General features: G+C 54.2%; 3 protein-coding genes and 2 non-coding genes across 5 annotated transcripts; all 5 read right to left on the bottom strand.

Annotated features, from left to right (window-relative positions):
• Positions 1 to 1490: 1490 nt before the first annotated feature.
• BAZ2A (bromodomain adjacent to zinc finger domain 2A) lies at positions 1491 to 28562 on the bottom strand. The gene is made up of 28 exons (XM_054294204.1): positions 28498 to 28562; positions 24503 to 24640; positions 22179 to 22775; positions 21297 to 21464; positions 20173 to 20358; positions 19370 to 19606; positions 19225 to 19285; positions 18299 to 18407; positions 17220 to 17321; positions 16937 to 17147; positions 16792 to 16853; positions 16652 to 16717; positions 16377 to 16568; positions 16036 to 16290; positions 14597 to 14811; positions 14429 to 14503; positions 13492 to 13654; positions 12502 to 12561; positions 12289 to 12424; positions 11597 to 12192; positions 10798 to 11023; positions 10571 to 10726; positions 9189 to 9352; positions 6159 to 6445; positions 4582 to 4714; positions 4366 to 4512; positions 2991 to 3238; positions 1491 to 1638 (listed from the first exon to the last, which is right to left on the bottom strand). Exons 2-28 carry the CDS (start codon positions 24636 to 24638, stop codon positions 1491 to 1493), a joined length of 5136 nt encoding a protein of 1711 aa, XP_054150179.1. The 5' UTR covers positions 24639 to 24640; positions 28498 to 28562.
• A 746-nt stretch (positions 28563 to 29308) lies between these two features.
• On the bottom strand, positions 29309 to 32721 carry ATP5F1B (ATP synthase F1 subunit beta). Its single transcript, XM_054294222.1, has 10 exons — positions 32580 to 32721; positions 31774 to 31956; positions 31311 to 31485; positions 31038 to 31159; positions 30622 to 30806; positions 30371 to 30529; positions 30163 to 30285; positions 29867 to 30079; positions 29577 to 29778; positions 29309 to 29498 (listed from the first exon to the last, which is right to left on the bottom strand). Exons 1-10 carry the CDS (start codon positions 32719 to 32721, stop codon positions 29401 to 29403), a joined length of 1602 nt encoding a protein of 533 aa, XP_054150197.1. The 3' UTR covers positions 29309 to 29400.
• Positions 30884 to 30958, bottom strand: LOC128949361 (small nucleolar RNA SNORD59). The gene has a single exon (XR_008484199.1). It is a non-coding gene; the product is annotated as a small nucleolar RNA SNORD59 (small nucleolar RNA).
• On the bottom strand, positions 31669 to 31742 carry LOC128949362 (small nucleolar RNA SNORD59). The gene has a single exon (XR_008484200.1). It is a non-coding gene; the product is annotated as a small nucleolar RNA SNORD59 (small nucleolar RNA).
• A 2033-nt stretch (positions 32722 to 34754) lies between the features above and the next one.
• PTGES3 (prostaglandin E synthase 3) lies at positions 34755 to 50000 on the bottom strand. The gene is made up of 8 exons (XM_054294228.1): positions 49738 to 50000; positions 40968 to 41081; positions 40088 to 40157; positions 39105 to 39203; positions 38130 to 38219; positions 36654 to 36716; positions 36148 to 36172; positions 34755 to 35608 (listed from the first exon to the last, which is right to left on the bottom strand). Coding segments are annotated over exons 1-8 (483 nt in total). The 5' UTR covers positions 49740 to 50000; the 3' UTR covers positions 34755 to 35588.
• Between the last annotated feature and the right edge of the window lie 2039 nt (positions 50001 to 52039).

Raw genomic sequence — 52039 nt, 5'->3', positions numbered from 1 at the left:
AAGTCCTAAGGAACCCCATTTCCATTTCCAGGAGGGGATGGGATCCCCAGGAAAGACCCCCAGAGCCAAGGAAAGACCCCCAAAATCCAGGAGAGACCCCAATAGCCCAGGAGAGACCCCCATCCTTGGGAGAGACCCCCCTGAGCAAAGGGACCCCATCCCCTTGAGGGAGGTTTGGGAGGGGAATTGATTCCCCCCCATCCCCAGGAGAGACTCAATCAATCTCATTCCCATTTCCAGGAGGGGATGGGATCCCCAGGAAAGACCCACAAAACCCAGGAGAGACCCCCAAAACCCAGGAGAGACCCTCAGCCCTGGGAGGGACCCCCATCCTTGGGAGAGACCCCCCTGAGCACCAAAAGAGCCCCGTCCTCGTAAGGGAAATTTGGGAGGGGAACTGATACCCACATCCTCAGGAGAGACCCTCATCCTTGGGAGGCTCAGATCCCATAAAATCCTAAGGAATCCCATTCCTAGGAAGGGACGGGATCCCCAGGAAAGACCCCCAGAACTCAGGAGAGACCCTCATCCTAGGGAGGGACCCCCGTGAGCACCAAAGGAACCCCATCCCCGTGAGGGGAACTGATCCCCCCATCCCCAAGAGAGACACAATCAAGTCCTAAGGGACCCCATTCCCATTCCCAGGAGGGGATGGGATTCTCAGGAGAGACACCCAAAACCCAGGAGAGACTCCCATCCTTGGGAGAGACCCCTCGGCACCAAAGGAACCCCAACCCCACGAGGGAAATTTGACAGGGGAACCGATTCCCCCCATCCCTGGGAGAGACCCCAACAGCCCTGGGAGGATCAGATCCCATCAAGTCCTAAGGAATCCCATTCCTAGGAAGGGATGGGATCCCCAGGAGAGATCCCCACAGCCCTGGAGGGACTCCCATTCTCAACAGAAACCTCCAGCCCTGGATGGACCCCCAAACCCACAAAGGTCATCCCTTTGAGGGACATCCAACCCCTGGGAGCCCTGGATGGACCCCCAACCCTGGAGGAACCCCTAAACCCACAAAGTTCATCCCTTTGAAGGACACCACTGGGCTGGGAGGGACATCCAACCCCTGCGACAGACCCTGCCAGCCCTGAATGGACCCCCCACCTCCAGGAGAACCCCCCCACCCCCAGGATGACCCCCCAGCCTCAGGAGGACCCTCCACCTTCAGAAGGAACCCCCAGCCCCCATGAGGACCCCCGTCCCAGCTCACCCTCCCCAGAGCAGCCAGGCATGCATGGTGCCAAAGTCCATGGGCTTCTTGAGGATCCACCTGGGTCCTCCAGCCCCAAAAGGACCCCCCAGCCCCCCCAGAAGCCCCCAGCCCAGCTCACCCTCCCCGCAGCAGCCGGGCGCGCATGGTGCCAAAATCCATGGGCTTCTTGATGATCCACCTGGGTCCTCCAGCCCCAGGAGAACCCCCCAGCCCCAGGAGGAGCCCCCAGCCCCATCAGAACCCCCCAGCCCCCCGAGAAGCCCCCAGCCCAGCTCACCCTCCCCGCAGCAGCCGGGCGCGCATGGTGCTGAAGTCCATGGGCCTCTTGATGATCCTGCGGTAGCCGGGCACCAGGCGGGGGTTGACGGGCTCCAGGAAGGGCCAGGCGTCCTCGTGAGACTCCATCTCCATCAGGATGATCCTGGGAAAGCGTGGGGACACGGCTCAGACTGATTTTAGCAAAAATCCTTCCCTCAGGGTGGGATTGTTCTTCGCTCGGGGTCACCAATTGGGGCGGCGGTCACAGGGGTGCCAGGGTGAGGGAAGAGATGAGTCTGACTCCACGTTTCAGAAGTCAGATTTATTATTTTATTATATTAAAATGTATTATTTTATTATATATATATATAAATTTATTGATATATATGATATTAAAAGAAAATGAGATATTAAAACGATACTAAAAGAATAGAAGAGACGAGAAAGAAGAAACGAGAATCTTGACTCCATGTTTCAGAAGGCTGATTTATTATTTTATTATAGATTTTTATTTAAATTTATTATTTTATTATATATTATATTAAAATTTGTTATTTTTATAGATATTATATTCAAATTTATTATTTTATTATATATATAATATTAAAAGAAAATGAGATATTAAAACTATACTGAAACATGGAGTCAAGATTCTCATCTCTTCTATTCTTTTAGTGTAGCTTTAACATATAATTTACTTTTAATATCATATATATAATATATAGAATAATTAATTATATCATATATATAATAAAATAATTTTTAATATCATATATATAATAAAATACAAAATTTTAACATAATATATAATAATAAATCAGCCTTCTGAAACATGGAGTCAAGATTCTTTTCTATTATTTTAGTATAATTTTAATATATAATTTTCTTTTAATATCATATATATCATATATAAATTAATAAATTTTAATATAATATATAATAAAAAATTAGTATCATATCTATTATATAAAAATAATATATTTCAATATCATATATATAATAAAATAAATCTTAATATATAATGAAATAATAAGTTTTAATATCCTATATAATAAAATATTAAATTTTAATATCATATATAATATAAAATAATAATTTTAAATAATACACATATATAATAAAATAATAAATTAGCGTTTCTGAAACATGGGAGTCAAGACCCTAATCCCTTCCCTCGCCCTGGGTGCCAGGGGGTCCCTGATCCCACCACAGCCCCCTCCCCATTTCCCCTGGCCCCACTCACTCGCAGAAGGTCCCAGGGAGAACATCGGGGGGTCCCTGACCCCACCACAGCCCCCGCCCCATTTCCTGCAGAAGGTCCCTGACCCAGGTGCAGCCCCCTCCCCACATTTCCCCGGCCCCACTCACTCGCCTAAGTCCCTGACCCCAGTGCAGCCCCCTCCCCACACTTCCCCCTCCCCACTCACTCACAGAGGGTCCCTGATCCCACCGCAGCCCCCTCCCCACTCACTGGCAGGGGGTCCCTGACCCCGGCGCAGCCCCCTCCCCACTCACTCGCAGTAGGTCAGGTCTCCGGGCTGCCCCCGCAGGGCCCCGCTCCTCCTGCGGGCTGGGCTCGGCGCCTCCCCGGGCCGGCACCGGGGGGACACCGGGGGCAGCCCCCGCCGGTGCCTCGGGGCCGGGCGGCGCCGCCGCGGGCTCGGCTCCTCCTCCTCCTCCTCGCCGGGGCTGCCCCCGAGCCCCCGGCCCCGTTTCCGTTTCTTGCCTCGCCGGGGGGAGATGGGGTCCCGGTACTGCCCGGCCTGGGGGGGGGGGGCAGAAAAGGGGTCACCCTCTGTCCCCTGTGCTCGTTTCCACTGCCTGAGCCTTGAGGGGACCCTCAGGGTGACCCAGGGTCCCTCAGAGGTCAATGGGGTCTCCTGGGGATGAGAGGGTCTCCTGGAGGTCAGGACAGCAATGGGAGGGCCACCAGGGTCTCCTCTATGGGTGGGGGTCTCCCAGACACCATCAGGGTCCCTCAGACACCAGAGGGGTCTTTCCTAGGGGTGAGGGTCCCTCCTAGGGGTGAGGGTCTCTCAGACAACACCAGGGTCTCCTCTAGGGGTGGGGGTCTCTCCTGGCGGTGGGAGTCTCTCAGACACCACCAGGATATCTCAGACACCATTAGGGTCTGCTCTAGGGGTGGGGGTCTCTCAGATACCATCAGGGTCTCTCAAATACCATCAGGGTCGACCCTAGGGGTGAGGGTCTCTCCTGGGGTGCAGGTCTCTCCTAGGTTTGAGGTTCTCTCAGATACCACCAGGGTCTCCTTTAGGGGTGGGGGTCTCTCAGATACCACCAGGGTCTCTCCTGGGGACCAAATCCTCACCCCAGAGGGGTGCGAGTCCCTTTGGGGTCACCAGTGCTGGGATGGGGACCCCTCCTGCTGATATGGGGGTCTCTCCCACAGATATGAGGGTCCCTCCTGGAGATAAGAGTCTTTTCTGGGAAAAGAGACCCCCAGGGGCATGGGGGACCCTCAGAGACCATTGGGGGTCTCTCCCAAGAATGGGGGATGGGGGTCCCATGGGGGTCCCTCTTGGGAACCAGAGGTTCTCCCATCACCAGAACCTCTCCTGGGGATGGGGGGCCCAGCAGGGCTTGGGATCCCTCCTGATGATATGGGGGTCCCTCCCAGAGATATGAGGGTCCCACTGGGGTCTTTTCTAGGAAAAGTGACCCCCAGGAGCATAGAGGACCCTCAGAGACCATTGGGGTCTCTCCCAAAAGTTGGGATCTCCCCTGAGGATGGGGGTCCCAAGGGGGATCCCTCTTGAGAACCAGACTTTCTCCCCTCACCAGAACCTCTCACGGGGACAGGGTGCCCAGCAGGGTCTGGAATCCCTCCTGGCCCACCCCGGTGGGGTTTGAGGGCTGCCCCCCGACCTACCCTGGCCACGCAGACGGAGCAGAACCAGTCTCCCTCGGGCACCTCTGTCATGCGGGGCCGGTGGCAGTAGAGGTGGCAGCCGCGGTCGCAGCCGTCGCACAGCAGCAGGTGCTCGTCGTCATCCCCTCTCCGGCAAACCAGGCAGGTCTGGGGGGACACGGGGGGCTCAGAGCTGCTTTGGACCCCCCCTTTGCCCCTCCCAGGGCGGGGTCTCACCACTCTGTTGACGGATTTCTCCCAGGCGATGGATTTCTCCAGCTGGAGGAGGCACAGGGACACCTGGGCGGCGCTGCGGCAGCGCTCCAGCGTCTGCCGCCACGTCCGCACCCGCGGCGTGATCTCGTACGAGCTGCGGGGACAGAGGGGGGCTCAGCCCGGCACGGGGGTCCTGCCCAGGCCCAGGGCATGGGGAACCCCCCACAGCCCAAAACGGATCCCAGAAAAGATCCCAGAAGGATCAGCTGCTCAGCCCCGAGCAGGACTATGATGACCCCCATGAGATCTCTGTCCCCAGGGGAGATCCCCATCCCTCAGAGAGATCCCATCCCTCTGAGAGACCCCCATCTCATAGGATCTCGTATGAGCTGTGGGGACAGAGGGGGGCTCAGCCCAGCGCGGGGGTCCTGCCCTGGCCCAGGAACCCGGCTGGGTCATGGGGAACCCCCCACAGCCCAAAAGGGATCCCAAAAAGAGGAGCTTTGGTTGCTGATCAGCCTTGAGCAGGACCTCGATGACCCCCATGAGACCCCATCCCTGACAGACCCCATCCCTAGGAAGAGACCCCATCTTTCAGAGAGAGATTCCATCTTTCAGAGAGATCCCATCCCTCAGAGAGATCCCATCCCTCAGAGAAAACCCCATCCCTCAGAGACCCCATCCCTCAAAGATCCCATCTTTCAAAGACCCCATCCCTTTGAGAGACCCCTTCCTTCAGAGAGAGACCCCATTCCTTAAAGAGACCCCATCTTTCAGACACCCCACCCCCAGAGGACATTCCCATACCTCTGAGAGACCCTCATCCTTCAGAGACCCCATCCCCAAGAAGGAATCCCATCCTTGGGAGACCCCCAGGACAAACCCTGCTGACCCTCACATTCCCAAGGGGGCTGGAAATGACCCCTCCTCAGCAACTCCCAGGGAATGACCCCTCCTCAGAAATGAGCCCTTCTCAGCAATTCCCATAAAATGACACTTTCTCAGCAATTCCCAGGGAATGACCCCTTCTCAGGACTTCCAAGGGAATGACTCCTTTGGGAATGACCCTTTCTCAGGACTTCCCAGGGAAATGACCCCATTGGGAATGACCCCTCCTCAGCAATTCCCAAGGAACTCCTATAGAATGACTCCTTCTCGGGAATGACCGCTCCTCAACAATTCCCATAAAATGACCCCTCCCTCAGGACTTCCCATAGAATGACCCCTCCTCACCAATTCCCAGGGAATGATCCCTCCTCACCAATTCCCATAAAATGACCCCTCCTCAGGACTTCCCATAGAATGACTGCTCCTCAGCAATTCCCATAAAATGACCCCTCCTCACCAATTCCCAGGGAATGACCCTTTCTCAGGAACTCCCAGAGAATGACCCCTGCTTGGGAATGACCCCTCCTGACCAATTCCCAAGGAATGACCCCTTCAGGAACGACCCCTTCTCAGCAATTCCCAGGGAGTGACCCCTTCTCAGGAACTCCCAGGACTCCCAGGGAATGCCCCCTCCTCAGGACTTCCCATAGAATGACCCCTCCTCACCAATTCCCATGCAACAACCCCTTTCCCAACCCCTTCCCACTCACATCTCGGTGGAGCCCGCCCCCAGCTCCTCGGGGTTGCTCAGCACGGCTTTCTCCAGCACCACCTCGTGCTGCGGCCACAGCGGCTCCTTGAGGTAGCGGCGCTCCAGGTTGTGCTCCAGCGCCGCCAGGCGCAGCACGGCCAGGTCCAGCGGGTTGGTGAGCTCCCGGCGCACGGGCGGCGCCTCCCGCCGGCTGCTGCGCACCGTGATGTCCTCCAGGGGCTCCACCTTGTGCTCGCAGTACCGCAGGTCGGCCCTGCTCGAGTCCGGGCTCGGACACGTCCAGCCCTGCGGAGGGGAGAGAGAGGTCAGTGGTGGGCACTTGGTGGGCAGCGAGTGTTGGGGGGTGGAGATGGATGGAGATGAGAGATTTCTGAAGCTAGGTGGTGGAATTTGGGGTTTATTGGAAAGGGAGATGCTGGGAGCTGCCAGGCACAGCTCGGAGCAGGACTGAGAGAAGAGAGGGGTAAAGAGGATGAGAGAATGAGGTTTCCATTATAAATCTTGTTCTGGCCGTGGAATTTGGGGTTTATTGCAAAGGGCCAAGTGCAGGGACCCTGATGGGAGCTGCCAGGCACAGCTCAGAGCAGGACTGAGAGGAGAGAGGGGTAAAGAGAGAGGTAAAGAGGGAGGTAAAGAGGATGAGAGAGTGAAGTTCCTGTTACAATGCAATAAATCTTCTTCTAGTTGTGGAACTTGGGGTTTATTGCAAAGGGCCAAGTGCAGGGAGCTGCTGGGAGCTGCCAGGCACAGCTCAGAGCAGGACTGAAAGAAGAGAGGGGGAGAGAGGATGAGAGAGAGGATGAGAGGGTAAGAGGGTAAGAGAGTGAGGTTCCCATTACAATACAATAAATCATCTTCTGTGTTAAATATTCTAATTCTCACTGACCAATCTAGTACAAGATACAAATCCTATAGCATTTCCATACAGCCTATAAGAATCATTGCATTACCACACTGTGTGATGAGAGGATGAGAGAGGGAGAGAGTAAAAAGGTAAGAGAGTGAAAGGGTAAGAGAGCGAGGTTCCCGTTCCAACACAATAAATCTTATTCTGGTCGTGGAATTTGGGGTTTATTGCAAAGGGACAAGTGCAGGGAGCTGCCAGGCACAGCTCAGAGCAGCCCCAAAGAGGAGAGAGGGGTAAACAGGATGAGTGAGTGAGGTTCCCGTTATAAATCTTCTGGTCGTGGAAATTGGGGATTATTGCAAAGCGCCAAGTGCAGGGAGCTGCTGGGAGCTGCCAGGCACAGCTCAGAGCAGGACTGAGAGAAGAGAGGGGTAAAGATAGAGGTAAAGAGGATGAGAGAGCGAAGTTCCCATTATAAATCTTCTTGTTGTGAAATTTGGGGTTTATTGCAAAGGGACCTGCTGGGAGCTGCCAGGCACAACTCAGAGCAGGACTGAGAGGAGAGAGGGGGAAAGAGGATGAGAGAGAGAGAGGATGAGAGGGTAAAGGAGGATAAGAGAGTGAGATCCCCGTTACAATACAATAAATCTTCTTCTGGTTGTGGAATTTGGGGTTTATTGCAAAGGGAAAAGTGCAGGGAGCTGCTGGGAGCTGCCAGGGACAGCTCAGAGCAGGACTGAGAGAAGAGAGGCGTGGAGAGGATGAGATAGAGAGAGAGGATGAGAGGGTAAGAGAGGGTAAAAGAGAGGATATGCGAACGAGGTTCCTGTTACAATATAATAATAATAATAATAATAATAATAATAATAATAATAATAATAGTACTACAATAAATAATAATATAATAAATCTTCTTCTGGTCGCAGAACTTGGGGTTTATTGCAAAGGGCCAAGTGCAGGGACCTGCCTGGAGCTGCCAGGCACAGCTCAGAGCAGGCCCAAAGAGGGAGAGAGAGATAAAGAGAGACAAGGCAAGAGTGTGGTAAAGAGATGAGAGAGTGAGGAAGAGTAAAGAGGGTAAAGAGAGAGTAAAAGAGGATGAGGTTCCTGCGATACAATAAACCTTCTTCTGTGTTGAATATTCTGATTCTCACTAACCGATCTAGTCCAAGATACAAATCCTACAGCATTTCCATACAGCCTATAAGAATCACTACATTACCACACTGGGTTACATTTTAAACCCTAAAAACTCCTCTTTGGAGTAGTTTTAAACCCTAAAATCTCCTCTTTGGACCCCTTTTGCCAAGCTGTAGGGTCTGCTCTGCCCCTTGGAGCTGTCTGCAAGCAGAGGGTGTTGTTTCATCAAAAGGGGATCACCTTCAGCTGGCCACACCATTGTTTTCCAGTTGTTCAGTAACTAAAGGATCTCAAAGCTTGCTTTCATTTCAATCTCGCTTATAATTTCCATGATCTCAAAAATCTTTTGCCAGACAATCATATTTATAAGGCTTTCCTGTTTCATCTCCCCCAACATCCTCACCCTGTCTGTCTGTGTGTCTGTCTGTGTGTCTGTCTGTCCGTGATCCCCCCCCCCGGCTCACCTAAACTTGCTTTCATTTCAATCTTACTTATAGTTTCTATATTCTCAAAATCTTTGGCCAGACAATCATATTTACAATATGAATTTTATAATAGTAGTAATAATAGTAATAATGACAGTAATAATGATAGTAATAACGATAGTAATGATGATGATGATAATAATAATAATCTATATTACAATTATATTAAATGTTATATTAAATATTATATATCATAGTATATTATTATATTTATAATATGAATTAATAATAACAACAACAATATCAATAATAAAAAATGTATAATAATATATTAATATTATTATACTAATAATATAGTATTCTAATATATTATTATATATGTGTTGTTGTTGTTATATTATTATTATATTTATAAATATATTATTAATTATTATTTATCACCACTATATTTATATTTATATTTATATTTATATTTATAGTTATAGTTATATTTATAGTTATAATTTCTATTTCTATTTCTATTTCTATTTCTATTTCTATTTCTATTTCTAATATGAAATTCCTGTTTCATCTCCCCCACCAAGCAGGAATTGGGATGGCCCTGGCTGGCACCCACCCGGATCTGCAGGTCGGCCATGAGGACGCGCTGCTCCAGCTCCTCCACCCACTGCAGCACGCCCAGGTCGGTCTCGTAGGCTCTGTCCAGCACTGACCACTGAGCCAGGGCCTCCCGGGACACCGCCGTGCTGGCCGGGTCCGGACGAGGGTGGAAGATGGGGTCTGGAGAGGAGAAAATGAAAATGGGTCATGATGGGGTCTGGAGAGGAGAAAAGGGGGTCAGGGATGGGGGAAAGGCAGGAGAGCCCTGTCCCAGAACATAGGGGAAAGATGGGGTCTGGAGAGGAGAAAATGGGGTTAGGGTCATGATGGGGTCAGGAGAAAAGGGGGTCAGGAAGGGGGGACAGGAAGGAGAGCCACATCCTGGGAGACAATGGGGTCTGGAGAGGAGAAAATGGAGTCAGGGATGGGGGACAGGCAGCAGAACCCCATCCTGGGACAGAGGGGTCTGGAGAGGAGAAAATGGGGTCAGGGATGGGGAAAAGGCAGGAGAGCCCCATTCTGGGACATGATGGGGTCTGGAGAGTAGAAAATGGGGTTAGGGTCATGATGGGGTCTGAAGAAGAGAAAATGGGGTCAGGGAGGAGAGACACAACCTGGGACAGAGGGGAAAGTGGGGGTCTGGAGAGGAGAACATGGGGTCAGGGATGGGGGAAAGGCAGCAGAGCCACATCGTGGGACAGAGGGGGAAGATGGGGTCTGGAGAGGAGAAAAGCACGGTCAGGAATGGGGGACAGGCAGCAAAGCCCCATCCCAGAACACTGGGGGAAAATGGGGTTTGGAGGGTGGAAAAGGGGGGTCAGGGCAGGGAGACAGGCAGCAGAACCCCATTCAGGGACATGATGGGGTCTGCAGAGCAGAAAAAGGGGTCAGGGATGGGGGAAAAGCAGGAGAGCCACATCTCGAGACACGATGGGGTCTGGAGAGAAGAAAATGGGGGGTCAAGGGAGGAGAGCCACAACCTGGGACATGATGGGGGTCTGGAGAGGAGAAAAGGGGGTCAGGGAGCAGAGCCACAACCTGGGACACAGGGGAAAGATGGGGTCTGGAGAGGACAAAATGGGTGAGGGTCATGATTAGGTCTGGAGAGGAGAAAAGGGGGTCAGGGATGGGGGAAAGGCAGCAGAGCCAAATCCCAGAACACAAAGGAAAGGTGGGTTCTGGAGAGGAGAAAATGGGTCAGGGAGGAGAGACACATCCCTGGACATGATGGGGTCTGGAGGGATAAAGGGTGGGCTCAGGGAGCAGCCCCCTGCCCTGCCTTAGGGATTTGGGCAGAAAATGAAATCTGGGGGCTCACAGGTGGGCTCAAATGGGACAGACAAGAGCCCCCCACCCATCTGGGGGTCTGGGGGCAGGGGTGGGCTCTGGGGCACTCACCAGTGGTGCTCCTGAGGCAAACCTCACGCAGGAACTCCTTGTGCTTGGTCAGGTGCTTGTGCAGGGCTTTCTCCCTGATGCCACGCGGGTGCAGCGCCCGTGCCACGGCCTCCAGCTCCTCGGGGTCCCTCAGCCACCACCAGCCACTCTGCATCTCTGCAAGGGCAGTGCCACACTCAGCACCGTGCCAGGGGCACCGGGGGGGTCCCGGGGGTCCCAGCTCTCACCGCTGGGCACCGGCTGCTCCGTCAGCTGCGTCAGGTATTTCTGCTCCATCTGCTTGAAGAATTTGGTGGGGGGTCTCCCTCGGCGTTTGGGCTGTCCTGGCACGTCCTGGAGCTTCTCCAGGCTGCCCTGGCTGCGGGGGCAGGCGCCGTGGGCCCTGGGGCCGGCGTGCACCGGCGTGGAGGCGAGCAGGGGGGCTGTGGGGTCGTCTGAGGGGAGGCCGTTCAGCTGGAGAGATGAGGGGATGTCAGAGAAAACAGACAGGAAATTGTAAAATACTCAGCTTTGGAGGGGGACACACAAGGATTATCACATCTGGATACTCAGCACCTGAATTCTGCACCTCCTCTAATCCTGCAGCCCCTCAATCCCACAGCCTCCTAATCGTACAAACACGAATCCCACAGCCTCTCCAGTCCTGCAGCCCCTCAATCCCACAGCCCCCTAATCCTACAAACTCCAATTCTTCAGCCCCCCAACACTGCAGCCCCTCCAATCCCACAGCCCCCTAATCCTACAAACCCCAATTTTTCAGCCCCGCAACCCCACAGCTCCCCCAAGCCCTGCACCCTCCCCACCCCAGGAGCAGTGTCCCTTCTCCCCAGCCCATCCAGAGCAGCAGGACTGACCCCACCCTGTCCCACCAGGTCACACAGAGGGTCCCATCCCTGTCCTTGCAGCCCCCCCGGGTGAATCCCCCTCCCCATCCAACCCCTGCAGCCACCCAGGGTGAATCCCCCTGCCCATCCAGCCCCTCGGGTCGGGGTGCAGGTGCTGGCTGCAGTCCCCCCAGCCCTGTACCTGCCGTGCTGAGCCCTTGGGGGGCTCCCCCCTGCTCTGGCTGCGGGGGGCTGCGGGGGCTCGTGGCGAGGGCTCGGCCGAGGAGGTAGCGAGGGGGGCACGGTCGTCGCAAGGCGTGCGGGGCAGCAGGTTAAACCAGGGCCCTCTCTTTGCCACGGCCTCCGGGGCTCTCTCCTCCTCCTCCTCCTCCTCCTCTTCCTCCTCCATGGGGTCCGAGGGGGCCTCGGGGAGCCCCGTGTCCCCTTTGCCAGGGCTGCTGGCCGGGGTGAGAACCGAGTCCTTGAGCAGGGACGACTGGGTCTGGCTCAGCCAGGACAGGAACGCCGACTGGCTCAGGTCGTGCTGGCTCTGCCCCAGCGGCTCTGGCTCCTCCAGGATGCCGTTGATGGGCACTGGGCAGGGCTGGCAGGGCTGGCAGGGCTGGCAGTGCTGGGCCAGCTCCTCTTTGCTTTTCCGGGGCCTCCCACGGGCACGGGAGGCCGAGGTGGGGCAGCTGGTGCGGCTGGCGACGGGCACGGCGGCCGGCTCCTCCTTCACCGGGGACACCAGCGGGGACATCTTCTCCTCAGGAGGCTCCTGAGGCACCACCTCAGCTGCTGTGACAGCAGGAGGACGAGCAGGTGAGCTGTGGGCTCCTCTCCCAGCTGTTACAGTTGTTTTTCATCCCCCCGAAAAGCTCCGTCCCCACTCACCCTCGGCGCCCTCCACGAAGATGCCGCCCAGGTGGGGCAGGACCCAGTAGCGCCTCCGGAACCGGTCCTGGCCAAGGGAGGCTGCACGCAGGGTCTGGGAGGAATGGAGCAGCTTCTTGCGGAAGAACATCTGCCTCTGAGGAGACAAGGGGGTGGTGAGGGGGCTGCAGCCCCCCAGCAGGGCTGAACCCCGACCCTCCAGCACCTGCTCACCTTGGCCAGCTTCTCGATCTGCCGCTCCAGCTCCGGCACGCTGGATGTAGACGTGTCAACCTGGGAAAGTGCCTCAGTTATCCCAGTGTGACAATCACCTCTCCTTTCCCGCTCCCTTGCCCCTGCTGAGTGCTGTCTGTCAATCTTGGCATTCCAGAAGAGCAAAGTTCAAAAGAGGCCTCTCAGCCCTGGTGGGGGGGCATTGGGCCATCCAGGTGTCGTTTGTCCCCTGAGATTTCCCCCCCTTACCTGGTTGGTGGCTCCCTACCCCTTCCCTGCCCCTCTCCCTGGGGTTAAAAGGCACAGCAACCACGGGGTCAGGAAGTTCTGTTGGAGCAGTTGCTGCATTCAGAGGCCTGTGGGCCAGAATAAAGCTCTGGATCCAAACCCTCCAGCAGAACTCAACTCCTTTCCTTCACCATGGCCTTAAAGCTTCTCCACCAGAGGTAAACCTGAGCTCCTGCAAGCCTGGACTTGTCCCAAGCACCCAGCTGCAATATCCAGCCAGCCAAAGGTGTCTCTGGGGTGAAACCACCACAGCTGCCACCCTTGGTCAAGCAGCAAGGGCCAGACGAACCCAGGCCCGTTCCATCTGGCTATATTGGTATTTAATTCCAATATTTTGGTGCCCAACGTGCAGCAGCTCAATCCTGAGGATGGATCAGTCAGGGAAGACACCCCTGAGGTGGCACCCTCACTTTTCCTGCAATATCCAGCCAGCCAAAAGGTGTTTCTGAGGTGAAACCACCACAGCTGTCACCTTTGGTCAAGCAGCAAGGGCCAGACAAGCCCAGGCACGTTCCATCCAGCTATATTGGTATTTAATTTCAATATACTGGTATTTAATTTCAATATATTGGTATTTAATTCCAATATACTGGTGCTCAACGTGCGGCAGCTCCATCCTGGGGATGGATCAGTCACAGGGAAGACACCCCTGAGGTGGCACCCTCACTTTTGCCCCCCACAACAGAGCCTGGAGCACCCCACCTCCTCCTCCCTGCGAGATCTCCTCCCTCGGGTCTCCTCCTCCTCCTCCATCTCCAGCCCCACGTCCTCGGTCAGGCGGGAGCTGCGCCGGCGCCGTCCGTCCTCCAGCCCCGTGATCTCCGACTCAGGACGTCCCGTCTTCTTGGCCAGGGCGACCTTCAGCCTGCCAGGACACAGGTGGAGGTGTTGGCTACCTGTCCTCCCTGATTTTTTAAGGTTTTCTAAGTCTTCTGATGTTTATGTTCTTGTTGCAAACTTTCTTACATAGAAAATTGTAAAATATTCTGCTTTGGAAGGGACTCACAAAGATTATCATACCTGGTTCTCAGCCCCCTAATCCTACAAACCCCAATTTTTCAGCCCCCCAACCCTGCAGCCCCTCAATCCCACAGCCCCCTAATCCTACAAACCCCAATTTTTCAGACCTCCAACCCAGCAGCCCCTCAATCCCACAGCCCCCCAATCCTACAAACTCCAATTTTTCAGCTCCTCAATCCCACAGCCCCCCAATCCTACAAACTCCAATTTTTCAGCCATTCAATCCCACAGCCCCCCAATCCTACAAACCCCAATTCTTCAACCCCCTCAACCCTGCAGCCCCTCAATCCCACAGCCGGATTCTCACACGCTTTCTGTAAATAACTCATTGTTTTGCATTTTTATAGAAGAGGAGAAATTTGATGGACTGTTGGTTTGTCCAGTGTCATTGGAGAGGTGGCCCTTTCACCCTCCAATCCACTGTCACTTTTGGAAATCTATAAATGTTGGGAGTCAGAAAATAAACTTCCCTTTTTCTTCACCTTGAGAGCAGCGGTGTGTGCGTTTGTGTTGTTTTGTGCCCTAGTGACACAGTGACATCCCCCTGCCCACCCTGAGGCACCTGGTCCCTCAGAGGGGATGATGATGAGGCTGAAAGCAAAGCCCCCTCCCCACCAACCTGCGCAGTCTTCCCTCAATGATCCACTTGTTCTTCCTGTAGTTGGCCATGCTCTCCAAGGTCTTGTCGATCTCACTGCACAATGAGAGACGGAGATGGCTCCAGCAAGCAGGATCCACACCAACACTTCAAATTAAAGGGTTTTCCTGCCCCCCAAACCAGCCCCACCTGATGATGAGGGCGCTGCTGTTGAGCTCGTTGATGAGGAAGACCAGGATGGAGGCCTTGAGCTCGGGGGGCAGCGCCTGGAAGGGTTTGGTGCGCAGCCCCTCGCACAGAGCCGCGCCCGCGCCGTGCGCCGTCAGGAAGCAGCGCAGCACCTCCGACACCGTGTCCCTGTTCAGGCTGATCTCCGACACCTTCTCCCCCAGGATCTTCAGGGACTGCCCAGAGCAAAGGGAGAGGTTTGGGGAGTGCCCTCATTGCCACCAAGGGGGTTTATCAGGAGGGGGTTCCTGCCCAGAGGGGGTTTTGGGTGCTCCCATCACAAGGATGGATGGGGGGACACCCCAAAAGATGCTGGGGCTGAGGAGGGGGATGGTAAGAAGAGGGAGAGCAGCAAATCCCAAATTCAGGATTCTCTGTTCTGAGTTTTTCAGGCACTGACAGCCCCAGAGAGGGGAGGGGGAAAAGGAAGAAAGAGAGAGAAAAGGAAAGGAAAGTGAAAGCAGAAGTAAAAATAAAAAGTGGTGGGGGAAAATGGAAGAAAAAGAAAGAACAAAGGGAAAATGGGGGAAAAAAGAAAAAGGGAAAAGAAAGGTTTGGGGAGTCTCCTCCTTACCCCCACAAGGGTTTATCGGGAGGGGGTTCCTGCCCAGAGGTGCTCCTGGCACAGGGATGGATGGGGGAACACCATCCCAAAAGATGCTGGGGGTGAGGAGGATGAGGGCCACAGGTAAGAAAAGGTAAGAGGTAAGGTAAAAGGTAAGAGGATGGCCACAGGTAAGAAAAGGGAGAGCCCTTTTCTTATTCAGGACAAAAAATCCTAAATTTTAATCCCAAATTTAGGATTCTTTGTCCTGAGTTTTGTAGCCCCAGTCAGGGGAAGGAGGAGAAAAGGGAGAAAGAGAGAGAAAAGGAAAGGAAAGTGAAAGCAGAAGTAAAAATAAAAAGTGGTGGGGAAAAAAGGGAAGGAAAAGAAAGGACAAAGGGGTGAAAGGAAAGGGAAAATGGGGGGGAAAAGAGAAGGGGAAAAGAAAGGTGAAGGTGGCAAAAAGATTGAAAAAAGGAAGGGGAAGGGAAAAGAAAGAAGGGGGAAGAAGAGGAAAGCGGGGGGAAGAAAGAGGAGGGAAGAAAAGGGATGGGGAAAATGAAAAGGGGAAAAAGAAAAGGGAAAAGAAGAGGGAGAAAGGAAAGGGAAAAATAAGGGAAGGGGGGAAAATAAGAAAAAGGGGAAAAAGAGGGAAGGGAAGGTTAGGGAAGGGAAGGTTAGGGAAGGGAAGGGGAAGGGGAAGGGGAAGGGGAAGGGGAAGGGGAAGGGGAAGGGGAAGGGGAAGGGAAGGGAAGGGAAGGGAAGGGAAGGGAAGGGGAAGGGAAGGGAAGGGAAGGGAAGGGAAGGGAAGGGAAGGGAAGGGAAGGGAAGGGAAGGGAAGGGAAGGGGGTCTCACCTGGCAGTAGGGTGGCAGCCCGGGGTCGCACAGCGCCGCCTGCAGCAGCCTCACCAGCAGGTCCTGCAGCTGCCCCACGCCAGGGGCCATCCCCAGCAGCCCCTCCTGCAGCGCCCCCAGCGTGGGCACGTCCCGGGCTGGCTCCAGCCCCAGCACCTTCCCGTAGCTCTGCAGGAACTCCACCACCGTCAGGCAGTCGGAGAAGGCACGGCTGGGCAGGACCAGCCCCGGGATGCGGGAGAAGGCTGGCAGGGGCTGCGGATCAGGGAGAAGAAAGGAGGGGTCAGAACCAGCTGGTGGCTCCTCGGGGTGACATTTCTGAGCCCCCTAGCACAGCCCACCTGGTGGTCCCCCAGGCACATGTCCTCTGTGGGTTTCTTCATCTCCTCCAGGATGAGCTGCTGCCGCCGCCGCTCCTCCAGGCGCCGCTGGGCCAGCAGCCCCTTGTCTGCCTTGCGAGCCCCCTTGGCCTTCTTCTCCTTGGGCCTGGCCTTGTCCTTGCCCTTCTCTGCCTTCCCCTTCTTCTCCTTGACCTGAGTCAGAGCCCGGATAGGAAAAGGTAAGGGGGAAAATCCATTTTTCATTTTTCATGTCCTCCCTCTGCCCACGGACTCACCTTGGATTTCTTCTTGGCCTCCTTGGTCCTGGGGGCTTTGGCCTCCTGCTTCTGCTTGTTCTTGGCCTGAGGGGGGGACAAGACCCGCTCAGGAACCCCCTGCACCAGGGAAAATCCCCCCCAAATCCCCATACCCGCACCTTCCGCCTCATTTTCTTCTTGATCTTGCTCATTTTCAGCTTGTCCTCCTCGCTGAGCACCTCTGGAAGGGAACACAAAATGGATGTGAACCACGATCCCACCAAGCTGCGAGGAGCTTCCCACAGGGGATGGAAAGGGGGGTACCTTGTGCTTCCAGCCTCTTCAGCAGCCGTGCATCCGTCTTGCTGAGCAAATCCACCATCCTGACCTTGGGTGGGCGGCCCCTGCCCCGTTTGGTGGCCGGGGGCTCCTTGCCTTTGACCTTCTCGGCGTTGCGGGGCCGGCCGCGCTTGCCCGTGATGGCCTGGATGCGCCCGGGGATCTCCTCGGGGCTCAGCTTCACCCACTGCACGCCCTGTGGGGCACACGCTGGGGTCACCCGTGGGCACAGAGAGGAGCTGGGGGGCACAGCAGCCCCCAGACCCACCTCTGCAGTGTCCCTCTCCTCGTAGAAGTCTCCCACGGGCATGCGGGGGCTGAAGCTGAAGTGCTCGCGCCGCACGTCCTGCACCATGTTCCTGCTCAGGTACTGGGGACAGCGAGGAGGAGGAGGAAGGTTGGGAGGAAGGTCAGTGGTTCTGAGTTCACCACAGCCTCCATCAGCTGCAGTTCTGAGCTTTGGGGGGGTTCTGGTGGGTCAGAACTGGCCCCCTCCCCATAACTCCCCCAAAATGTCCCAAATATTCAAAATACCCCAAAAGTCCCAAAATAGCCCAAATACCCCAAATATTCTGAATGTCCCAAGCACCTCAATGACCCCAAATATCCCAAATAGCCCGAAATATTCAAAATACCTCAAATATTCCCAAATGTCCCCAAATATTCTCAAATATTCTAAATTTCTCAAATACCCCAAATGCCCCAAAATATCCCAAACGCCCCAAGTACTCCAAATATCCCAGATATCCCAAAATCTCCTAAATACCTCAAATATCCCAAATATTTTAAATGTCCCAAAAGTCCCAAAATATCCCAAACACCCCAAATATTTTAAATGTCCCAAATCCTCCAAAAGTCCCTAAATAGCCCAAATCCCCAAATGCCCCAAAATAGCCCAAATACCCCAAATATTCTAAATATCCCAGATATCCCAAAATAGCCTAAATACCCCAAACATTTTAAATGTCCCAAATCCCCCAAAAGTCCCAAAATATTCAAAATACCCCAAATGTCTCCAAATACCCCAAATGTCCAAAATACCCCAAATATTCTAAATACCCCAAATCCCCCAAATGCCCCAAAATATCCCAAATACCCCAAACATTCTAAATGTCCCATATTCCCCAAAATAGTCCAAACACCCAAAATATCCCACATACCCCAAATATTTTAAATGTCCCAAATCCCCTAAAAGTCCCAAAATAGCCCAAATACCCCAAATGTCCAAAATACCCCAAATATTCTAAATATCCCAAATACCCCAAACATGCTAAATGTCCCAAATACCCCAAAATATCCCAAATACCCCAAACATTCTCAAACATTTGGTGTCCCCAGGGGCGGTACCTTGATGACCTCCGGGAATTGCTTCATCCTCTTCCCGCAGGGGCCGTAGTACCAGGTCTCACCCTGCCAGCGATGGTTCCCCTTCTTGATCCGCACCTCCCGCCTCCACCTGGGCACGGCAGCGTCACCCGGGGCCGTGGGGCACCATGGGGAGGGGACAGGGCCAGGGACAGGATGGGGAGGGGACAGGACCGAGGGGACAGCAGCAGGGACAGGATGGGGAGGGGACAGGACCGAGGGGACAGAGCAGTGGGAGGGGTCGGGGATGGGGACAGGATGGGAAAGGGATGGAGAGAGGGGGAGGATGGGAAAGGGGTGGGGACAGGATGGGGAAAATTTCAGGAGCAGGATGGTGGGAAAGGGACGGTAGTTTTAGGGACAGGATGGGGACACGATGGGGACAGGACAGGGATAGTTTCAGGAGCAGGGGACAGTAGTTTTAGGGGCAGAATGGGGACAGGATGGGGAAAATTTCAGGAGCAGGATGGTGAGAAGGGGACGGTAGTTTTGGTAGTTTTTGAGGCAGGATGGGGAGGGGACAGTGCCGGGGACAGAGCAGTGGGAGGGGTTGGGGATGGGGACAGGATGGGAAAGGGATGGAGAGAGGGGGAGGATGGGAAAGGGGTGGGGACAGGGACAGGATGGGGAGGGGATGGGGACACGAGGGGGACAGGACGGGGACAGGATGGGGACACGATGGGGATAATTTCAGGAGCAGGATGGTGGGAAGGGGACGGTAGTTTTGGTAGTTTTTTGAGGCAGGATGAGGAGAGGACAGTGTCGGGGACAGAGCTGTGGGGCAGGACGGCGGGAGGGGGACAGGAAGAAGAGGATGGAAAGGGAAAAGGGTCGGGGGCAGCACGGCCAGAGGGGGACAGGAACAGGACAGGGGGAAAGGGAACAGGCTCGGGGGCCACCCCACGTACCCGTGCTGCAGCGGGAAGCGCACCTCCTCCTGAGTGGCGATGCGCCGCCGAGGGACATCACCTGCGGGGAGGGGACAGAGGGGAGGATGGGCCGGCGGCCGGGGGGCACCGGGAGGGTCGGCCCGGGGCTGGGGGGCGCCCACACCTGCCCCCGAGGCGCTCAGCAGGGCCGGCTCCTCGCTCTCCCCCTCTCCCGGCGCGGCCGAAGTCTCCGGGCAGCTGTCGGCAGCCTCCTCCTCCTCCTCCTCCTCTTCTTCCTCCTCCTCCTCCTCCTCCTCAGCAGACGGGGCCGGCGAGTCCGGCTCCAGCGGAGGGTCGAGCTCCAGGGACCCCGAGTCCCGCAGCCCCGCGTGGTCGCCGCTCTTCAGCTCGCCGTTGTCGCCTGAGGAGCCAAGGTCAGGAACGTCACCGGACACGTCACCGGGGCCGCGCGTCCCCTCCCTCCCTGCGCTGCCCGGGGGCCTCGCCGGTGCCACCGAGACCCTCACGGGGCATCCTTGGTGGGGAACGAGACCCCCATCTCCGTGGGGCTCACGGTGGGGAACGAAACCCCATCTCCGTGGGGCTCACGGTGCATCCCTGGTGGGGAACCGGGCCGGTGGGGTGACCCCCGTGGGGAACCGGGCCGGTGGGTTGACCCCCGTGGGGCTAACGGGACATCCCTCGTGGGGGACGAGACCCCCATCCCCGTGGGGGTCACGGTGCATCCCTCGTGGGGAACCAGGGCTGATCCCCGTGGGGCTCACGGTGCATCCCTCATGGGTGTCGAGATCGGTGGGGTGACCCCCGTGGGGCTCACTGTGCATCCCTGGTAGGGAACGAGACCCCCATCCCCGTGGGGCTCACGAGGCATCCCTCGTGGGGAACCGGGCCGGTGGGGTGACCCCTGGTGATCCCTCGTGGGGAACGAGACCCCGATCCCCTCCCGGTGTGGGGGGCAGCACGTACCGGGCAGGGCTGGCGGCGAGCCGGGTGCCTGGAGCAGCGGGGCGGGCGAGGGGCTGGCGGGCAGCAGGCTGAAGGGGCCGGCGTGGAGTGGGGGGCTGACAGCCAGGTCGGGGGGCTCCTCCAAGGGGGATTTGTCGCTCACCAGCTGCGAGTCGTCCATCGCGTACAAATCGCCGGTGCCGGGGTCTGGGGAGGAGGGCGAGCACCAGGGTTGGGGGCGCACGGAGCAACATCTCCGCTCAGGGGGGAATGGGGTGTGTGTGGAGTGGATGGAAAGACTCCGGCAGCAGAGGGGTTAAAAGGGGTTTGGGTACCCCCCCCTCCTCCTCCCTCCCCCCCCAGCTCCGCCTCCTCCTCCTCCTCCTCTGGGAAGCGGAGGAGCCCAAAATGGCCGTGGCGATGCTCAGCAGCGCGGAAGTTCAGGCGCTGAGTAACCGCCTCGTCACGGAGCTGGGAAGGACGGGAAGGACGGGAAGGAAAAGCCGGCAGCGAGCCGGGGACGCGGGCCCGCCCCTGCCTCGGGAGAGCGCCGGGGCCAGCGCAGCATCCCCATGGCCACAGCATCCCCACGGCCACCAACACATCCCCACGGCCACAGCATCCCCACGGTCACCAACACATCCCCACGGCCACCAACCCATCCCCACAGCCACGGCATCGCCACATCCCCACGGCTACCAACACATCCCCATGGCCACCGCTGCATCCCCACGGCCACCACATCTCCACCACCCCATCCCCACAGCCACTGCAGCTTCCCCACGGCCACCACATCTCTACCACTGCATCCCCACAGCCACCAACACATCTCCACGGCCACCACCCCATCTTCATGGCCACCATCGCATCCCCACAGCCACCGCAGCATCCCCATGGCTACAGCATCCTCACGGCCACCACTGCATCGCCAGGGCCACCAACACATCCCCACCACCACAGCATCTCCACCACCCCATCCCCATGGCCACCACAGCATCTTCACAGTCTCCACCCCATCCCCACGGCCACCACATCCCCACGGCCACTGCAGCATCCCCACCACCGCATCCCCAAGTGGGGACCGACAAGAGCTGGCACTGCTTCCCTCCCAGGGAATTTTTGTGCCCCCCTCGACATCCCCCTACCTCTGGCCAGGGACTCGAAGGGCTCCAGAGAGTCCTCGCTGAGGATGTGGGTGTCCTCCAGCCGTGGGGCGATGGGTGATGCCTCCCCCAGGCACCCGCTGGCCCCCTCCGGCCCCAGTGACCCCGTGCCAGCGGCTGTGGCCCCATTGTAGCTGCAGATCTTCAGGTCTGAAGGGAGCAATAGACCAAAAACAGACCCTGAGATGTGATGGGGACAGAGCTGGGGGGATCCCTGTGCTGGGACAGCCAGCCCTCCACGGCGTGGGGTGGTGACACCCAGCCTGGTTTTATGAGATCCCAACACCTCCTCCAAGCTGTGACCGGCCAAACCCCATCCAGGACACTGGGCAGGGGGGTCAGAGCACCTGGGATTCCCCGAGGAACAATGCCCAACTCCACCAGGATTCACCACCCACCCAGGATTGCATCCCAGAGCTCTGCCAGCCCTTCAAGGCTCCTACCTGGCATAGGGTGCTGACACCCAGCCTGGTTTTATGAGATCCCAACACCTCCTCCAAGCTGTGACCAGCCAAACCCCATCCAGGACACTGGGCAGGGGGGTCAGAGCACCTGGGATTCCCCAAGGAATGCCATGCTCAACTCCACCAGGATCCACCACCCACCTTCCAGGGCCCCAGTGCTGCATCCCAGAGCTCTGCCAGCCCTCAGGGCTCCTACCTGGCATGGGGTGCTGACACTCAGCCTGGTTTTATGAGATCCCAACACCTCCTCCAAGCTGTGACCGGCCAAACCCCATCCAGGACACTGGGCAGGGGGGTCAGAGCAGCCGGGATTCCCCGAGGAACAATGCCCAACTCCACCAGGATTCACCACCCACCCAGCACTGCATCCCAGAGCTCTGCCAGCCCTCAGGGCTCCTACCTGGCTGCGCCTCCTCCAGCTCCTGGCTGCCCACCAGCCCACCCCCGTTCTCCGTGATGGTGCTGGTGCTGTTTGTGGCGCTGGGCATCTCTTTGGCTGCACCCTCAGCGTCTCCCTGGCTGGGCTCTGGCTCGTTTGGGAAGGGCTGCGTGTCCGAGTTCAGCACGGACGAGGACTGACCGGTGGCGTAGAACCCCTCAGGCCCATTCTGCATCAACTCAAAGCTCTGCTCGTGGAAGGACTCGTAGAGCTCGTGCGAGTCAAAGCTCAGCCCCATGGGCCCCGTTGCGGTGCCGTTGCCCCACAGCTCCTGCCCGCTTGCCCGCAGGTTGGTGCCGTGCCCCGGGGGCGAGGCCGGCCGGGACCCCCCGGCCACGCCGTTGAGGGGGAACTGTCCGAGGTTGGGAGGGCCTGCCCCGTCCTTGAGGCCACCAGCAGCAGCACCGGCGGCGGGTGTGTAGGGGGAGTAGTCCCACAGGCAGTCGTAGGGGCGGAGGGGCTGCGCCCCGGCGGCAGCGGAGCCGGGTGAGAAGGTCCCTGAAGTACCGGGGTGGGATACAGTAGAGAAGCCATTGACATTCATGCCCCCGTTCAGACCTGAGGGAGGAAGCACAGGGAGCTCAGGGGTCTCTCCAGCGGGGCTGAGGATGGATCAATGGCCAGGCAGGGCAGCTGCCAAAACCCTGCTGGAGTCCCCCTTCTCCATGGCTGGAGAGCAGGGGGGAGCTGCATGGTCCCCATTTGCCAAACCGGTTCTGCCATGGCACCGGGCCGAGCACCGTGGGGTGTCTCCAATGGGTTTCAGGATGGATCAATGGCCAGGCAGGGCAGCTGCCAAAGCCCTGCTGGTGTCCCCCCTCCCCATGCCTGGAGAAAAGGGGGGGAGCTGCACAATCCCTGTTTGCCAAATTGGCTGTGCCAGCACCAGGCTGAGCACCGTGGGGTCTCTCCAGTGTGAGGATGGATCAATGGCTAGGCAGGGCAGCTGCCAAAACCTTGCTGGTGTCCCCTAACCCTCCCTATGCATGGAGAGAAGCAGGGAGGGAGGGATGGGGGGGAGATGCACAATCCCCATTTGCCAAATCGGCTGTGCCAGCACCGAGCCAAGCGCTGTGGGGTCTCTCCAGGGGGGTTGAGGATGGATCAATGGCCAGGTGGGGCAGCTGCCAAAGCCCTGCTGGTGTCCCCTAACCCTCCCTGTGCATGGAGAGAAGCAGGGAGGAAGGGAGGGAGCTGCATGGTCCCCATTTGCCAAATCGGCTGTGCCAGCACCGGGCTGAGCCCTGCGGGGTCTCTCCAGTGGGTGGAGGATGGATCAATGGCCAGGGGGGGCAGCTGCCAAAGCCCTGCTGGTGTCCATCCCCTCATCCTCCCTGGAGAGAAGCAGGGAGGGAGGGAAGAGGGGGGAGATGCACGATCCCCATTTGCCAAACTGGCTGTGCCAGCACCAGGCTGAGCACTGTGGGGTGTCTCCAGTGGGTTTGAGGATGGATCAATGGCCAGGCAGGGCAGCTGCCAAAGCCCTGCTGGTGTGCCCCCCCTCCCCATGGCTGGAGAGAAGCAGGGACGGAAGGGGGGGGTTCACAGTCCCCGTTTGCCAAACCGAGCGCCGCAGGACGCCGGGGATTAGCCGAGCTTGGCAGGGCTGTGCGGGATCAGCTGAGCGGCCAAATCCACGCACGGCCCCGGGGCTGGCACGGCCGCTTTTCTAGGCCAAGGCGGCGGCAGGGACGCACAGACCCCGGCCCTGGCCCCCCGTGCTGGAGCTGCTGCTGGCCATGGCCCCTCCGGCCCTCTGTCCCTGCAGCCATCCCATCCCTCTGTCCCCTCTGTCCCTCCAGCCCTCCCATCCCTGTGGCCCCACAGCCACCCCATCCCTGCAGCCCCTCTATCCCTGCATCTCCTCTGGCCCCACAGCCCTTCCATCCCGGCAATCCCTCTATTACTGCAGTCCCTGCATCCCCTCTGCCCCCACAGCCACCCCATCTCTCTGTCCCTGCAGCCATCCCATCCCTGTGTCCCCTCTGTCCCTGCAGCCCTCTCATCGCTGTGACCCCTCTGTCCCTGCAGCCCCTCCATCCCTGTGTCACCTCCAGCCCCATGGCCACTCCATCCCTGCTGCCCCTCTATTCCTGTGTCCTCTCTGTCCCTACAGCCCCTTCACCCTTGTGTCCCCTGTCCCTGCAGCCCTCCCATCCCTCTGTGCCTTCCATCCCTCTGTCCCTGCAGCCCCTCTGTGTCCCCTCTGTCCCTGCAGCCCCTCCATCCCCGTGTCCCCTCTGCCCCCACAGCCACCCCAGCCCTGTCCCCGTGTCCTCACTCACTTTTCCCTTGCTGGGGGAAGCCGAGCGTGGAGCTGTGGGCGAAGGGGGAGTCCCCTGAGGCAGGCGTGGGTTTCGGTCCTGAGGCAGCGGGTGCAGAGGAAAGGCCAGTGAAGTTCAGGCGGTTGTTTGTTTCCATTTCTGCACAGGGGGACAAGACGGGGTCAGTCACTGGTGAGGGCTGGGGTGGCCACTGTGGTGACCCACCCACCACTGACTCTTTGTGGTCCCCAGCCTGGGGAGGGTGACAAGTGACACTGAAGCCCCCCAGGACTGAGATGCCACCTGGCCCAGGCCCAGCCACCCCACCTGGACGAGCTGCCACCTGCTTGAGCACAGCCTGTCACCCCAGGGACAGCCATCACCACCAAGGTGTGACCACTGTGTGCCACCATCCTGTGGCTGCTCCGGGATCCTCCTGAAATTCATCCCACAGGAACCCTCCAAACACCCCCTCAAACCCTGAGGCCACGAGGAGGGATCCTGGTGACCTTCATCCCCCAGGAACCCCAAACACTCCCTCAAACCCGAGGCCTGGGGTTCAGGAGGGATCCTGTTGACCTTCACCCCCCAGGAAACCCCAAACTTGAGGCCACAAGGAGGGATCCTGGTGGGTCCATCCCCCAGGAACCCCAAAGGCTCCCCCAAAGCTGAGGCCCAGGAGGGATCCTGGTGACTTGAATCCCCCAGGAACCCCAAACAAGAGGCCACAGGAAGGATCCTGGTGATCTTCACCCCACAGGAACCCCTCAAATGCTCCCTCAAACCCCAGGCCCCAAGGAGGGATTCTGGTGACCTTCATCCCCCAGGAACCCCAAATGTTCCCTAAAACCCTAGGCCTGTGGCCCAGGAGGGATCCTGGTGACCTTCATCCCCCAGGAACCCCCAAAACACTCCCTCAAACCCCAGGCCACAAAGAGGGATCCTGGTGACCTTCATCCCCCAGGAACCCCAAACCCTCCCTCAAATCTGAGGCCACAAGGAGGGATCTGGGTGAATTCATCCCCCAGAAACTCCAAACATTCCCTCAAACCCGAGGCCACAAGGAGGGATCCTGGTGGCTCCACATCGGGATGGGACACAAGGAACTGAGGGAACTCAGCCCTGCAAGCCCAGCAGATGAGCAGGGAGCCCCAGTGCTGGTGGGGACCCACAGGGACACCCCAGGGAGCTGCCACCACCATTTGTGCCACATTTGCCACCGGCCAAGGCGGTGCCGACCTCCCCGGAAGGGCCAAGGCCGCCGCGCTCGGCGCTTGAGCAGCAATGGTGGCACAGCCCGTGTCGAAACCCCGATTTCATCACACCCTCAGCTGGTGCCCTGGCAGGGCCGCAGGGGCCACCAAAGCCTGGCCAGGGCCACGGGGTGATTCATGCACCGGAGGAACCCGTATGGGCGGTGCCGCTGCCGCCGCCGCCGCCACAGTCCCGGACAAACCGGGACGGACCCGGAGCCGCCTCCCCCGAGCCCTGAACCGGCCTCTGGCCTAAGCCAGCTGGAACCCCTGGGCGTGGGGACACTGTGGGGACACCGTGGGGACACCGGGGCTGGAGAAGGAAAAGCCTTTTGGGGCTGGATAAGGAAAAGCCTTTCCGGTCCCACCCCGTGTGTGAAGTGCCGGCCAGGGAGGCGCTGCCGGCTCTGGAGGTCAGGGCAGTGCCAGGGCCACCGAGGGTTGTGCCAGGGCCACCGAGGAATGTGCCAGGGCCACCGAGGGATGTGCCAGGGCCACCGGGCAGGTGGAGGCTGCAGGTGGCACACGGAGGTGGACTGGGATGGTTTCGGAACATGAGGAAGGGACTGAGGGAAAATGAAAGCAAAGTGGGAATGTCAGCCTTGCTCCAGGGTGCCAGGCCTGGCAGAGGGCAGGGCCAGCCTTGGCATGGCTGGGAGCTCGGCCAGTGCCAGGACATTGGTCATCCATGGTCATCCACAGCCACCCAAGGCCATTTGTCACCTCTCACCCTCACCGGGGCTCCCGTGGCCCCGCTCCCCCCCGCCCTGAGCGTGAAGCTGAAACTGGGCCACGGTGAGAAACCGGAGCCGGGCAAGGTGAGGAGGGCGAGGGGCAGGAGAGCCTCGGATGGCAGCACCGTGGGTGACAAGGTGGGCACCGAGCTGACCCCGCCACACCGGGCACGGCCGACGTGGCAGCGCTGGGGACACCCGGTGGCAGCCGCACCACCGGGCCCTGGGATCCCCACAGGGACACCGGGGCCGGGGCTGTCCCCGGGAGCTGAGCTGAGGAGGGGGGGACAGAGCTCCAGGCTGAGGGGGAACCGCCGGTGCCGTGGAGCCGGTGCCGTTCCCCGGTGCCTCCCCGGTTCGGTAGCACCGGGAGGCCCCGGGAGCGTGACGCGACCTGATTAAAAAGGACGTTTCAAAAACAACGAGACGCAACAACCGGCTGCCATTTCCCGGCCACTTCCTGCGGGCACGGACACACCGGGGGGACACGGGACCGGTCCCTGCGGCAAGGACACCTCCATACCCCTCGCCGGTTCTCCGGGGATGGGGGGCTCGGTGTCCGCTGCACGGGGGTCCCGGTCCCGGTGGGGCGGGGGGGATACGGCCGGGAAGTACGGGAGGGAGCTCCGGGACGGGGCTGCGGGAGAACCGCCCCGGGCACTGGGAACGGGGCTGGAGCTCCCCGCGGGTCTGGGCCCTTGGCCGCTGCACCGGGAGGGGAGCGGGGGAGTCACCGGGAGCCGGTAACGGAGGAGGAGGGGGGGGGGGGGGGGGGTCAGGCCATGGAACCGGGATGCGCGGGGGGAGAGCACGGCGTCTCACCGAGGTCAGCAAAGGGGAGCGGGGTGTCCCCGCCGCCGCCGGGCCCAAACCGCCTCAACCGACCCTCCCAGCCCCTCGCTGCCTTCTCCCGGGGCCGTTAACGGCCCGTTACCGCCTGGGCCTCCCCCCTTTTCCTCCGCCGCGACCCCGCACCTGGCAGGCGGCGGCGCGGGCCCGGCTCAGGCGGCGCGGGGCGGGGGGCGGCTCGGCATGGCGCGGCCCCTCCGCCGCACCGGGCCGGGCCCCTCCGCTCCGATCCGGTAACCGGGAGCCGGGCCGCGGACAGCCGAACCCGCGGCCGCGGCAGGAAGCGCCTCGCGCCGCCGGGCGGTCCCGGGACCGCCCCCGTCCCGTCCCGTCCTCCTCCTTCCCCCCCCCCCACCCCCCCCTTCCCCGTCCCCTCCGCCTCCCCCCACGCCCCGCACGTCACGGCGGCCGCAGTGGCGTCACCGGGAGCGGCGCCGCCGTGGCGTCACCGGGGGCGGGCGCGCGCCCACGTGGGAGGGGGATCCCCGCCCCCGGCGGGGTCAGGGCGGGGGGAATCCCCACGCGGGGACGCGCCCCCACCCCCCTACCCCTGGTTCCGGGACCCCCGGCTCCCCCCGGGGCTCCCCCAGCCCGTACCGGCACCTCCCGGGAACGTCCCCTCCGTTCCCCCCCCCGCGCGCTCTCCCGTTCGTTCCCCCCTCGCTCCCCGCAGCCCCAGCTCGACCCCCAGGAACGGCGGCGCACCGGGGACCGGGACCCCGCACGGTACCGGTGCTGCCCCGTTCGGCCGCGGGTACACCGGCGCCCCCCAGCTCCCCCCGGCCCCCGGGATCCCCGGTGACGTCACGCGGCACCGGCCGGGCCGCGCTGCGCAGGGCCCGGGAGCGACACCGGCTCCGGGGGCGGCGGGGGCAGAACGGGGTCCCGGTGCGGGGGGGCTGTCCCGGTACGGCCGCAATGGAAGGCGGGGGGGGGGGGGGGGGTGGTGTTCCTTCCCGGTGCGGGGCAGCGGAGCCGGTGCGGGGTTCCCCGCCTGGACGAGGCTCCCGGGGGCTTGGGGAGGTCCCAGTACAGAACCGGGGGTACCGGTACAACTGGGCCGGTCTCAGGGGGTCCCGGTACAGATGCGGGGGTCTCCCTACAGCCATCCCAGCCCCGTAGGGGGTCCCGGTAGGTCCCGGTATCCCCGTCCGCGGGTCCCGTCCTGCGCGCTGCGTACCTGGGGGGGCGGCGGGGGCGGCCCGCAGCAGCCCCGGTGCCCGCCCGGCCCGGTGCGCTGCGGTGCCGGTGCCGGTGGCGGAGCCGGGCGGGGCGCAGGTGCTCCCGGCCCCGCGTGATGTCAGCGACCGCCGCCGCCCCCTCCGCCACCGGGGCCGCGCCGCCATTTAAAGGGACCGCCGCCCTCCGTGGGGTGGGGGGGGATGGCGAGGGACACCCCCCAAACCGGGGCCGCGCCGCGGGACCACCGGGGGACACCCCCGTGGAGACACCCCCGGGACCCCGCTGCTCCTCCGGGGGGTTGAGCAGAGGCCGGTACGGGGGGGCACCGGGAGGGCACCGGCGGAGCAGGGCAGGGGGGGAGGTCGGGAGTTGGGGGTGGTCCCGGTACCCTCGGGGGATGTCCCCCAGCCCCGCACCGGGCGAGGTCGGACCGGAGTGGCCCCACGGGACCCCGGGGACAAAGTGGCAGCTGCCGGGGCAGGGCCGGGCCGGGGCGGCTCTTTGTGCTGCGAAATGGTGGAGCTGGAACGGCGCGGGGGGGCGGGGGAACGACGGGACTGGGACGGACAGACGGACACAGGGCTGGGCACCAGCATCTGTCACCACCCCGGGCTGTGCCTGCAGCGGAGAGAGGAGGGGGCTCCTCCCCTCTTGGAGACCCCACAGGACAAAGAGGAGCCCCCAGGGCTGGGGGTCTCTGCAGCAGAGTAGAACCCCTTTCATGGAAGAGATTCTGGGGGGCCCACAGGGCTGGGGGGACCCACCCAGCAGCCCCCCAAGAGCAGGAGCCACAGCACACAAGGCCTGCAAACGTTTTCAGCGATGTTTTATTGGAAATGTTAAATACTGGGGGTCCGGCCCCAGCGGAGCCGGGGATGTTGTGGGGGTGTTCAGGGGGGGCTCAGGCGTGTTCCTCTGCCAGCTTCTCTGCTTTGGCCACCGCCTCCTCGATGGGCCCCACCATGTAGAACGCCTGCTCAGGCAGGTGGTCATATTCACCTGGGGGGATAAAACGTGTCAGGAGGGGTGTGGGAGGCTCAGCCAGGCTCCCCCAGACCCCTCTGAGAGCCACCTCACCTGCCAGGATCTGCTTGAAGCCCTTGATGGTCTCTTTGAGTGGCACCAACTTGCCCATGTGGCCGGTGAAGACCTCGGCCACCTGGAAGGGCTGGGACAGGAAGCGCTGGATCTTGCGGGCTCGGGCCACCGTCAGTTTGTCCTCCTCGGACAACTCGTCCATGCCCAGGATGGCGATGATGTCCTGCAGTGACTTGTAGTCCTGGGGACAGGGGGACACACAGGGGGTGAGCGGGCAGAGGTGATCCCCCACCCAAACACCCCACCTGAGGAAGGGGCTGCCCCCTCACCTGGAGGATTTTCTGCACACCCCGAGCCACGTCGTAATGCTCAGGCCCCACGATGTTGGGGTCCATGATACGAGAGGTGGAATCCAGGGGGTCCACGGCAGGGTAAATGCCCAGCTCGGCGATGGCACGGGACAACACCGTGGTGGCATCCAAGTGGGCAAAGGTGGTGGCGGGTGCAGGGTCAGTCAAGTCATCAGCTGGCACGTAAATAGCCTGGGGACACAGAGGGGAGGGGACAGTTGGTCTCATGTAGGTGGCACAGCTCCCTGGGATGCTGAGGGAGGTCCTGCCCTCACCTGCACGGAGGTGATGGAGCCCTTGCGTGTGGTGGTGATTCTCTCCTGCATGGTGCCCATGTCAGTGGCCAGCGTGGGCTGGTAGCCCACAGCCGAGGGGATTCTGCCCAGCAGGGCTGACACCTGTGAGGGCACAGAGCGTGAGTGACACAGCACGAGGGGCTGGGCAGGTGGGGGACAGGTGAAATGTCCCATGGCCAGCACAGACCTCGGAGCCAGCCTGGGTGAAGCGGAAGATGTTGTCGATGAAGAGCAGCACGTCCTGACCCTCCTGGTCCCTGAAGTACTCGGCCACCGTCAGCCCTGTCAGGGCCACCCTGGCACGGGCGCCCGGGGGCTCGTTCATCTGCCCGTACACCAGGGCGACCTGCGGGTCGGACAATGGGGTCAGCACGGTGGCACTGCCACACCTGGCACCAGAAGCTCCCCTGCTGACCCCCCCTCAGGGTGTCTGCATACCTTGGAAGTGGCATCTTTGAGGTTGATGACCCCAGACTCGATCATCTCGTGGTACAAGTCGTTGCCCTCGCGGGTTCTCTCGCCCACCCCGGCGAACACCGAGTAACCACCGTGGGCCTTGGCCACGTTGTTGATCAGCTCCATGATCAGCACAGTCTTGCCCACACCAGCACCTCCAAACAATCCTGGGAGAAGGGGAAATAAAGGTTCTGCTGAGCCCCAAGCCAGCCTGGCTGCCCACAGGGTCTCCCTTCGGCTCTTTCCTCCTCAGATATAAAAAGCGTTGCTTCAGCAAGCTCAGGAGAACGAAAGTCATGGGGTGAATCATCAGTGAAGGAAAAATTCCCTAGAGGGAACTGCTGGAAATCCCAGAGGGACCATCCCCAGACCCAACCCCTGCTCTGGGGGTCACTTACCAATCTTGCCACCCTTGGCATAGGGAGCCAGCAGATCCACGACCTTGATCCCTGTCACCAGGATCTCCTGCTCCACACTCATCTCCACAAACTCAGGGGCCTCGGCGTGGATAGCAGCAAACCTGCAGCAGGAAGAGGAGAAGAAGGGGGTGGGCAGCTGCTCTGAGCCCCCCAGCTTGAGGGCTGGCAGGGGACAGTCCCTGCTGTGACCCAGAGGAGCCAGAGCCACCTCCCTGCTCAGCCCTGGGTGCCCCCCAGCCCCTCAGCACTCACTGTTTGGTGGTGATGGGGCCCCTCTCATCGATGGGTTCCCCAATGACATTCATGATCCTGCCCAGGGTCTCGGGGCCCACGGGGATGCGAATGGGAGCACCAGAGTCCAGAACTTTCTGTCCTCTCACCAGCCCTTCCGTACCGTCCATGGCAATGGTGCGCACGGTGTTCTCCCCTGCCGAGGCCCAAGGACATCATAGTCACCACAGTGTCCTCAGGCTGACCCTGGGGACAGCTGCTGGTGGCTTCCCCAGGCCCTGCCAAGGGGACATTGTGCTGGGAAAAGAACCAAGAGGAGCAGCAGGAATAAAATAGCCCTGAGGAAAACTGAGCCGTGCAGCCCTCGGGCAGCCATTTTCCTCCTCAGATTGAAATCCTTGGCTTCAGCAAGCTCAGGAGAACGAAAGTCATTGACAACATCATCACAGGAGGAACCCCCCCTCCCATATCCCCAGCTGCTCACCCAGGTGCTGAGCGACCTCCAGCACCAGCCGCGTCTCCCTGCCCTGCACCTCAAGGGCGTTCAAGATGGGGGGCAGCCCCTCGTCGAACTGCACATCCACCACGGCGCCGATGACGGCCACGATGCGGCCGGTGGAGGAGCCGGCCTTGGCCGCGGGGGCTGCCTGGGCGGCATAGTCCCGTCCTGTGGGGGGAGAGAGGGACGAGTCAAGGTCGGCCGGGGCACGGCAGCTCCGGGTCCGGAGATGGGGCTGCCCTGCAAGCCTTGGGGTGTGCCCGAGACCCCTGAACCTCCCTGGGTGTACGCAGGACCCCCTAAACTGACCATGGATCCCACAGCCCGCTCGGTGCAGCATTAACCCACCCAGGCCCCTCCTCGGTGCGGCTGGGACCAGTGTGGGAGCACCCGGATCCCCTCAGCTCTGCCAGGACCCCCTGAATCCCCTCAGTGATACCAGAGCCCCCTCAGTGCTGCCAGGACCCCCATAGCCTCTCAGTGATACCAGGATCCCCTGAGCCCCCTCAGCGCTACCAAAGCCCCCTGAGCCCCCTCAGCGCTACCACAGCCCCCTCAGCGTTGCCAGGGCCCCCTGAGCCCCCTCCCCTCAGCGCAGCCAGGACTCCTCCCCCGGTACACTCGCAGTCCCTGCAGCCCCCCCCGCCCATCCCCGGAGCCGCAGCTCCTCTGCCGCAGCCCATCCGCTCAGCACGGCACACCCCACCCCGGTACCGGGGCCTTAAGCACCGGAACCCCGCGTCCCCCACCCGCGTAGGCCCCAAGGTGACCCCGGCCCGCCCCGCACTCACGCGCCCCGACGGCGGCAGCCGGGGCGGCCCCGCGGCTGAGGAGCAGCGGGAGGAGATCCCGGCCCGGGGCGGCCCCGCGGGGCAGCAGCGGCCGGGCCGCGGCGGCGGCGGCGGCAGCTGAACGACCCGCGAGCCCCAACATGGCGGCGCCGACTGAGCCCCGCGTCCCGCCCGCCCCTCACGGCCCCCGCGGGGCGGGGCCGCCGAGCCGTGCGTCACCGCCGCACCGCGCGCCCATTGGCTGCTCCGCGGAGAGGCGCTGCGCGAATTCGCGCTCTCATTGGTCACCGCGATGCGGCGCCCACGCTGCGCCTCGTCGCGATTGGGTTGTGGATCCATCAATCAAAACGCGCTGCGGTCTGATAGGGTGGTGCGGTGGGAAGGGGCGTGCCCCGGGCGAAGGTCAGCGGTAATGGCGGCGCACGTGTCCCGCGCTTGTCCTTGGGCGGGCGCCGTGACCGCGGCCGAGGCCGCACCGGGGCCGTGACGGGCCCGCTCTACCCCCGGTCACAGCACCGCCCCCAGGGCCCGCCCCTCACCGGGCCCGTGCCCGCCCCGCGCGGCCGAGGGTAACAGCACCTCCCCGCCCGGGCACCGTGTCCGCCTCACGGCTCCGGTGTCGCTGTAGTGCCGCCGGTGCACCGGGCTCTGCCTTCTCCGCGAGGGCAAATCCCCACCCCACTGCTCCCCCCACGGGGATCTGGGGACCGCCGCAACATTTCTGTGCTGTCCCCCGAGGGATGGGGTCCCACCGGCCTGACCCACCTGAGGGGAACCGGATCGCTCTGTCCGCAGTGAGAGGGGATCCCGCCCCACTGATCCCCCCAAAAAGGGGATCCCACCCCACTGAACCCCAAAAAAAGGATCCCACCACACTGATCCCACACAGAGGAGGATCACACTCCCCAAAGAAGGGGATTCCAGCCCACTGAACCCCCCAAAAATGGGGATCACACCCCAGTGACCCCCCCCCAGGACATCCCACCATACTGAACCCCCCCCCAAAAAAGGGATCCCACCCCACTGAACCCCAAAAGAAGAGAATCCCATCCCCCGTGCCCCCCACAGAAGAGGATCCCACCCTACTGACCCCTCCCAGAAGGGGATTCCACCCCAGTGACCCTCCACTGAAGATCCCACCCCACTGAACCCCAAAAAAGGGGATCCCACCCCACTGATCCCCCACAGAACATCCCATCCTACTGAATCCCCCAAATAAGCAGATCCCACCCCATTGAACCCCAAAAGAAGAGGATCCCACCCTACGGAACGCCCAAAAAAGGGGATTCCACCCCACTGACCCCCCCCACAGGAGATCCTACCCTACAGCACCCCCCAAATAAGGGGATCCCACCCCACTGAACCCCAATAGAAGAGGATCCCACCCCAAATGGCCCCCCCAAAAAGGAGATCCCACCCCAATGACCCCTCCTTAAAAAGGAATCCCACCCCATTGAACCCCCATAGAAGATCCCACCCTACTGAACCCCCCAAAAGGGGATCCCATGCCAATGACCCCCCCATAAAGGGGATCCCACCCCAAGTGCCCCCCCAAAAAGGGGATCCCACCCCACTGACCTCCCTTAAAATGAGATCCCATTCCACTGACCCCCCAAAAAAGAGGATCCCACCCCACCGATGCCCCCAAAGAAGGAAATCCCACCCTGCTGACCTCCCATAGAAGATCCCACACCACTGACCCCCCAAAAAAAGGGGATCCCACCCCACTGATCCCCAAAAAAGGAGATCCCACCCTACAGAACCCCTAAAAAAGGGGATCCCACCCCACTGAACCCCACAGAAGGGGATCCCACTCCCCCAAAGAAGAGGATTCCACCCCACTGACCCCCCCAAAAAGGGGATCCCACCCCAAATGCCCTCCCAAAAAAGGGGATCCCACCCCACTGAACCCCAAAAAAGGGGATCCCACCCCAAATGCCCTCCCAAAGAAGGGGATCCCACCCCAAATGCCCTCCCAAAAAAGGGGATCCCACCCCACTGAACCCCAAAAAAGGGGATCCCACCCCAAATGCCCTCCCAAAGAAGGGGATCCCACCCCAAATGACCTCCCAAAAAAGGGGATCCCACCCCACTGAACCCCAAAAAAGGGGATCCCCCCCATTTTCCCCCCCGGCGCTGAGGAATGCACAGGCCCAGGCCGAAGGGAGAGCCAGGGAGTCTTCAACAGTTTATTAGAAAGAATGCAGACATTAAAAAAATCCCAGCTGCTCTGAACAGAAATTGAGGTTTTTCAGCCCGGTTCCACGGTCCTGTCACTTGCTGCCAAACCCACAGTGCAAATACGATTTTGGTCTAAAATGTACAGATTGACAAGCAACAATGTACAGCCAACTCGCACCCCGGGCGAGGAGGAGGAGGAGGAGGAAGAGGTGGAGAAAGGTTTGGGGGGGGTCACACCACGGGATCAAGGGGTTCCAACACCAAAAACCAGGAAAATTTGGAAGTTTTTTTGTTTTTAAAATGAACTTTTTTGTTGTTAATAGGAACAGGAGGGGATGTGCCTCGCCCTGCTGGATTTTATTTTTGTTTTTTTGGGGGAGCCAATGATAAAAGAATTTTTAAATTTTGTGGTTTTGTTCCCAGGATAAATGGACAAGAAAGGGAAAAAAAACTCATTTAAACCTCTCAGTGTTAATTCAGGGTTTTCCCATTGTAATTGGAGGCTCTGTAAACTTTATTGCAACTCTTCTCAATGGATTACCTACACCTCAATTGGGTTGGTTTGATGGTTTTTTATCTTTTTTTATCTTTTTTTTTGGAAGTTTGGAAAACTTTTCATGCATAACTGTTATTGCCTCTCGTGGCTTTGAGACCGCCCCGTGCCATGGGACAAACCTACCATCAGTGAAAGCCATTTAAAATGGACTGAAAATGGGTTAAAGGATGCAGGATCTCCCTTTAGGGCTTATCAACTCAGGAATTCTTATCTCAATTATGAAATGTTGTGATGAACTTCTTTCCCCAAAACCCTGAAGACGACACTTTGCCTTACTCCAGATCTGGCATTTCTAGAAATGAAAAAAAAAAAAGAGAATTAATTGTTTTAAGGTTGTTTTGTGGGTTTTAATTTGTTGCTCGGTTGGTTTTTAAAAGCTCTCGGGGTGTTTTTATGTCACAAGGGACATGAGCAAGATGACCTGGCCTCCAATCAATTTTGGGGAATAATAATAAATTAAATAATAAATAAATTAAAGAAGATACTAAGATGGCATATCACGATACATTCATTAAGTAAATTTAAAAAGAATAATTCTATAATCATTTTCTAATAATAAATAATGGAATATTAGGAGGAATTAAATAAAATAATAATACAATAATAACAAAAGAAATGAATTAAAAAGAAATAAATTAAAGAAAATATCAAGATGCTGCATGTGCTGCTCCTAAAGCCAAAGCCTGGGAAGGTCAAACTGGGATTTGGGGCTTTCCCAGATTAGATTTGTCTGGCTTTAGCTGGTGGACAGGATGAAGAACATCTGCTGGGGCTGCCCTTCAGCAGGTGTGTGAGGAGAAAATAACAAAAAACAACAAAAAAACAACTTACTTTCATCATCACTGTCTGGTGAGTCCTGGAAAGGAGAATAAACAAGCTTTAAGTGGAGCAGACAGCTCTCATCCCACCAGCAAAGATTCCCTAATCTGCTCCCAAATCTGTTCCCAAATCTGCTCCCAAATCTATTCCTAAATGTGTTCCTAAATCTGCTCCCAAATCTATTCCTAAATCTGTTCCCAAATCTCTGTTCCCAAATCTGCTCCCAAATCTATTCCTAAATCTGTTCCCAAATCTCTGCTCCCAAATTTGTTCCTAAATCTGTTCCCAAATCTATTCCTAAATCTGTTCCCAAATCTCTGCTCCCAAATTTACTCCCAAATCTGCTCTCAAATCTGAATTTTGAGGAATTTACTGAGCTCAGTTTGGCCTCACTGCACAGAGAAGAGGGAAAGGGTCTCCCCAGCTGGCATCATAAATTTTGGGGTTATTTTTGCCTTTTTTGGTGCTCAGGGGTGAGTGCAGGGCTCCTGAGGTGTCACCACCCCAAACATACTCACATCATCTGCCCCATCTACTTCTGGCAAGTCTACGTCGTCGTCTCCTCCCATGTTGTTCATCATCTGCTCAGAGACACAAAAATCACATTTTGGGGTGAAACCAACCCCAATCCCACTCTAAACAACCCTAAATCATCATCCCCCCCATGCAGGAATTACAAAGCACAAAAAAATCGGATTTATTGCCAAAACTCCAAAAATTTCTCATTCCTTGTTGTTATCTCGTTGTTATTATCTTCTTAAAGAGTCCATACCTTCTGGCTGATCTCTGTTCCATGCTGTGCAGCTCCTCATGGTTTCACAGGGGCTCCTCCAGGGCTCTCAGCTCACCCCTTTTATCCCAGTTATCTTTACTGCTGCCCAACCAAGGACTTGGCAGCTGTGGCTCATTTGGAATAACTGGGACCCACTGAGCCAATGCACAGGACTCTCAGTACATTTCCCCCTTTTTCTATTAGTAACACATATATTCAAATACAATCTAGATATTGTATTTGCATAACTGCACAGCTCCCAGGCTGCAGAACTGCACAGCTCTGCAGGCTGCATCACTACACAGCTCCCAGGCTGCATCACTGCACAGCTCCCAGGCTGCATGTTCCTCCATCACGTCGGGGTCACCAGTTGTTGCATTCTTATTGTTATTATTGTATTTCTAGAGTCCCATACTGTTGTTATTATATCCCTAAAGTCCCATACTGTTGTTATTATATTTTTAAAGTCCATACCTTCTCGCTGGTTTTCTACCATGCAGTTCTTCTCTCTAGCACAGTTCCTCACGGTTTCACAGGGGCTCCTCCAGGGCTCTCAGCCCACCCTTTATCCCAGCCATCTTTACAAGCCACAGCTGCTGCCCAACTAAGACTTGGCAGCTGCGGCTCATTTAGAACAGCCAGGACCCACTGAGCCAATGCACAGGACTCTCAGTACATTTTCCCCCTTCTTCTATTAGTAACACATATATTCAAATACAGTCTAGATATTGTATTTGCATAACTGCACAGCTCCCAGGCTGCAGAACTGCACAGGTCCCAGGCTGCAGAACTGCACAGCTCCCAGGCTGCAGAACTGCACAGCTCTGCAGGCTGCATCACTACACAGCTCCCAGGCTGCATGTTCCTCCATCACGTCAGGGTCACCAATTGTTGCATTCTTATTGTTATTATCGTATTTCTGGAGTCCCACAATGTTGTTATTATATTCCTAAAGTCCATATCTTCCAGCTGGTTTTCTACCATGCCATGTGCAGTTCCTCATGGTTTCACAGGGGCTCCTCCAGGGCTCTCAGCCCACCCCTTTTATCCCAGCCATCTTTACAAGCCACAGCTGTTGCCCAACTAAGACTTGGCAGCTGGGACTCATTTAGGACAGCCAGGACCCACTTATCCAACACACAGAATTCTCACTGCATTTCAGTTGTTGGGTTCTCATTGCTGTTCTAACAACACAAATGTTCAGGCCCCCACAATTGCTTACCTCAGAGAAACGATCGAAGTTGGACATGTCTTCATCTGAATCATCCTCCCAGTCTTTCCAGTTGTTGAAGTCCACGCTGAGCCAGTTGAGCTGGAGTTGTTTCAGGACAAGGAATTATTTCAGGACAAGGAATTATTTCAGGACAAGGAAATGTGAGGCTGTCACTTAGAACTGGTTAACCAGAGCTGCTGTGGGATCAGGAGCAGGAAAATTGACCTAAAATTGCTCCAGAATTTGAACATGACCCAAATATTCACTAAATATGATATAAAATATAATTAATATATATTTTTAAAATATATATATTTATATATATATAAAATACATATATACTTTAAAATATAATTATTGTTATTAATTATATTTTAAAATTAATATTCTTAATTAATGATATATAAATATATATTATATTTATTTAATTATATAAATTAACTTATATCTAATTTAATTTATTTAATTAAATAAATATAATATACATAATTAATTACATATAAATATATAAATTACATATATATATGTATAATTTTATATATATTATATATAACATATAATATATTATATATATTAACTATACTAATTAATTATATATAAATATATATTATGTATAAATATAATATATAATTAATTATATATGAATATATAAACATATTTATATAAAATATATAAATATAAATTATATAAAAAATATATAAATTTATATATTTTTATATAGAGTCATATATATATTAATATAATTAATATTATATTAATTTATACATCATATACATAATATATATTTATCTATAATTAATATTACATTAATTATATATAAACATATATAATATTAATTTATAATATACATATATAATATTAATTATATATATTACGTATTATTATGTACCTATTTTATATATTACAAATATAATATAAAATAAAATAAAAGATAATATAAAATAAAATAGTTTTTAATTTTTTAAAAATTAAATTAAAACCCACCTTTGCCCTCTCTTTTGTTAACCTTGGCCATGCCTGACCAGATTCTCCTTTTCGTAAACAGCACAAGATGGATCTGTCTGTTCTTTTATGCTTTGATTCCTGAAAAAAATATTAAAAATCTTTTAATCTTTTATTAAAAGATCCTTCCTTTATCTTTACCTCTCCCCTTATTCCTTGTACCCCCTGGAGAAACTTTCTTGGATCTGATTTGGAGCTTTTATGTTCTAATAATATAATATATTATAGTATATTATAATATATTGTAATGTAATATAATATATTGTAATATAATATAATGTAATATAATGTAATGTAATGTAATGTAATACAATACAATATAATATAATATAATATAATATAATATAATATAATATAATATAATATAATATTATAATTTTATATACAATATAATTTTACATATTCTTATTTTTAAGGAATAAAATCTTGAGAGCAGCCTAAAGAACAGGTGATATTTCTAAGGAATATAATTTTATATATTCTTATTTTTATGGAATAAAATATTGGGAGCAGCCTAAAGAACTGATATTTTTTAGGATCTCAAAACTAAGGAATATAATTTTATATATTTCTTATTTTTAAGGAATAAAATCTTGGGAACAGCCTAAAAAACTGATATTTTTTAGGACCTCAGTTCTAAGGAATGTAATTTTATATATTGTTATTTTTAAGGAACAGAATCTTGGGACAAGCCTAAAGAACTGGTATTTTTTAAGATCTCAAAAATAAGGAATATAATTCTGTATATTCTTATTTTTAAGGAATAAAATCTGGAGAGCAGCCTAAAAAACTGATATTTTTTAGGATCTCAAAACTAAGATTTGGTTTGGGTTGGAAATGAAATTTAAACCCGAATTCCAAATTCCTGCCACCTTCCACCAGGCCAAAACGGCCTCGAATAATTTAAAAAATGGAATATTTGCAATTTCTCTGGACAAACATCAAGAATTCAGGAGGATACTCACATTTGGATCGATATTATTAAAAAGATCAATTTCATTTAAATGTTTAAAGTTATCACTTCCTCCAAGACAACTGCAAGAGAAAAAGAAATCAGAATTTAGCTCCAAAATAAATCAGTATTTAGCCCCAAAATAAATCAGTATTTAGCTCCAAAATAAATCAATATTTAGCTCCAAATAAATCAGAATTTAGCCACAAAATAAATCAGAATTTAGCTCCCAAATAAATAGGAATTTAGCCTCAAAATAAATCAGTATTAAACCCAATAAATATTTAACCCAATAAATAATATTTAAATTTATTGGGTTAAATAAATATTTAACCCCAATGAATAAATATTTAACCCAATAAATATTTAACCCCAATGAATAAATATTTAACCCCAAAATGAATCAGAATTTAGCCACAAAATAAATCAGTATTAAACTCAAAAATAAATCAATATTTAACCCCCCAAAAAAATCAGAATTTAGCCCCAAAATAAATCAATATTTAACCCCAAAATAAACCAGAATTTAGCCCCAAAATAAATCAATATTTAACCCCAAAATAAATCAGAATTTAGCCCCAAAAGAAATCAATATTTAGCCCAACAAAATCAGAATTTAGCCCTAAAATAAATCAGTATTTAGCCCTAAAATAAATCAATATTTAACCCCAAAAGAAATCAGTATTTAGCCCCAAAAGAAATTATTTTGCTCCAAAACAAATCAATATTTAACCCCAAAATAAATCAGAATTTAGCCCCAAAATAAATCAATATTTAACCCCCAAAAATTTATATTTAACCCCAAAATAAATCAATATTTAACCCCAAATAAATCAGAATTTAGCCCCAAAATAAATCAATATTTTGCTGGTTTTTGTGCCTGAATTGCTGACCTGAAGGTGAGTTTGGACTTTTCAAAATTGACATTTACATCTTTGCTGTCCTCCACACAGAACTCCACGAACACGTAATCCCTCCGGTCGTACCACTTGGCAGAGGCAGGCTGCCTGTGGGCCACAAAAATATTCATTTTTAATTCAAAATTTAATTAAAATTATCATTTCTGCAATTAAAATCTGCATTTTGAGGTTACTGTGGGCTTCAAAGGGGATTTGAGTTGGAATAAAAAGATGGATTTGGAATAAAGAGAGATGGAATAAAAGAAATTATTTATTTGGAATAAGTCACGCAAAGAGTTAAAACCTAAATGGCTTAATTAATTAATTTATTATTTAATTTATTTAATGGATTCTGAATTCAGCCTCAAGTTTCAGCTGTTCCAGGGGTGCAAACCTGAGAGCAGCATTTCAGGGAATGTTCATTGAGTAATATCCCATTACTCAATTTATTTATTTTATTTATTATATAATTTATTTAATTTATTTAATTTTTTATTATTATTATTTAGTTAATTTCTCCCGATATACCATTATTTTATTTATTTATTTATTACTATTATTTAATTAATTTCTCCCAATATCCCATTATTTAACTTATTTATTTTATTTATTATTTAATTTATTATTATTATTTAATTAATTTCTCCCAATATCCCATTAATCAAATTATTTATTTTATTTATTATTTAATTTATTATTATTTAATTAATTTCTCCCAATATCCCATTATTAAATTTATTTATTTTATTTAATATTTATTATTATTATTAAAATAATTTCTGCCAATACCACATTATTCAATTCTAATTTTATTTATTTAATTTCTCCTAATATTCCATTATTTATTATTATAAAATGATTATATTTTTTATTTACTTAATGAATGTATCACAATATCCCATCTCAGTATCTTCTTTAATTTATTTATTACTTAATTTATTTAATTTATTATTATTTAATTAATTTCTCCCAATATCCCATTAATTAATTTATTTTATTATTGCATTATTATATTTAATTTCTCATAATATGCATTATAAAATTATTATTATTTTTTAATTTACTTAATGAATGTATCGCAATATCCCATCATAGTATCTTCTTTAATTTAGTTATTATTGAATTTATTTAATTTATTATTATTATTTAATTAATTTCTCCCAATATCCCAGCTTGGGGCACTCAGGACGCTGTCCCTGCTCTGTTGGTGACAAATCTCAGTGTCCCTGCCTGGGTGACACCGGGACGGGTGGGGACAACAATTCCCAGCTGTCAGTGGGGAAATGGGGACATGGGGACATGGGGAAATAGGGACATGGGGACATGGAGAGACAGGGACATGGGGACATGGAGAGATGGGGACACAGAGAGATGGGGACACAGAGAGATGGGGACATGGAGAGATGGGGACATGGAGAGATGGGGACATGGGGAAATAGGGACATGGGGACACGGGGACATGGAGAGACAGGGACATGGGGACATGGAGAGATGGGGACACGGAGAGATGGGGACATGGAGAGATGGAGAGATGGGGACATGGAGAGATGATGGGGACATGGGGCGATGGGGACATGGAGAGATGGGGACATGGGGAAATAGGGACATGGAGAGATGGGGAGATGGGGACGTGGAGAGATGGAGAGACGGGGACATGGAGAAACAGGGACATGGAGAGATGGGGACATGGGGACATGGAGAGATGGGGACATGGAGAGATGGGGACATGGGGAAATAGGGACATGGGGACACGGAGAGATGGGGACACGGGGACATGGAGAGACAGGGACATGGGGACATGGAGAGATGGGGACACGGAGAGATGGGGACATGGAGAGATGTGGACATGGAGACATGGAGAGATGGAGAGATGGGGACATGGAGAGATGGGGACATGGAGAGATGGGGACATGGAGAGATGGAGAGATGGAGAGATGGGGACATGGAGAGATGGGGACATGGAGAGACGGGGACATGGAGAGATGGGGACATGGAGAGATGGGGACACGGAGAGACGGGGACATGGAGAGACGGGGACATGGGGAAATAGGGACATGGAGACATGGGGACATGGAGAGATGATGGGGACATGGGGACATGGGGAGATGGGGACATGGAGAGACGGGGACATGGGGAAATAGGGACATGGAGAGATGGGGAGATGGGGACGTGGAGAGATGGAGAGACGGGGACATGGAGAAACAGGGACATGGAGAGATGGGGACATGGGGACATGGAGAGATGGGGACATGGAGAGATGGGGACATGGGGAAATAGGGATATGGAGAGATGGGGACATGGAGAGATGGAGAGATGGGGACATGGAGAGATGGAGAGATGGGGACATGGAGACATCTCCAGTCTGCCCAGGGAGGAGATTCCATCCCAGCTGGGACCTCGGCAGCGCCAACGGGATTGGGAACTGGAGGCACCAAGAGAACTCAAAGTGCTCCCAGAAATCCCTTTCAGCTCACACTGGACAGCAGCGAGATCCCAGATGAGTTTTACCCAGCCATAATTCACATTTTTGAATGTACATCTGAAGTTGCTTTCCTGGGAATTCACCCCAAGATCCGTGACCTCAGCAGCTCCACCAGCATCGGGGATTTGAGGCACCAACAGAACTCAGAGAGCTCCCAGAAATCCCATTCAGATCATATGTCTGAGCTGGACAACACCAAGATCCCTCCCTGATGAGTTTTATTCAGCCATAATTCACATTTTTTGAACCTAAACCTGCCCTGCTTTCCTGGGAATTCACCCCAAGACCCGTGACCTCAGCAGCTCCACCAGGATCAGGGATTTGAGGCACCAACAGAACTCAGAGAGCTCCCAGAAACCTCACTCGGCTCACACATCCAAGCTGCAGAGCACAGGGATCCCAAACAAGTCTGACTTGGCCAAAATTCACATTTTTGAACCTTTACCTGTGTTGCTGTCCTGGGAAATCACCCCAAGACCTGTGACCTCAGCAGCTCCACCAGGATCGGGGATTTGAGGCACCAAAAGAACTCAAAAGAGCTCCCAGAAATTCCACTCAGCTCACGTGTGTAAGTTGGACAGCAGTGAGATCCCTCCCTGATGAGTTTTATTTGGCCATAATTCCCATTTCTGAACCTAAACCTGCCCTGCTTCCCTGGGAATTCACCCCAAAACCCGTGACCTAGGCATCTCCACCAGGATCAGGGATTTGAGGCACCAACAGAACTCACAGCAATCCCAGAAATCCCACTCAGCTCACCCTGGACAGCAGCAAGATCCCAGATAAGTTTTACTCAGCCATAACTCACATTTATGAACCTAAAATTGTGTTGCTTTCCTGGGAATTCACCCCAAGACACTTGGTGACCTCAGCAGCTCCACCAGGATCAGGGATCTGAGGGACCAACAGAACTCTGAGAGCTCCCAGAAATCCCACTCAGCTCACACATCAAAGCTCCAGAGCAGAGAGATCCCAGATGAGTTTTACTCAGACATAATTCTGGTTACAGGTTTCTGGAACTTCATTTTCATAATTCCAGGTTTCTGAACCTAAACCTGTCCTGCTTTCCTGGCAATTCACCCTGAGAGTGCTCAGAACCCGTGACCTCAGCAGCTCCACCAGGATTGGAGATTTGAAGCACCAAAAGAACCCAGAGCAATCCCAAAAATCCCACTCAGCTCACAGGTGAGAGCTCCAGAGTAGAGATCCCAGATGAGTCTGACTCTGCCATAATTCTGGTTCCAGGTTTCAGGAACTTAATTTCCATAATTCCAAGTTTCTGAACCCAAACCTGCCCTGCTTTCCTGGGAATTCACTCCAAGACCCAGGACCTCAGCAGCTCCACCAGGATCGGGGATTTGAGGCACCAACAGCACTCAGAGAGCTCCCAGAAATTCCCACTCAACTCCCATGTCCAAGCTGGACAGCAGCAAGATCCCAGATGAGTTCTACTCTGCCATAATTCTGGTTCCAGGTTTCAGGAACTTAATTTTCCTAATTCCAAGTTTCTGACCCTAAACCTGCCTTGTTTTCCTGGGAATTCACCCTGAGAGTGCTCAGAACCTGTGACCTCCCAGAAATCCCATTCAGCTCAAGGCTACACACACACATCCGAGCTGGACAGCAGCAAGATCCCAGATGAGTTTTACTCAGCCATAATTCTGGTTCCAGGTTTCTGGAACCTAATTTTCCTAATTCCAAGTTTCTGACCCTACACGTGCCCTGTTTTCCTGTTTTCCTGGGAATTCACCCCAAGACACTTGGTGACCCCAGGAGCTCCACCAGGAATTTGAGGCAGCAACAGAACTGACAGCACTCCCAGAAATTCCCACTCAGCTCACAGGTCAGAGCTCCAGAGCAGAGATCCCAGATGAGTCTGACTCTGCCATAATTCCGGTTCCAGGTTTCAGGAACTTAATTTTCATAATTCCACACCTAAAACTGTGCTGCTTTCCTGGGAATTCACCCCAAAACCCGTGACCTCAGCAGCTCCTCCAGGATTGGGGATTTGAGGCACCAACAGAACTCACAGCAATCCCAGAAATCCCATATCTGAGCTGCAGAGCAGAGAGATCCCAGATGAGTTTTACTCTGCCATAATTCTGGTTCCAGGTTTCAGGAACTTAATTTTCCCCATTCCAGGTTTCTGACCCTAAACCTGCCCTGCTTTCCTGGGAATTCACCCTGAGAGTGCTCAGAACCTGTGACCTCCCAAAAATCCCACTCCAGGCTACACACACACATCCAAGATGCAAAGCAGAGAGATCCCAGATCTCTGCCATAATTCTGGTTCCAGGTTTCTGGAACTTAATTTTCCCAATTCCAAATTTCTGAACCTAAACCTGCCCTGCTTCCCCGGGAATTCACCCCAAGAGCACCCAGAACGTGCTGGAGCTGCCTCTCCTCTTTTATCTCCTTTTCCAATCTCACCTTCCCAAAGGGAGGAGATGAAAAACCTCCCAGTGAGCCCCATCAGGACTCACCAGTTCAAACCAGTAAGGCAGGACCTGCTGGAGAGCTCCTTTTAAATTCTGCCCACACAGAGATTCCCAGGAGAAGGAGCTCCTGTGGGGAGCCCTGCACTGCTCCCAGTGAAAATCTCCTGTTTTAGTGAAAATCTCCTGTTTTGGCACTTTCAGAGCTCCAAAATGCTCATCCAAACCCTGAGGGAGCTCAGCTTGTCAGGGGTATCCAGCACCCATCCATGGGATTTGGGAAAGAAAAGGGAATTTAAATGTTTAAATGGGAATTTGGAATTTAGAGGATTTTCTCTGTCCCATCCACCTGAGATTTTGGGGACTTCCTGAAAGTAAATTTAGAATTTAGAGGATTCCTTCTGCTCATCCACCTGTGATTTTGGGGACTTCCTGAAAGGGAATTTAGAATTTATGAGATTTCCTCTGTCCCGTCCACCTGTGATTTTGGGATTTCCTGAAAGGGAATTTAGAGGATTTCTTCTGTCCCATCCACCTGTGATTTTGGGGACTTCCTTGAAATTAAATTTAGAATTCAGGAGATTTCTTCTGCCCATCCACCTACGATTTTTGAGACTTTTTGAAAGTAAATTTAGAATTTAGAGGATTTCCTTTGTCCCATCTACCTGTGATTTTGGGGATTTCCTGAAAAGGATTCCCAGGAGAAGGAGCTCCTGTGGGGAGCCCTGCACTGCTCCCAGTGAAAATCTCCTGTTTTAGTGCAAATCTCTTGTTTTAGTGAAAATCTCCTGTTTTGGCACCTTCAGAGCTCCAAAATGCTCATCCAAACCCTGAGGGAGCTCAGCTTGTCAGGGGTATCCAGCACCCATCCATGGGATTTGGGAAAGAAAAGGGAATTTAAATGTTTAAAAGGGAATTTGATATTTAGGGGATTTCCTCTGTCCCATCCATCTGTGATTTTTGGGATTTCTTGAAAGGGAATTTAGAATTTAGAGGATTTTCTCTGTCCCATCGACCTGAGATTTTGGGGACTTCCTAAAAGTAAATTTATAATTTAGAGGATTCCTTCTGTCCCATCCACCTGTGATTTTGGGATTTCTTGAAAGGGAATTTAGACTTTAGAGGATTCCTTCTGTCCCATCCACCTCTGATTTTGGAATTTCCTGAAAGTAAATTTAGAATTTAGAGGATTTCTTCTGGTCATCCACCTGTGATTTTGGGATTTCCTGAAAGGGAATTTAGGGGATTTCTTCTGTCCCATCCACCTGTGATTTTGGGGACTTCCTTGAAAGTAAATTTAGAATTTAGAGGATTTCTTCTGCCCATCCACCTGTGATTTTAGAATTTCCTGAAAGGGAATTTAGAATTTACAGGATTCCCTCTGTCCCATCCACCTGTGATTTTGGGGACTTCTTGAAAGGGAATTTTGAATTTAGAAGATTTCCTCTCTGGCATCTACCTGTGATTCTGGGGACTTCCTGAAAGGGATTTCAGAGGATTTCCTCTGTTCCATCTACCTGTGATTTTGGGGATTTCTTGAAAGTAAATTTAGAATTTAGAGGATTTCCTCTGTCCCATCTACCTGTGATTTTGAGACTTCCTGAAAGGGAATGAAGGAATTTAGAATTTAGAGGATTTCTTCTGCCCATCCACCTGTGATTTAGGGATTTCTTGAAAGGGAATTTAGAATTTAGAGGATTTCTTCTGCCCATCCACCTGTGATTTAGGGATTTCTTGAAAGGGAATTTAGAATTTAGAGGATTTCTTCTGCCCATCCACCTGTGATTTTGGGACTTCTTGAAAAGGAATTTAGAGGATTTCCTCTGTGTTATCCACCTGTGATTTTGGGGATTTCCTGAGCAGCCAAAGCCACCCCCAAAGCTCCTCTGGCTCTTCCAGTCCCCACATTCTGATGGGAATTGTTATTCCAGCACTGTGGGCCAGGTTCTAGAAGGTTCCCAGCAATGTGGAGGCTCAGCTTCACCACAGAGCCCTCAAGGATATCCCTGAATAAATAAATTCTGGTTTTTGGCACCACTGGAATCTCAAATTTCCCCATTTGTGGCACTGAGGAAGTTCCCAAATCTCTTTTCATGTTTTCTCTCTATTCTGTGCCTTTGGAATCCCATTTTTGTCTCCAGACAGCTTGAGGACATTGCAAAAATCAGGCTCTCAACAAGATTTTCCCCTCCTAGACAGCAATAAAACCTGTTTTACAAAATTACTTTTCCTTTAATTTTTACACCTTGAAAAGGTGCTTTTTTTTTTCATTAAAAAAAGCCTAATTTCAGATTTCAGACCATCCCATGCAGATGCAGTTTCAGGAGGATGAAATCTACAGAAATTACACGAAAAAACTCCAATTTGATCACAGTTCTCTCACTTTCACTCACGTTAAGATGAAGCACCTCCACTGTTTAAGGTTTCAGAAGAAAAGTAAAAGCCTGGCTGAGGAAAAGGCACCAAAAACTCATCAATTAATCCTCAATCACAATTTCTGACAAAACAAAACCTCAGGAAGTGCTGCTGCCTCCAATCCTTCAAGGCAGGCATGGAGAGGTCACAAAATCATGGAATGGTTTGGGTTGGGAGGGACCTTGAAGCTCATTCATGTGCAGGGACACCCTCTGGAAAATCCATCCCAGTGCCTCAGCACCCTCAAAAAGAGGAATTTTTCATTTTTTCCCCCGAAATCTGGTTTGAAACCCTTGTTCTGCCACTGGAAATGTGGGAATGCTGCCGGCAACTCTTCTTTCCCAGCCAGTTTTTCCTCTCGGACACACAAAACTCTGCTTGTTCTTGAGGGAACACTCACATCCATCACAGCTTTGCTTTTGGGCTGTCCCTAAATTAATTCCTTGGAGAATTCTAAGTAAAAAGGTGAATTAAGGAACTCGGGGCTTTCTGTGCTTCTCCACCCCTTCCTGAGGGATTTTTTCATTATTCCTCCATTTTTCACGGAATTCTGGAATGGTTTGGGCTGGAAAAAACCTTAAAGCTCGTTCAGCCCCCCTGCCATGTGCAGGGACACCCTCTGGAAAATCCATCCCAGTGCCTCAGCATCCTCAGAGGAAGGAATTTTTTCATTTTTTCCCTCAAAATCTGGTTTGAAACCCATGTTCTGCCACTGGAGATGCCGGCAGCTCTTTTTTTCCCAGCCAGTTTTTCCTCCTCAGTGTTACCCTGGACACACAAAACTCTGCTTGTTCTTGAGGGAACACTCACATCCACCAGAGCTTTGCTTTTGGGTTGCTCCCAAATTAAATTCCTTGGAGAATTTGAAATAAAAAGGTGAATTAAGGAACGCGGGAACCCGCTCGGGATGCACGTGGAGACGAATCAAGCGGCTCACCTGCAGCACCGCGCCTGCCCCGGGGCTTTCCGTGCTTCTCCACCCCTTCCAGAGGGTTTTTTTTTCGTTATTTCTCCGTTTTTCAGGGAATTCTGGAATGGTCTGGGCTGGAAAAAAAACCTTCAAGCCCATCCCGTTCCAAGCCCTGGCCTTGGACGCTTTCAGGGCCAGCGCAAAAGGCAGGGACGGATTTTAGGGTGAAAATCCCAAGTTTACAAACAGATTTTCTCGCTCTGGATTGTTCCACGCGTTACTTACCGGGAGTTTTGGCCCGGTACCGGTGGGCACCGAGAAACGCGTGACACCCCCCGAACACCCCATTATAACCCACAGCGGCACATCCCGGTACACCCGGTAACCGGGCCCATACGGTAACCGGGACAAACCCCCTCAGAGCCCAAGGTCAGCCCGCGCTCGGCGGCGCCGGGGCGGCTCCCGCGGCAGCGCCGGGGCCTGGCGGGGCCTTCCCGCGCCGCTCCCATCCCCGGGCCTCACATGGCGGATGGCGACGGCTCCGGCGGGCGCTCCTGAGGGGGTGCGGAAGGCTCCGGGCGGTGTCGCGGCTCGTGCTTGGGCGGTACCGGGAGGGTTCCGGAGGAAGGGGGGGGGGGGTTCCGGTGACGGCTCCGGTGGCGGCTCCGGGCGGGCTCGGGGGCTCTGGCGCGGCCTCGCTCCCACAATGCCCCGCGCAGCGCTCGGCCCGTGGTGACGCAGCAAAATCCCCGCGCGCGCCGCCGCCGCCGCCGCCTCCTCCTCCTCTTCCTCCCCTCCCCTCACGGCCCTCCCGCCGCCGCCGAGCGCGCGTGCGCGGGCCCCGAGCGCGCCCCCGCCCCCCCGCGCGCGCCCCCGCCCCGCTGCCCTTCCAGCAGCTTCTGGGCGCGCATGCGCGGTGAGGCGCGGCGACAGCGTGAGCGGGAAGGGAGCCCCGGGACTGCCCCACACTGGGACCCCCTCACTGGGACTCTCCCCACCCCACTGGGACCCCCCCATTGGGAACCCCGGGATCCCTCCACTGGGAACCCCCCATTGGGATTCCCCCACTGAGACCCCCTCACACACTGGGAACCGCGGGATCCCCCCACTGGGACCCCCCCCCACTGGGACCCCCGGCCACTGGGACCCTCCCATTGGGACCCCCCCCCCCCCCATGGGATCCCCACACTGGGAATCCTGAGATCCCCCCCACTGGGACCCCCCATTGGAACCACCCCACTAGGACCCCGACACTGGGAACCCCGGGATCCCCCCACAGGGAAGCCCCCATTGGGATCCCCCCACTGGGACCCCCCCCATTGAGACCCCCGGGACCCCCACATTGGGACCGCACCATTGGAACCCCCAACCACTGGGACCCTCCCATTGGGACCCCCCCCAGTTGGGATTCCCCCACTGGGACCCCCATTATTTGGACCCCCAGGACCTTCCCCACTGGGCCCTCCCCCCATTGAGACCCTCCCATTGGGACCCCCAGGACCCCTCCCCACTGGGACCCTCCCATTGGGATCCCCCTATGGGGACCCCCAGCACCCCCCCACTTGCCCCACGGGAGCACAGCCCAACCCTGTTGTCCCATCAGGGACTTGTGGGGTGAAAATTCCCCTCTGAACTTCTTTCCTCCAGGCAGCTCCAAAGCCTGACCACCTTTTCCATGAGGAAATTCCTTCTCATGTCCATCCTGAACTTCTCCTGGAGGAATTTGGGGCCATTTCCTCTTGTCCTGGTGCTCCCTGGGAGCAGATTTTGATCCCACCTGGCACCACTCTCCCATCAGGGAGTTTTGGGGTGAAAATTCCCCTCTGAACCTCCTTTCCTCCAGGCAGCTCCAAAGCCTGACCACCTTTTATTCCTCCTGAAATTCCACCCTGACCCTCTCCTGGAGGAATTTGGGGAGAAGTGCCAGCACAGGGGGACAATAGATATCATAAAATAATAAATCAGCCTTCTGAAACATATAAATATTGTACATAGTTTTTAGTATAAATAACTAACACCACCCCAAGGGCTGGAAACAATCACCAGATTTGTGTGAGGAGTTACAAACCACAAGAGCTTGAGTAGAATGATAGTGAATTAATCACTGGGTGAAAATGTAGAATTTTGGGGATTTAGAATGGGGGTTCAAGAGGCAAAATGGAGGAATCTGGGCATGTCCTGTCCTTCTTCTCCTTCTTCTTGGCCTCCATCTTCTGCTGTGATGGTGGCACTTTTGGGTTGGTTTAGAGTAGAAGCTCAGTGTCTAACATAGCTAATAGGTGTTGGAAAATTATTGTAAATAATGTACATAGTTTTTAGTATAAAAAACTAACACCATCCCAAGGCCTGGAAAGAATTCCAGCTTTGTGCGAGGAGTTACAAGCCACAAGAGTTTGAGTAAAATTTTAGTGAATTAATCACTGGGTGAAAATGTAGAATTTTGGGGTTTTTAGAATGGAGGTTCAGGAGGCAAGATGGAAGAATCTAAGTGTGTCCAGCCTTTCTCCTCCTTCTTCTTGGCCTCCATCTCCTGCTGTGATGGTGGCACTTTTGGGTTGGTTTAGAGTGGAAGCTCACTGTCTAACAGGTGATAGGTATTGGGAAATTATTGTAAATATTTTATACATAATTTTTAGTATAAAGACCTACCACCACCCTGGGGCCAGGCAGAGTGCCTGGAATTGTCCTGCTGGATGGACCTGATGGGCAGGAGAACATTTTTTATAGATAAAACACATTTAAACAACCTTGAGACCGAGAAATGAAGAGCTCCAACTCATTCCTCAAGCGCTCAGGCTGGGAAAAGAGATTTTTATATCTTGGG

The sequence above is a fragment of the Melozone crissalis genome, unplaced genomic scaffold, assembly GCF_028551555.1.
Source record: "Melozone crissalis strain CALT ecotype California unplaced genomic scaffold, PUWL_Pcris_2 ptg000222l_1, whole genome shotgun sequence".
NCBI lineage: Eukaryota > Metazoa > Chordata > Aves > Passeriformes > Passerellidae > Melozone > Melozone crissalis.
Note: the sequence above shows the minus strand (reverse complement) of the source record. Positions and strands in the feature narration are given on the sequence as shown.

What these genes read in the sequence shown, in the direction of transcription:
- BAZ2A (XM_054294204.1), bottom strand. Translation starts at nt 24,638, where the DNA reads ATGGAAACAAACAACCGCCTGAACTTCACTGGCCTTTCCTCTGCACCC. An exon ending in GAAGAGGCTGGAAGCACAAG is followed by an intron (nt 16,854 to 16,936) that starts GTACCCCCCTTT and finishes GTTCCCTTCCAG; the next exon opens with AGGTGCTCAGCGAGGAGGAC. An exon ending in GGAGCAGCCGGTGCCCAGCG is followed by an intron (nt 10,727 to 10,797) that starts GTGAGAGCTGGG and finishes CTGCCCTTGCAG; the next exon opens with AGATGCAGAGTGGCTGGTGG.
- ATP5F1B (XM_054294222.1), bottom strand. Translation starts at nt 32,721, where the DNA reads ATGTTGGGGCTCGCGGGTCGTTCAGCTGCCGCCGCCGCCGCCGCGGCC. An exon ending in TCAAAGATGCCACTTCCAAG is followed by an intron (nt 30,530 to 30,621) that starts GTATGCAGACAC and finishes TCCGACCCGCAG; the next exon opens with GTCGCCCTGGTGTACGGGCA. An exon ending in TCACCCAGGCTGGCTCCGAG is followed by an intron (nt 30,286 to 30,370) that starts GTCTGTGCTGGC and finishes GTGCCCTCACAG; the next exon opens with GTGTCAGCCCTGCTGGGCAG.
- PTGES3 (XM_054294228.1), bottom strand. An exon ending in TAACAAAAGAGAGGGCAAAG is followed by an intron (nt 38,220 to 39,104) that starts GTGGGTTTTAAT and finishes AAACAACTCCAG; the next exon opens with CTCAACTGGCTCAGCGTGGA. An exon ending in AAGTAGATGGGGCAGATGAT is followed by an intron (nt 36,173 to 36,653) that starts GTGAGTATGTTT and finishes TCTCCTTTCCAG; the next exon opens with GACTCACCAGACAGTGATGA.